The sequence below is a fragment of the Heterodontus francisci genome, unplaced genomic scaffold, assembly GCF_036365525.1.
Source record: "Heterodontus francisci isolate sHetFra1 unplaced genomic scaffold, sHetFra1.hap1 HAP1_SCAFFOLD_43, whole genome shotgun sequence".
In the NCBI taxonomy this organism is placed as follows: Eukaryota; Metazoa; Chordata; class Chondrichthyes; order Heterodontiformes; family Heterodontidae; genus Heterodontus; species Heterodontus francisci.
Window position 1 is genome coordinate 16,252,971 of NW_027141852.1, and position 72,089 is coordinate 16,325,059.

General features: G+C 45.7%; 2 non-coding genes across 2 annotated transcripts; both read right to left on the reverse strand.

Annotated features, from left to right (window-relative positions):
• Nucleotides 1-14,291: 14,291 nt before the first annotated feature.
• Nucleotides 14,292-14,382, reverse strand: trnar-ucu (transfer RNA arginine (anticodon UCU)). Its single transcript is given in 2 exon segments — nt 14,292-14,327; nt 14,346-14,382. It is a non-coding gene; the product is annotated as a tRNA-Arg (tRNA).
• A 24,750-nt stretch (nt 14,383-39,132) lies between these two features.
• On the reverse strand, nt 39,133-39,215 carry trnal-uaa (transfer RNA leucine (anticodon UAA)). Its single transcript has one exon. It is a non-coding gene; the product is annotated as a tRNA-Leu (tRNA).
• Nucleotides 39,216-72,089: the final 32,874 nt, after the last annotated feature.

Sequence of the window (72,089 nt, forward strand, 5' to 3'; positions counted from 1 at the left end):
GGACATTGGATGCATAGGAACACCACCATCTGCCAGTTCCCGTCCAAGCTACACACCATCCTGACTGGGAACTATATCACCGTTCCTTCACTGTCACTGGATCAAAATCCTGGAACTCCCTTCCGAACAGCACTGTGGATTTACCTACACCACATGGACTGCAACAGCTCAAAAAGGCAGCTCACCACAACCTTCTCAAGGGAAGTTAGGAATGGGCAATAAATGCTGGCGTTGCCAGCGATGCCCACATTCCGTGAAAGAATAAAAAAGAGATTTGCCACAATGGTAGCAGGGTGAGGGACTTCAGTGATGTGGAGAGATTGGAGAAGCTGGGGTTGTTCTCCTTGCGGCAGAGAAAATTCAGAAAAGATTTGACACATTTGTTCAAAATCATGAAGATCTTAAATAGTTTAAATAAGGAGAAACTGTTTCCAGTGGTAAAAGGGTCAGTAAGCAGAGAACACAGATATCAGGTGATTGGCAGAAGAACCAGAGGTGACATGAAAAACAATTTTTTACACAGTAATGTGTTGTGATAAAGAAAGAAAAGACTTGCATTTATATAGCACCTTTCAAGACCACTGGACATATCAAAGCACTTTGTAGACAATGAAATACTTTTGAAGTGTAATCACTGTTGTAATGTCAGAAATGCAGCAGCTAATACCCACAAACAGCAATGTGATAATGACCAACTGATCTGATTGAGAGGCAAATATTGATCACAACACCAGGGAGAATTGCTCTTCACTTGTTTGAAATTGCAGCATGGGACCTTTTACATTCACCCAAACATGCAGACCAGGTCTTGGTTTAACATCACACCTGAAAGGCAGCAACTTCAACACCCTCAGTGCTGCACTGGAGTGTCAGCTGTGCAATCTGAACCCAGAAGCTTGTGATTTCGAGGTGAGTGTGACCAACTGAGCCACAGCTTTTACCTGAGTCTCAATCCTTCTACCAACAGTTTCTCTCTATCGGGTCTGTCACGACCCCTCATGATTGTGAACACCTCTATCAAATCTCCTCTCGAAGGAGAACAACCCCAGCTTCTCCAATCTATCCACATAACTGAAATCCTAACCACACGTTGCAGAAAGGAAATTTTCCTCAAGTTCTTTCCAGTTTTGTGAGTCACATTAAATCTGTAACCTTAGGTTAGTGACCGTTCAGCAGTTAGAAACAGTTCCTCAGTATTTACTCTGCCTCAAACCTTCAAGGAAGCTCTGCAATGTAACTGAAAATCAAGTTGTCAGAAGTGGGATTTAAACACATGCCTCCAGTGAAAGCTGCAACCTGAACAGAGAAGCTGAAACCGCTCAGTCACCTCAACTGTTCAGACCTTTTTAACCTCGTCATCACTTCTGTACTTTGAAAGGTTCACTCAAAGAACAAAGAACAAAGAAAATTACAGCACAGGAACAGGCCCTTCGGCCCTCCAAGCCTGCGCCAATCCAGATCCTCTATCTAAACATGTCGCCTATTATCTAAGGGTCTGTATCTCTTTGCTTCCTGCCCATTCATGGATCTGTCTAGATAAATCTTAAAAGACGCTATCATGCCCGCGTCTACCACCTCCGCTGGCAACGCGTTCCAGGCACCCACCACCCTCTGCGTAAAGAACTTTCCATGCATATCCCCCCTAAACTTTTCCCCTCTCACTTTGAACTCGTGACAACTAGTAATTGAATCCCCCACTCTGGGAAAAAGCTTCTTGCTATCCACCCTGTCTATACCTCTCATGATTTTGTCCACCTCAATCAGGTCCCCCCTCAACCTCCGTCTTTCTAATGAAAATAATCCTAATCTACTCAACCTCTCTTCATAGCTAGCGCCCTCCATACCAGGCAACAGCCTGGTGAACCTCCTCTGCACCCTCTCCAAAGCATCCACATCCTTTTGGTAATGTGGCGACCAGAACTGCACGCAGTATTCCAAATGTGGGCGAAACAAAGTCTTATACAACTGTAACATGACCTGCCAACCCTTGTACTCAATACCCCGTCCGATGAAGGAAAGCATGCCGTATGCCTTCTTGACCACTCTATTGACCTGCGTTGCCACCTTCAGGGAACAATGGACCTGAACACCCAAATCTCTCTGTACATCAATTTTCCCTATGACTTTTCCATTTACTGTATAGTTCACTCTTGAATTGGATCTTCCAAAATGCATCACGTCGCATTTGCCCTGATTGAACTCCATCTGCCATTTCTCTGCCCAACTCTCCAATCTATATATATTCTGCTGTATTCTCTGACAGTCCCCTTCACTATCTGCTACTCCACCAATCTTAGTGTCGTCTGCAAACTTGCTGATCAGACCACCTATACTTTCCTCCAAATCATTTATGTATATCACAAACAACAGTGGTCCCAGCACGGATCCCTGTGGAACACCACTGGTCACACGTCTCCATTTTGAGAAGCTCCCTTCGACTGCTATTCTCTGTCTCCTGTTGCCCAGCCAGTTCTTTATCCATCTAACTAGTACACCCTGGACCCCATGCGACTTCACGTTCTCCATCAGCCTACCATGGGGAACCTTATCAAACGCCTTACTGATGTCCATGTATATGACATCTACAGCCCTTCCCACATCAATCAACTTTGTCACTTCCTCAAAGAATTCTATTAAGTTGGTAAGATATGACCTTCCCTGCACAAAACCATGTTGCCTATCACTGATAAGCCCATTTTCTTCCAAATGGGAATAGATCCTATCCCTCAGTATCTTCTCCAGCAGCTTCCCTACCACTGACGTCAGGCTCACCGGTCTATAATTACCTGGATTATCCCTGCTACCCTTCTTAAACAAGGGGACAACATTAGCAATTCTCCAGTCCTCCGGGACCTCACCCGTGTTTAAGGATGCTGCAAAGATATCTGTTAAGGCCCCAGCTATTTCCTCTCTCGCTTCCCTCAGAAACCTGGGATAGATCCCATCCGGACCTGGCGACTTGTCCACCTTAATGCCTTTTAGAATATCCAACACTTCCTCCCTCCTTATGCCGACTTGACCTAGAGTAATCAAACATCTGTCCCTAACCTCAACATCCGTCATGTCCCTCTCCTCGGTGAATACCGATGCAAAGTACTCGTTTAGAATCTCACCCATTTTCCCTGACTCCACGCATAACTTTCCTCCTTTGTCCTTGAGTGGGCCAATCCTTTCTCTTGCTCCTTATATATGAATAAAAGGCTTTGGGATTTTCCTTAACTCTGTTTGCTAAAGATATTTCATGACCCCTTTTAGCCCTCTTAATTCCTCGTTTCAGATTGGTCCTACATTCCCGATATTCTTTCAAAGCTTCGTCTTTCTTCAGCCTCCTCGACCTTATGTATGCTTCCTTTTTCCTCTTTGCTAGTTTCACAATTTCACCTGTCATCCATGGTTCTCTAATCTTGCCATTTCTATCCCTCATTTTCACAGGAACATGTCTCTCCTGCACGCTAATCAACCTCTCTTTAAAAGCCTCCCACATATCAAATGTGGATTTACCTTCAAACAGCTGCTCCCAATCTACATTCCCCAGCTCCTGCCGAATTTTGGTATAGTTGGCCTTCCCCCAATTTAGCACTCTTCCTTTAGGACCACTCTCGTCTTTGTCCATGAGTATTCTAAATCTTACGGAATTGTGATCACTATTCCCAAAGTAGTCCCCAACTGAAACTTCAACCACCTGGCCGGACTCATTCCCCAACACCAGGTCCAGTATGGCCCTTTCCCGAGTTGGACTATTTACATACTGCTCTAGAAAACCCTCCTGGATGCTCCTTGCAAATTCTGTTCCACTTAGACCTCTAACACTATGTGAATCCCAGTCAATGTTGGGAAAATTAAAATCTCCTATCACCACCACCCTGTTGCTCCTACATCTTTCCATAATCTGGTTACATATTTGTACCTCTATCTCACGCTTGCTGTTGGGAGGCCTGTAGTACAGCCCCAACATTGTTACCGCACCCTTCCTATTTCTGAGTTCTGCCGATATTGCCTCACTGCTCGAGTCCTCCATAGTGCCCTCCTTCAGCACAGCTGTGATATCCTCTTTGACCAGTAATGCAACTCCTCCACCCCTTTTACCTCCCTCTCTATCCCGCCAGAAGCATCGATATCCTGGGATATTTAGTTGCCAATCATGCCCTTCCCTCAACCAAGTCTCAGTAATAGCAATAACATCATACTCCCAGCTACTAATCAAAGCCCTAAGTTCATCTGCCTTACCTACTACACATCTTGCATTAAAACAAATGCACCAGTCCCTTTGCGTTCATCATCTGCTCCCTGTCTACTCTTTCCCTTAGTCACGCTGACTTCATTATCTAGTTCCTTACAGGCTTTAGTTACTACCTCCTTACTGTCCACTGACCTCCTCATTTGGTTCCCATCCCCCTGCCACATTAGTTTAAACCCTCCCCAACAGTGTTAGCAAAAGCACCCCCAAGAACATTCGTTCCAGTCCAGCCCAGGTGTAGACCGTCCAATTTGTAATAGTCCCACCTCCCCCAGAACCGGTCCCAATGTCCCAAAAATCTGAACCCCTCCCTCCTGCACCATCTCTCAAGCCACGCATTCATCCTGACTATTCTTTCATTTCTACTCTTACTAGCATGTGGCACTGGTAGCAATCCTGAGATTACTACCCCTGAGGTCCTACTTTTTAACTTGGCTCCTAACTCCCTAAATTCTGCTTGTAGGACCTCATCCTGTTTTTTACCTCTATCATTGGTGCCTATGTGCACAATGACAACTGGCTGTTCACCCTCCCCCTTCAGAATGTTCTGCAGCCGATCTGAGATATCCCTGACCCGTGCACCTGGGAGGCAACATACCATTCGGGAGTCTCGTTTTCGACCACAGAACCGCCTATCTACTCCCCTTACAATTGAATCCCCTATGACTATAGCCCTTCCACTCTTTATCCCGCCCTTCTGAACAGCAGAGCCAGCCACGGTGCCATGAACCTGGCTACTGCTGCCTTCCCCTGGTGAGCCATCTCCCTCAACAGTATCCAAAACAGTATACCTGTTTTGGAGGGAGATGACCGCAGGGGACACCTGCACTGCCTTCCTGCTCTTTCTCTGCCTTTTGGTCACCCATTTCCTTTCTCCCTCAGCAATCCTAATCTGCGGTGTGACCAATTCGCTAAACGTGCTATCCACGACCTCCTCAGCATCGCGGATGCTCCAAAGTGAGTCCATCCGCAGCTCCAGAGCCGTCATGCGGTCTAACAAGAGCTGCAGCTGGACACAATTCCAACACGTGAAGGAGTCAGGGACATCAGCCGTGTCCCTGAGCTCCCACATTGAGCAAGAGGAGCATAACACGGGTCTGAGACCTCCTGCCATTTTTAATCTTAAGCTTAACTTAGCCTTAACTTAGATAAATGAAAAAGGAACGAAAAGTGTTTACCAATCACACGAAAAAAAATAAATAGAAAAAGCCTTACCTTATCTGCACACCACCGAGTCGTTTTTTTTTGGTCAGAGGAGGAGGGCGGGTGGGAGACACTACAGGTGTAGTGTCTCGGGTTCAGCCGCTGCCCAAATATATAGTATTTACTTTCCCAGCTGCCACCTCGCTCTCCCTGTCGCCGCTGCAAAAAGAAACTGCCGAAACAAAAAGATAAGTTTATATAAGTTGTAAACTCACTTACCCAGCTGCCACCTCGCTCTCCCTGTCGCTGCTGCAAAAAGAAACTGCCGAAACAAAAAGATAAGTTTATATAAGTTGTAAACTCACTTTCCCAGCTGCCACCTCACTCTCCCTGTCGCCGCTGCAAAAAGAAACTGCCGAAACAAAAAGATAAGTTTATATAAGTTGTAAACTCACTTACCCAGCTGCCACCTCGCTCTCCCTGTCGCCGCTAAAGGCAATCTTACCTAATGAACCAGTGTTGGCTGCTCCAAATTTTGCGAAACCCTTTAAAATAGCGATCGATTCTAGCGACCTGGGGGTTGGTGCAGTCCAATTGCAAGATGACAAATCGGGCATAGAGAAGCCAATAGGGTACTTTTCAAGAAAACTAAATTGGCATCAAAAAAGTATTCCACTGTGGAAAAAGAAACATTCGGACTTTTGCTGGCTCTCAAACATTTCAAAGTATATGTCCGCCAGGACTATAAAGAAACACTAATATAAACTGACAATAACCCATTAACGTTTGTGGATAAGTTTAAAAACCAAAATACTAGAATATTTAGATGGAGTTTGTTGCTGCAGCCTGATCATTTGAAAATTGTACATATTTTGGGGAAGAACAATGTTATCGCCAGCGCTTTGTCACGAATTTAATTTAACTATGTTAAGTTATGTAGATGGCGATGGTACAAAGAAAATGTTGTGAATTATCACTGGGGTAAATGGGTGCGTGAATGTGAGAAAATGTTAAGAATGTTTTTTTTCCCAGTTTCTTTGAAGTGCAGGGGCAAGAATGAACACCTATCATTTGGAAAAACTGCAAGAGAAGAAGATCCTTGTCCACTCAACACAGTATGAGACTGGCAGTCAAGTAAGCTTGTATGCAGCTTGCTCTGAAATGGCATGAGACTGACATCTCGTGGTGTGAAATAGAACTGCAAGAGCGAAATTGATTGATAATAAATAGCCAGGTGGGAATGTCAGCTGTGAGGGGGATACAAAGGGCCGGATTTTATTTGGTTCACTCACCCCGACATTCCTGCACTGCTCCAATTCTGGTCTTTTGAGCATCGCTGATTTTAATCGCTCCACCGCTGGCGGCTGTGCCATCAGCTGTCCAGGCCCGAAGCCTGAGATTTCCCTCCCTGAACTCTCCGCCTCTCCACCTCTCTTCCCTCCTTTAAAACACTCATGGAAGCTACTTCTGTGACCAAGCTTTTGGCCATCTGCTCTAATATGGTCTTATGTGGTTCGGGGTCAAATTTTGCTTTCCGACACTCCCGTACGTTAAAGGTGCTCTCGAAAGTTACACACAAGTTGTTGTTGATTTTGGTCTGGAATGTATTGCCTGAGAGGATGGTGGAAGGAGACTCAATCGTAAGGTTGAAAAGGGAATTTCGATAAATCGTTGAAAGGAAATGAAAGAGCTGCCACAGGCCGCCCTGGTTGTAGATGTCGTCGTCATCCTTCCTTCTACATGAGATGATGGACGTGCAGCAAATCCATTGGCGATTGGATAGTTTCCCATGGTGCACTTTGTCCGATAGCTGAAGAGGTCAATCTGTGAGAGGCAGGTTCTTCCACAAGTGACACATATGAGGTGGGATTATCAGGTGTCGCTGTTTTCCATGTTGGCACCTGCTGTCAAGCTGCTGTAGTCACTGATCGTCATGGTGACGCACACACCAGTCCAGGGGTAATATCACCATTTCCCTCTGTTGTTGGCCAGTGTCTCCCATGTGTGAAAATCGATGTTTCGGGTCTTCATGTCCTGCTTGCAGGCATCCTTGAAGTGGGGCTTTGGGCATCCAACTAGTCTTCTGTCTCCGGCGACCTCCCCATACAGAATACCCTTGGGAATGTGTCATCTTCCATCCTGCGAACGTGCCTGAGCCAGCAAAGTCACCTCTGCTTGACGAGTGTGAGCATACTCGAGAGATTTGCTTTTGAAAGCATTGTTCCATTTGTGATTTTGTCCAGTGTTTATTTGCGCAGTGTCTCACTATCTTTTGCACAACTGTCTTGGCTAATTTCAAGTCATATAATGTTCTGGCTGCTTGTTTCATGTTGTGCATCAGGTCGGTTCTGCTTTTTGCTTCAATCACAGATGTCATCTCTGCTGAGTAGGTGGGGAAGAAACTATTGCCCACCTCCTTCTGGAATGTGTCTTTGCAAAGCAGGTGTGGAAAGAGATGCAGTGGTTTTTGTCGAGATTCATCCCAAGCAGCTCTGTAACACAGGAGTCTGTGCTCTACGGGCTGTTCCCAGGGATGCACACCGAGATAAACATCAACTGCTGCTGGAGGACCATCAATTTGGTGAAAGAAGCTCTTTGGCCTGCCCTAAACTTGCTGGTCTTCCAGCGCAAAGAGTTGTTCACGACCGAGTGTTGCAGACTGGCACATTCCAAGGTCCAGGACTACGTGCTGAGGGACACACTAAAGCTTGGGGTAGCCACTGCAAAGGCTCAATGTGGAAAGACCACTGTGTAAGGTCCTCCCGCCATAGTGAACTAAGGAACTGGACCCATGGGAAACCCCTCGGGCTGTATACACCAGATATGATTTTGCTGTAAAATGTACATGGCAGGTAAAATGGAATGGAAGGGTTGTGAGGCAACTCACCCCTCTATTGAAGAAAACTTAATGAACCAGATAGAAGAAAGGAGTGAGATAGAGAGTAAAATAGCCCTGGTCTGTTCCTACTAACCCCCCGACACCCGACTTAAAATGGCATCATTTTCTCCTGCTTCTGCACATTCTAATCCATTGATGTTTGCAAACCTTTCATCTGTCCCTTTAATTCCTGTTTCCTAATCCATTGATGTTTCACAATATCCCAATCCATTGATATAACTCAGTCTATAGAATTTCCCAATCCAGATATTTTCCAGTCCATTGACTTTCCCAATCCATTAATGGTTCCTGTCCATTGACATTCCCAATCCATTTATATTGCCTGTGATTTCAAAGCAACTGTGGAACACAAATAGTATCAGTATTATCAGATACATCAAGATGAGGTGCAATAGCCAAGTGGACAGATGTTGGGTTTATAAAGAAAAAAGCACTGGCTCGATATTTGTCCAGTATAACACTGGATCTGAACTCTCAACCTACTGTATTTCTGTGGGTCTGCTGACTTGCAGATGTGAAGAACCATTGGATGTTTCTCAATCCTCTGACTTTTTTTGCTGTGCTGCAAGAAACTAGACTCGTCCAAAGTGGATCCCTCAAAGAGAAACACTACACCTTCTTCTGGCAGGGGAAAGCCCAAGAGGCAACTCGTCAGCATGGAGTGGTTTTCACAGTAAAAAACACGCCACTTGAGATGAGTGAACCAGCCACAGTAGGCTCAGAGAGACTTCTTACTCTTCACTTGTCAAAAAGCGTGGGCCCAGTTAATCTCATGTGCATCTATGTCCCGACACTCACCTCCACCCCAGATGTCAAGGATCAATTCTATGTGACACTTGATACTGCCATCAGTAGAATTCCCAGCACTGAGGGACTGTACCTTCTAGGAGACTTCAACACAAGCTTGGGTACTGACTACACAGCTTTGCCAATGTGCATAGAGCACCAGGGGATTGGCAAGATGAATGAAAATGGACAGAGGTTGCTGGAGTTATGCTGTCACCATGGATTCTGTGTGATGAACAGCTACTTCCAGGTCAAGCTGTGCCACAAGGTGTCCTGGAGACATCTGAGATCACGCCACTGGCACCAGCTAGACCTTATCATCACCAGTGCAAACACCCTCAGCAGTGTCCTCATCACTCACAGCTATCACAGCGCTGACTGTGACACTGAGCACTCCCTGGTGTGTAGCAAGGTCAGGCTTCAGCCAAGGAAGCTTCATCCATCCAAGAAGAACGTCGTCCTCAGATCAACTCTTGACGAACCACTGATCCAGAACGGACCCAGGAGTTCCTCAACATCCTCGATCAGGCTCTTTCAGACAACAATGCTCAAGGTCTCAGTGCGGTGTCAAAGTGGAGTCATCTGTTAACAAGCAGATGGAAAGGTGAGTGGAGCATTACCTTAAACTCTACATAACGGAGAATATTGTCATTGAAGTGGCTCTCAGTGCCATTGCAGACTTCCCTGTCATGGAGGAGCTGGACAGTGACCCCACCATAGTGGAGCTCAACAAAGCCATTGACCATCTTGCCAGTGGTAAAGCCCCGGGAAATGATGGTATTCCACCTGGAATCATCAAGAGTGGAAAAGCGGTTCTACTGCAGCATCTCCATGAAATTCTGTGTCTCTGTTGGAAGGAAAGATCTGCACCTCAAAACATGCGTGATGCAAACATTGTCACCTTGTACAACAATAAGGGGGACTCGCAGTGACTGCAGCAATTAGCGAGGCATCTCCTTGCTAAGTATTGTGGGGAAGGTCTTTGCTCGCATTGCTCTGACCAGATTGCAGACCCTGGCATCACACATCTATCCTGAGTCTCAGGGCAGCTTCAGAGCTGGTAGATCGACAGTCGACATGATTGTCTCACTTCGGCAGTTACAGGACAAGTACTGTGAACAGTACAGACCACTCTACATTGTCTTTACATATGAACATACGAATTAGGAGCAGGAGTGGGCCACTCGTCCCTTCGAGCCTGCTTCACCATTCAATAAGCTCATGGCTGAACTGATTACTCCACATTTCCATCTACATCCGATAACCTTTCACCCCCTTGCAGATAAAGAATCTATCCATCTCTCCCTTAAAAATATTCAAAGACTCTGCTTCCACCGCCTTTTGAGGAAGAAAATTCCAAAGACTCACGACCCTCTGAGGGGGAAAATTGCTCCTCATCTCTGTCTTAAATGGGTGACCCCTTATTTTTAAACAGTGACCCCTAGCTCTAGATTCTCCCACAAGGGGAAACATCCTTTCCACATCCACCCTGTCAAAACCCCTCAGGATCTTGTATGTTTCAATCATGTCGCCTCTTTCTCTTCTAAACTCTAGTGGATACGAACCTAGCCTGTCCAATCTTTCCTCGTAAGACAGCCCACCCATTCCATGTATTAGTCTAGTAAACCTTCTCTGTACTACCTCCAATGCATTTACATCCTTCCATAAATAAGGAGACCAGTACTGTACTCAGTGTTGCAGAAGAGGTCTCACCAATGCCCTGTATAGCTGAAGCATAACCTCCCCTGGCGATAAATGATAACATTCTATTAGCTTTCCTAATTACATGCTGTACCTGCAGACTAACCTTTTGCGATTCGTGCACTAGGACACCCAGATCCCTCTGCATCTCAGATCTCTGCAATCTCTCACCATTTAGATAATATGCTTTTTTATTCTTCCTGCCAAAGTGGACAATTTCCCACTTTCCCACATTATACTCCATTTGCCAGGTCTTTGCCCAGTCACTTAACCTATCTATATCCCTTTGTAGCCCCCTTATGTCCTCTTCACAACCTACTTTCCTACCTATCTTTGTCATCAGCAAATTTAGCAACCATACTTTTGGTCCCTTCATCAAAGTCATTTCGAAAATTGTAGAAGGTTGAGGCCCCAGCACAGATCCCTGTGGACCACTCGTTACTTCTTGCCAACCAGAAAATGACCCATTTATGCTGACTCTCTGTTTCCTGTCAGCTAGCCAATCCTCTATCCATGCCAATATGTTACCCCTGACACCATGAGCTTTTATTTTCTGCAATAACCTTTGATATGTCACCTTATCCTTCTGGAAATCGAAGTACAATACATCCACCGGTTCCCCTTTATCCACAGCACATGTAACTACCTCAAAGAACTCCAATAAATTGGTTAAACATGATTTCCCTTTCACAAAACCATGTTGACTCTGCCTGATTACCTTTATTTTTTCTAAACGCCCTGCTATAACATCTTCAGTAATCGCTCCTAACATTTTCCCTAAGACAGATGTTAAGCTAACTGGCGTGTCGTTTCCTGCTTTCTGTCTCCCTCCCTTTTTGAATAAATGAATTACATTCGCTACTTTCCAATCTAACAGAACCTTCCCGAAGCGAGGGAATTTTCGAAAATTAAAACCAGCGCATCAACTATCTCACTGGCCAATTCAGGACCTGGCGACTTGTAAGCCCGCAGCTCCAACAATTTGTTCAGTACCACTTCCCTGGTGATTGTAATTTTCTTGAGTTCCTCCCTCCCTTCCATTTCCTGACTTACAGCGAATACTGGGATGTTATTTGTATCCTCAATCGTGAAGACCGATGCAAAGTATCTGTTCAATTCATCTGCCATCTCTTAATTATCCATTATTAATTCCCCAGACACACTTTCCATAGGACCAACACTCACTTTGTTAACTCTTTTCTTTTTAAAATATCTATCGAAACTCTTACTAGTTGTCTTTATATTTCTTGCTAGCTTTCTCTCGTTCTCTAATTTTACCTTCCTTATCAATCTTTTAGTCATTCTTTGCTGTTTTTTTATATTCTGTCCAATCTTCTGACCTGCCTCCCATCTTTGCACAATTATAGGCTTTTTCTTTAAGTTTGATAGTATCTTTAACTGTTTTCATTAAACATGGATGGTGAGTCCCACCTTTGGAATTTTTCTTTCTGGTTGAAATGTATCTATTCTGTGTATTCTGAAATTTTCCTTAAATGTCTGCCACTGCATCTCTATTGACCTATCCCTTAACCTAATTTGCCAGTTCACTTTAGCTAGCTCTGCTTTCATGCACATATAATTGCCCTTATTTAAGTTTAAAATACTCGTTTGGGACACACTCTCCTCTCCCTCAAACTGAATGTAAAATTCAATCATATTATAATCGCTACTACTTTGGGGCACCTTAACTATGAGGTCATTAATTAATCCTATCTCGTTGCACAATGCCAGGTCTAGTATAGCCTGCTCTCAGGTTGGCTCCAGAACTTATTTTTCCAAGAAATTATCCCAAAAACATTCTGTGTACTCCTCGTCTAGGCTACCTCTGCCCATCAGAATTTCCAGTCTATATGGAGATCAAAATCCCCCATAATTATTGCTGTACCTTTCTGACAAGCTGCCATTATTTCTTTTTTTATACCCCATCCTACAGTGTGGTTAATGTTAGGTGGCCTATACACTGCTCCCACAAGTGACTTCTTGCCTGTATTATTTCTCATCTCAACTCAAACTGCTTCTACATCGTGATCTCCTGAACTTAGGTCATCCCTCTCTATTGCGCTAATACCATCATTAATTAACAGAGTTACCCCACCACCTTTTCCAAGCTTCCTGTCCTTCCTAAATGCCATGTCACCTCCAATATTCACATCCCAATCTATGTCGCCCTGCAGCCATGTCTCTGTAATGACTATCAGATCGTACTTATTTATTCTATTTGTGCTCTCTGTTCATCTGTTTTGTTTCGAAAGCTCCATGCATTCAGATACAGAGCACTTAGTTTTGTCCTTTTATTATTTTTGTAACCTCTAGCCTTATCTGTTGATTTACTCTTAGATTTGTCTGCTCTGTCCCTTCCTGTCACAGTCTCTTTATCATTTCCCATATTTATACCTTTCTCTCTTGCCTTGCCTCTCCTCCTTGATTCACCATATCTTCCCAAATTTGATCCCTTGCCCCCACTATTCAGTTTAAAACCGTCTCTACGTCCCTCGTTATGTGGCTCGCTGGAGCACGGTTCAGGTGTAGACCGTCCCAATGGTACAGCCACCTCTTTCCCCAGTATTGGTGCCAATGCCCCACGAACCAGAACCCACTACAACCACACCAGTCTTTCAGCCGCACATTACTTTCTCTAATCTTATTTGTCCTATGCCAATTTGCACATGGCTCAGGTAATAATCCAGAGATGATTAACTTTAAGTTCTCCTACTTAATTTGGTGCCTAGTTCCTCATACTGACTATGCAGAACCTCTATCCTTGTCCTGCCTATGCCGTTGGTACCGACATGGACCACGACAACTGGATCCTCCCCCTCCCATTGTATGTTTCACTCCAGCCCTGAGCAGACGTCCTGAATCCTGGCACCGGCAGGCAACACAGTCATCTGGAATCTTGCTCTTTGCTGCAGAGAACAGAGTCAATCCACCTTACTATACTGTCCCCTACTACCACTACGTTCCTTTTTTCTCCCTCTTTGAGCCGCAAACACTTACTGCAGACGTGTTTGCCCTGGATCACACTGGTATCCAGGAGCTCCCACATGCTGCAGCTGTGACACATCACCTGTCCTGTCATCCTTAACGTGTTTCAATTAACTACTTAATTATTTTATTCAATTGTTTATTTTGTTGTATATTTTATTAAGCTTACCACTAGTTTGTTTACTATTTTAAACATTAGGACTAAAATGGACCTTAATCACTTACCAGATCCTCATCAAACATGCAGCTTTTTCCAAACCAATCAACTACCTGCTTGCCTGTGATGTCACAGCTCAACAGATCCTCACCAAACAGCTCCTTCCACTGCACCGAAGCAAGAACCAAATCCTGTAAACTCACCCCAGCGGCTCTCTGTTTCCCTGCTCTCACTCTCCATTGTGATGTCACTTGTTGATTTTTTTTGCCCCAGCTCTGCTCCTGCTGTGCTCCTCTCTCTCTCGCTCTGTCTCTGAATCAGTGCTTTTGACACACTTGTTAACTCTCTGTTCCGTCGTGCTCTTCTGTCTCTGGTCCAAAATCTGACTCTGGTGGGATTTGAACCCACAACCTTTGAATGCCTTTTTTATTATTATTTAGAAGTCCAACACACTATCCATTGCGCCACAGAGCCGCACATACTTTAATAAACATCACCAAGGCCTTTGATCTTGTCAGCAGAGACGGACTCTTCAAACTGCGATGGAAACTCGGCTGCCCTCCTGAACTCTTGGGCATCATCTCTTCTTTCCACGAGAACATGCACAGTTCCAACAGTTACAATGGAGCAACATCAGACACTTTCAAGATCAGCAGTGGGGTAAAGCAAGGCTGCGTGCTGACGCCAACTCTCTTAGGAACAGAGGAACATAGGAGTAGGCCATTCAGCCCGTCGAGCCTTTTCTGCCATTCAATTCGATCATGGCTGATCATCTACCTCAACGCCCCTTTTCCGTGCTCTCCCCATATCCCTTGATGTCATGAGTATCAAGATTTCTAACAATTTCTGTCTTGAACATGCTCAATGATTGAACTGCCACAGCTCTCTGGGGTAGAGAATTCCAATGATTCACCACCGTCTGAGTGCAGAAATTCAACTCGATCTCAGTTTTAAATGGCCTACTCCTTATTCTGAGACTTGGTCCCCTGAGTTTAGACTCACCAACCAGGGCAAACATCCTATCTACATCCACACTGTCACGCCCTATAAGAATTTTATCAGTTTCAATGAGATCACCTCTCATTCTTCGAAACTTTAAGGAATACAGGCCCAGTTTCCTCATAAGACAATCCCACCATCCCAGGGATTAGTCTGGTGACCCTCTGTTTCACTCCCTCTATGGCAAGTATATCCTTCCTTAGATGAGGAGACCAAACTATACACAATACTCCAGCGCGGTTTCACCAAGGCTCTATACAATTGCAACAAGACATCTTTACTCCTGTACTCATGACCCCTCGTGTGAAGGCCAACATACCATTTGCCTTCCTAATTGATTGCTGCACCTGCACAAGAGCTTTTAGTGTCTCATGAACAAGGACACCCAGGTCCCTTTGGACATCAACACTTCCCAACCTCTCACCATTTAAGAAATACTCTGTCTTTCTGTTTATTCCACCAAAGTGGAGAACTTCACACTTACTCACATTATATTCCATCTGCCATGTTCTTTCCCATTCACTTAGCCTCTCCAGGTTCCCTGGAAGCCTCTCTGCATCCTTCTCACAGCTCACACTTCACCTAGCTTTGTGTCATCTGCAAACTTGGAAATATTACATTTAATCCCGACATCCAAATCATTTATTTCGGTTGTTAACAGCTGTGGCTCCAACACTGATCCTTGCAGTACCCCAATAGTAACAGCCTGCCATCCTGAGGAGGACCTGTTATTCCTGCTCTCAGTTTTCGGTCTGTTAACCAACTCTCAATCCATATCAGTATATTATCCCCAATTCTATGTGCTCTAATTTTGTTTACTCACCTCCTGTGTGGGACATTACCAAAGCATCCACTGGTTCTCCTTTATCTGTTCTACAGGTAACATCCTCAAAAAACTCAACGGGTTTTTTCAAACCTGTTTTCCTTTTCATAAATCTATGTTGACTCTGCCCAATCATATCATTATTTTCTAACTGTCCAGTTATCACATCCTTTATAATTGGTGTATTCGTCTCCATGCTGACAACTTTCAGTGACTCAGATGGGGGTGTTCACCTGTATATCAGAGCTGACGACAAGCTGTTCATCTTGGCAAGACGTAGAGACTTGGACGTCGAGACTCCACTTTCCATCAACATTGACAACCTCACTTTGGAGGTTGTCAACAGCTTCACATACCTTGGATCAGCAAATCACCAGCAATCTGTCCCTTGATGCTGAAATCAGCACCAGGATTGCCAATGCTGCAGCTGTCATGTCAAAGTTGAGAAGACGGGTGTGAACCGACAGCAAACTGACCGAAAATACAAAGCTCCACGTGTACCAGGCTTGTGTTCTCAGCACCCTCCTTTATAGTAGAGAAGCATCAACAACTTATACAAGCCAAGAAAAGCAGCTGGTATAGGAGGGTCAGTGTCCAATTGGAAAGAAAATTGGTTTAAGGACAGAAATCAGCGAGTCTTATGAAATGATTCTTTGTCAGACCGGAGGATAGTCGACAGTGGTGTTCCCCAAGGGTCAGTGCTAGAACCATTGCTTTTTTTTGCTACAGATTAATGACTTGGATCTTGGAATATCGAGTAGAATCTCAAAATATGCCGATGACACCAAACTTGGAGGAGTGGCAAACAGTGAGGATGATATGAACTGCCTGAAACAGGACAGTTATCGGCTAGTAGGATGGGCAGACAGGTGGCAGATGGAATTTAATAGTGACAAGTGTGAGGTGATGCATTTTAGCAGAAGGAATAGGGAGAGGCAATATATACTCAATGCTACAGTTCTGAAGAGTGTGCTGGAATAGAGGGACCTGGAGTACATGTCCATCATTCTTTGAAGTTGGCAAGACATATTGCGAGAGTGGTTATCAAAGCATGTGGGATCTTGGGCTTTATAAATAGAGACATTGAGTACATAAGCAGGGTTGTTATGCTGAACTCTGGTTAGGCCCCAATTGGAGTGTTGCATTCAGATCTGCTCACCAATCTTTAGAAAGGATGTGCGGATTCTTGAGAGGATGCAGAGGATATTTACCAGTATAGTTCCAGGGATGGAGGGTTTTAGTTTCAAGGTTAGGTTAGAAAAACAGGGTTTTTTCTGCCTGTATCAAAGAAGATTGAGGGGAGAATTGATAGAGGTGTCGAAGGCTATGACAGCTTTAGATAAGTTGGCAAAGAAAAATTGTTCCCATTAATATTGGTACAAGGACTAGGGGATTCAGATTGAAGGTTTTGGACAAGAGATGCAGGGGGAATGTGCAGAAGAACTTTTTTACACAGTGATTGGTAATGATCTGTAACTCGCTGCCCCCGAGGGCGGAGGAAGTGGAGACAATTGTTGGTTACAAAAGGAATTTCGATGGGCATTTGAAGGAAATACATTTACAGGGCTAGGGGGATCGAGCAGACGAGTGGGACTGACTGGATCGCTCCATGGAGAGCTGGCCTGTACTCGATGAGGCAAATGGCCTCCTTCTATCCCACAAATGACCCAATGACTCGATGAGTCTATGTTACTCTCAGAATCAAGACAACAGAGTGACAGATTTAACACAACATTATAACATATGTTTGGTTTGACAAATTCTATAATAACTCGTCTCCACTCCTAGTATTTCTAAATCCCACACATTCACTATAATGTGAACAATTATTTCCTGTTGTGTCTCTCTCAGATTTGTAAACTTCACTATATTGGAGTGAGGTGACATCTACTGGCGGGAAGCAAGAACTGCAATCAAGCAGCAGAAACTCCACAGTCTGTCAGGGTTGAAGAAACATTGCAATATGAGGAAATAGTGAAGGGGTTTGATCGGGTTGATGGAAACATGATTCCACTTGTGGTATCGTATGAAGCAAGGGCCGGAAATATAAAATTGTCGTTAATAAAAGAAATGAGGAATTCATGAAAAATGCATTTGCTTAGAGAATGGTTATAGAGATATACAGCACTGATATAGGCCCTTTGGCCCACTGAGTCTGCACTGACCATCAACCACCCATTTATACTAATCCTATGTTCACCCAGAATTCCCTACCACATCCCCACATTTCTCCTATCGCCTTCCCTGGGGCCAATTTCCAACAGTCAATTTATCTATCAACCCACAAGTCTTTCGTTGTGGGAGGAAACCACAGTACCTTGTGGAAGCCCACATAAACAACTTGCAAACTCCACACAGGCAGTATACAGAACTGAATCGGGGTCATTGAAGTTGTGAAGCTGCAGTGCTCAACACTGCACCACCCGTAGAATGTGGATAGAGTAAAAAGTGAGATTGGATGGACAGAAGCAGTCTGAAAAGATGTCTCAAACTAAAGGTGAAAACCCTGAAATGTTAACTCTGTTTCTCTCTCCACAGATGCTGTCAGAGGTGCTGAGTATTTCCAGCACTTTCTGTTTTTATTTCAGCTTTGTAGGATATTGTTTTGATCTGAAAAAAATGCATGATCGGCTGTGGGTGCCAGTGAAATTCCACAGGAGCGAATAAAAGCTTTGCTAACGGTGGCTTGTTGGTCTAGGGGTATGATTCTCGCTTTGGGTATATAAGTGATTATTATGTGAGAGGTCCTGGGTTCAAATCCCAGACGAGCCCTTCTCTGTTGCCATTTTTAGTTTAAGGTCATCGATTGCTTTCAGCCTTCCAGAAAGCGGAATCGATTTCCAAACTGAGCCTGCTTGAGGACCGGGGAACTGGATTCAAAGAGCTTGTCGACAAAATTGAAATGAACAAAATATACAGATTGTCAAGTGGGAATATAAGGTTGCAACAGTAACTAAAGGCCTGCTCGGGTCAGCAAATGAAACCCGACCCAAGCCTGACAGCACCAGTGATGTCCTTTCATTTTTTTCCCGTGCCCGAACTGACCACCAGAATGTTCAGTTAAACTTGCTTCCGTTTTTCACTTTTTAAGCTTGTGCAGGTAAGGCAACAAAAACTGTAACTGGACTTGAAAGGTTGTTTAAATGTACATTAAGATTAGAGCTACGTACCGGAGGTGATGAGCTGAAGATTGTTACCATAGAAGTTAGTGATTGTTAGGTCACTGGTTAAAGAGAAACTCATGGAGTTGTGCCCAGACAGGTTGTCCCACACTGTATTGATTAAAATATTGCCCGAAGGCTAGAAAATATCATTATACATTCCCTAGACTCCTGCTTTGCAGGTTGAAATATTTTCTGCAAGTTTATCCAGAGAGCAGCTGAGATGCAGAGACCAGGAAGGTCTTGAGTGATTAATTATTATAAAATATACATTCTTATATTAAAGAGATTGTGCTCTACCTTCGATGGAATCGCTCACTGCAGACCAGTGCGGAGTGTTTCCCGCCTTGACGTCCTGGCTGTCACTGGATCTAGAGTCCAGGCCTGTGGATTACTGGTCCAGTAATCTTTGAAATTTCTCCCTTGATCTAATATTTTAATCTGGTAAGTCAGATTTTACAAAAAAAAATTAAATGATTTAAGACTGCTTCATGTTCAGCAGTGCCAAATGAATAAAGAAATTCAAATATATTCAAAATTATATATCAACTATTAAATACTAATGCCCAGCTTTGAATACAAAAAAATGCCTCTAATTGTGTTCTGGTCTGGAATGGAATTCTTCAGTGTTTCTATTTAGCTTGGATTGACTCATCAATTTTCTTGTTTTTCACTTTGTCGATGCCTTTGAATAATTGTGGATCCTTCTTCAGGGTGTCTTCTTTCACCAGGTAGTTCTGACCTCTGATGATGTTGATCGTAATCAGCTTCAATTTGCTGATAGTTTTGGAAGTGAGCAGATTTCCTTTGCTTGAGTTTACAACATGGAACTTAGTCTGACGTGTGGACCCATGGGAGGATTTGAAAGCTGCCCTTGCATTGGAGCATCCAGTTGCATCCATCCAAACAGAGGTACAGTAGAAGTGACATATTCAGTTCAGTGTGTTGATCATGGGACTTTTAATCTTAGGGTTGTGAGTTTGAGCGCCATTTAGTTTTTCCATTTTTTAGGCTTCATTAGCAGAGAGTACAAGGAGTGTTTGAAATGAAATTCAACAACAGTATGAGAAACGCTCTCTTTCATTCGGGACTCTCGCGAGCGAGGAGTGAACAGCTGGGAAGTCAATTTCATCGGGAGTTTCGGTGGAGCAGGGACTGCTGGGTAAGTAGAAACCTATATATTTGGGCTGTGTAAATTCTCTTACCTTTTCGTTGTGCAGCTTTTCCAGGAGCACAGGCATTGCGAGCGAGGAGTGAACAGCTGGGAAGTCAATTTCATCGGGAGTTTCGGTGGAGCAGGGACTGCTGGGTAAGTAGAAACCTACATATTTGGGCTGTGTAAATTCTCTTACCTTTTCGTTGTGCAGCTTTTCCAGGAGCACAGGCATTGCGAGCGAAGAGTGAACAGCTGGGAAGTCAATTTCATCGGGAGTTTCGGTGGAGCAGGGACTGCTGGGTAAGTAGAAACCTATATATTTGAGCTGTTTCTGAACCCGAGACACTACTCTTGTAGTGTCTCCCACCCGCCCTCCTCCTCTTACCAAAAAAAAGGACTCGGTTGTGTGTAGGTAAGGTAAGGCTTTTTCTATTTCTCTTCTTGTTTTATCGTGTGATTGGTTAAAAACTTGGGTATTTAGAATAGTGGGAATGGAGTTTAAGGCAGTTGAATGTTCCTCCTGCAGAATGTGGGAGGTAAGGGTCGCCAAGGGTGTCCCTGCTGACTGCATCTGCAGGAAGTGCACCCAGCTCCAGCTCCTCGAGGACCGCGTTAGGGAACTGGAGCTGGAGCTGGAGGAACTTCGGATCATTCGGGAGACGGAGGGGATTATTGAGAGGAGTTATCGGGAGGCAGTCACACCTCAGGTAAAAGAAGAAGGTAGATGGGTTACTGTCAGGGGAAGGAGAGGGAACCAGCAGGCAGTGCAGGGATCCCCTGTGGACGTTTCCCTCAACAACAGGTATACCGTTTTGGATACTGTTGGGGGAGACGACTTACCAGGGGTAAGCAATGGGATACAGGTCTCTGGCACAGAGTCTGTCCCTGTTGCTCAGAAGGGAAGGGGTAAGAGGAGCAGAGCATTAGTCATTGGGGACTCCATAGTTAGGGGAACAGATAGGAGGTTTTGTGGGAACGAGAGAGACTCACGGTTGGTGTGTTGCCTCCCAGGTGCCAGGGTATGTGATGTCTCGGATCGTGTTTTTGGGATCCTCAAGGGGGAGGGGGAGCAGCCCCAAGTCGTGGTACACATAGGCACCAACGACATAGGTAGGAAGACAGATGGGGATTTAAGGCAGAAATTCAGGGAGCTAGGGTGGAAGCTTAGAGCGAGAACAAACAGAGTTGTTATCTCTGGGTTGTTGCCCGTGCCACGTGCTAGCGAAGTGAGGAATAGGGAGAGAGAGGAGTTGAACACGTGGCTGCAGGGATGGTGTAGGAGGGAGGGTTTTGGTTTCCTGGATAATTGGGGCTCTTTCTGGGGTAGGTGGGACCTCTACAAACAGGATGGTCTTCACCTGAACCAGAGGGGTACCAATATCCTGGGGGGGAGATTTGCTAGTGCTCTTCGGGGGAGTTTAAACTAATTCAGCAGGGGGATGGGAACCTAAATTGTAGTTCCAGTGTGCAGGATGTTGAGAGTAGTGAGGGCAGAGATAAGGTTATAAGGACACAAGAGGGCACTGGCAAGCAAGAGCTTGGTTTAAAAGGTGTCTTCTTCAACGCCAGGAGCATCCGGAACAAGGTGGGTGAGTTTGCAGCATGGGTTGGTACCTGGGATCTCGATGTCGTGGCCATTTCAGAGACATGGGTAGAGCAGGGACTGGAATGGATGTTGCGGGTTCCGGGATTTAGATGTTTCACTAAGAACAGAGAAGAGGGTAAAAGACGGGGGGGGGGGGGGGTGGTGTGGCATTGTTAATCAAGGAAAGTATTACAGCGGCAGAAAGGACGTTTGAGGACTCGTCTACAGAGGTAGTCTGGGCCGAGGTTAGAAACAGGAGAGGTGAGGTCACCCTGTTGGGAGTTTTCTATAGACCTCCAAATAGTTCCAGAGATGTAGAGGAAAGGATAGCAAAGATGATTCTTGACAGGAGCGAGAGTAACAGGGTAGTGGTTATGGGGGACTTTAACTTTCCAAATATTGACTGGAAATACTATAGTTCGAGTACTTTAGATGGGTCTGTTTTTGTCCAGTGTGTGCAGGAGGGCTTTCTGACACAGTATGTAGACAGGCCAACCAGGGGCGATGCCACATTGGATTTGGTACTGGGTAATGAACCCGGCCAGGTGTTAGATTTAGAAGTAGGTGAGCACTTTGGTGATAGTGATCACAATTCGGTTAGGTTTACCTTAGCGATGGGCAGGGACAGGCATATACAGCAGGGCAAGAATTATAGCTGGGGGAAAGGAAATTATGATGTGATTAGGCAAGATTTAGGAAGCGTAGGATGGGGAAGGAAACTGCAGGGGATTGGCACAATCGAAATGTGGAGCTTATTCAAGGAGCAGCTACTGCGTGTCCTTGATAAGGATGTACCTGTCAGGCAGGGAGGGAGTTGTCGAGCGAGGGAGCCGTGATTTACTAAAGAAGTTGAAGAGCTTGTCAAGAGGAAGAAGAAGGCTTATGTTTGGATGAGACGTGAAGGCTCAGTTAGGGCGCTTGAGAGTTACAAGCTAGCCAGGAAGGATCTAAAGGGAGATAGAAGAAGAGCAAGGAGAGGACACGAGAAGTCATTGGCGGATAGGATCAAAGAAAACCCTAAGGCTTTCTATAGGTATATCAGGAATAAAAGAATGACTAGAGATAGGTTAGGGCCAAACAAGGATAGTAGTGGGAAGTTGTGTGTGGAATCGGAGGAGATAGGGGAAGTGTTAAATGAATATTTTTCGTCAGTATTTACAGTGGAGAAAGAAAATGTTGTCGAGGAGAATACTGAGATACAGACTACTAGGCTAGATGGGATTGAGGTTCACAAGGAGGAAGTGTTAGCAATTTTGGAAAGTGTGAAAATAGATAAGTCCCCTGGGCCAGATGGGATTTATCCTAGGATTCTCTGGGAAGCCAGGGAGGAGATTGCAGAGCCTTTGTCCTTGATTTTTATGTCGTCATTGTCGACAGGAATAGTGCCGGAAGACTGGAGGATAGCAAATGTTGTCCCCTTGTTCAAGAAGGGGAGTAGAGACAGCCCTGGTAATTATAGACCTGTGAGCCTTACTTCGGTTGTGGGTAAAATGTTGGAAAAGGTTATAAGAGATAGGATTTATAATCATCTTGAAAAGAATAAGTTCATTAGAGATAGTCAGCACGGTTTTGTGAAGGGTAGGTCGTGCCTCACAAACCTTATTGAGTTTTTTGACAAGGTGACCAAACAGGTGGATGAGGGTAAAGCCGTGCATGTGGTCTATATGGATTTCAGTAAGGCGTTTGGTAAAGTTCCCCACGGTGGGCTATTGCAGAAAATACAGAAGTATGGGATTGAAGGTGAATTAGTGCTTTGGATCAGAAATTGGCTAGCTGAAAGAAGACAGAGGGTGGTGGTTGATGGGAAATGTTCATCCTGGAGTATAGTTTCTATTGGTGTACCGCAAGGATCTGTTTTGGGGCCACTGCTGTTTGTCATTTTTATAAATGACCTGGATGTGGGTGTAGAAGGGTGTGTTAGTAAAGTTGCGTATGGCACGAAGATCGGTGGAGTTGTGGATAGTGCCAAAGGATGTTGTAGGTTACAGAGGGACATAGATAGGCTGCAGAGCTGGGCTGAGAGATGGCAAATGGAGTTTAATGCGGAAAAGTGTGAGGTGATTCACTTCGGAAGGAGTAACAGGATTGCAGAATACTGGGCTAATGGGAAGATTCTTGGTAGTGTAGATGAGCAGAGAGATCTTGGTCTCCGGGTACATAAATCCCTGAAAGTTGCCACCCAGGTTAATAGAGCTGTTAAGAAGGCATATGGTGTGATAGCTTTTATTAGTAGGGGGATCGAGTTTAGGAGCCACGAGGTCATGCTGCAGCTGTACAGAACTCTGGTGCGGCCGCACCTGGAGTATTGCATGCAGTTCTGGTCACCGCATTATAGGAAGGATGTGGAAGCTTTGGAAAAGGTGCAGAGGAGATTTACTAGGATGTTGCCTGGTATGGAGGGAAGGTCTTACGAGGAAAGGCTGAGGGACTTGAGGTTGTTTTCTTAGAGAGAAGGAGGAGAAGAGGTGACTTAATAGAGACATATATGGTAATCAGAGGGCTGGACAGGGTGGATAGTGAGAGCCTTTTTCCTCGGATGGTGATGGCAAACACGAGGGGACATAGCTTTAAGTTGAGGGGTGATAGATATAGGACAGATGTCAGAGGTAGTTTCTTTGCACAGAGAGTAGTAGGGGCGTGGAACGCCCTGCCTGCAACAGTAGTAGACTCGCCAACTTTAAGGGCATTTAAGTGGTCATTGGATAGACATATGGATGAAAATGGAATAGTGTAGGTCAGATGGTTTCACAGGTCGGCGCAACATCGAGGGCTGAAGGGCCTGTACTGCGTTGTAATGTTTTATGTTCTATAACTCTCTGCAGCATCTCGCTGTGAAAGATTGAACTTTATCTCATTTCTTTTTCAGCTGGGAGTCAGTGCAGCTCAGTGGGACTTCTGGCTGTCTCCCACCTCACAATCCATCAGTGCTGAGAAAGCAATGGGAAATATTACTCATGGCTGAGCAAGCAGAGGACACCGATTTAAGGTGAATGGGAAAAGAACCAAAGGCAACATGAGGAAAAACCTTTTTTATGCAGCAAATGGTTAAGATCTGATATGTACTGCCTGAGAGTGTGACGGAGGAAGATTCAACCATAGCTTTCAAAAGGATATATGATAATTATCTGAAGGGAAAAAAAATTCAGGTTTTCATGGAATACATGAGGATGTCGCATGAGCTGAGTTGCTTGTGCAGAGAGGCAGCACAAGCACGATGAGCTGAATCCCTCCTTTTGTGCTGTAAGTATTCTGTGATCTATGATTCTATACAAAGTGAAACCAACACTCACAGATGAGAAACTGACAGGTACAGTGTAAACCCCACACTAACAAACCAGCAAATGCCAGGGACAGAGTAAAACCAACAGTCCCAGACAAGAAACTGACAGATACTGTGTGAAATCCAAAAATCACTTATCAGGATTTGGTAGTTAATGTGTAAAAACCTCTCTTCAATATCCATCCTGCAAGGTACAAAGAAAATTAGGTACAAACCCAGGCTCATACTTCGAAGACTGAGAGATAAAGAGCAAAACACAGACTCACCGACAAGAGGCTGACAAGTACAGAGAATAAAATAGAGGGGGTGCAGATTAAAAACACATGCATGTAACGGATACTGATAGGGATAGAATCAAACCCTTTCTCACACATGACACGAAAATTGGTGGTGTCGTAAATAGTGAGGAGGAAAGCCTTAGATTGCAGGCCAATATACATCGTCCGAGGCAGAGAATATAAGAGCAGGGAGGTTATGACAGAGCTGTATAAAATGCTAGTAAGGCCTGTGTACTGTTCTGGGCACCACACGATAGGAAGGATGTGATTGCACTGGAGAGGGTGCAGAAGAGAGTCACCAGGATGTTGCCTGGGCTGGGGCATTTCAGCTATGAAGAGAGACTGAAAAGGCGAGCATTGTTTTCCTTAGAGCAGCAAAGGTTGAGGGGAGATAAGATTGAGGTTTACAGAATTATGAGGGGCATTGATGGGTTAGATAGGAAGAAACATTTTACCTTAGCGGAGGGGTCAATAACCAGGTGGCATAGATTTAAGGTAAGGGGCAGGAGGTTTAGATGGGATTTGAGGAAAAAAATTTTACCCAGAGTGTGGTTGGAATCTGGAATGCACTCCCTGAAGAGGTGGTAGAGGCCGGAACCCTCACAACATTTAAGAAGTATTTAGATGAGCACTTGAAATGCTATAGCATACAAGGCTACGGGCCAAATACTGGAAAATGGGATTAGAATAGTTAGGTGCTTGATGGCCAGCACAGACACAATGGGCTGAAGGGCCTGTTTCTGTGCTGTATAACTCTATGATTCTATATCAGAAACTGATAGATCTGGACAAAAGCTGATGTTCACATACAAGTTGTTGAAAGATATGTGGTGAAACTCACATTTTTTTTATTTCCAAAATATACTTTATTCACACAAATCTGTAAAAATTACATTCCCAAACAGTTTAAAACAGCATCAAGTCAAAAAATACAAACAGTGCAAAGGTGATCAGTTACCTTCTGTACAATCATGAGTTGCCTCACAACCCTTCCATTTCATTGTCATGCCATATACATTTTTACATTTACAGCACACAAAATTTCTCCGATACAGTTCGAGGGATTTCCCATGGATCCAGCCCCTCAGTTCAGCTTGGTGGGGGGACCTTACACTGTGGTCTTTCCCCATTGAGCCTTTGCTGCGGCTGCCCCAAGCTTTAGTGCGTCCCTCAGCACGTAGTCCTGGACCTTGGAGTGTGCCAGTCTGCAACATTTGGTGGTGGACAACTCTTTTCGCTGGAAGACCAGCAAGTTTCGGGCAGACCAAAGGGCGTCTTTCACCGAATTGATAGTCCTCCAGCAGCAGTTGATGTTTGTCACGGTGTGCGTCCCTGGGAATAGCCCGTAGAGCACAGACTCCTGTGTTACAGAGCTGCTTGGGATGAACATCGACAAAAACCACTGCATCTCTTTCCACAAAGTTAACTCACATAGCAATAGCAGAAACAGTCACAAACCAAAAACTGAAACATACAGAGTAAAAACCCACATTCTCACACCAGAAATTCACGGCTACAAAGTGAAGCTGACTGTCTCCTCCCAGGCACTGACAGGTACAAAAGAAAACACACACGAACATCCCAGGAAATGAAATGTAGGAAATAAAACCTGATTATCATGTCAGAGATTGGCATTAATGACAGTTGTGGTACCCAGAATGCTCTGCGCTCTAGAATTTGCCTTGTCTCTGATCAGGAGCAGGTGCGGTCGTGCCTGAGCTCCATCTGCAGCTGGAGCGGAATATGCACAAAGTGCAGGGAGACCGTGCCCGTAGCGGGTGCACACAGCTGGAGCAGGGCGTCAAGGCCACAATAGGATGGAACAATCCCGTTTGTGTCCCTGCGGGTGGCGGTGAAGCTTTTCTCTGTGAGGCTTCCCGAAACTGCCCGCCAGCAAGGTCAACTGATCAGAGAGCGTCTGTAAATGGATAGGAATTGGGGATTGAGCAGGGAGCGTCTCTAAATGAATAAGATTTGGGGACTGGGCAAGGAGCGTCTGTAAATGGATAAGAATTGGGGATTTGGCAGGGAGCGTTTTTTTATCCGTTCGTGGGATGTGGGCGTCGCTGGCTCGATCTCAGCTACAGTAATGTGTCCACTTCTGGGCACCAGGTTTCAGAAAGGACATCAAAGCTTTTGAGACAGTTCGGAGGAGATTTACGAGAATGATACCAGAGATGAGGGGTTTCAGTTCTCTGGACAGGGTGGTGAAGCTGGGATTGTTGGCCAAAAATGTCAAGGGGAGGTGAGGAGAGATCTTTTCACCCGGTAACTGATTCGGATTTGGAATGAATTGCTTGACAGGGTGGTGAAAACAGATTCAAATTATAACTTTCATAAAGGAATTGGACAAATATTTCAAAGTGAATTTCTCCAGGACTATGGGGAAATAGGCAGGGGGTTGGACTAATTGCATCATTTTTTTCACAGATTCAGCACAGGCACAAAAGACCGATTGGCCTCCTTCTGTGCTGTATGATTCTCTGAAATAGTGACAGTCAGGGCAAGTCTGTATAAGAAGGAGAAATGGAGACAGGTCAGGGAGAGCACATCACCAAAACTGGGAGATACTACATTGGACAGGGAGGGTCGGAGGGGGAGAGAGCACGTACATACAGTCAGAATCAGCACCTTCAGGGGAAGAGAGAGAGAGGAACCAGTGAGTGTAGAACTGAACCCAGCCAGAGTCAACCTGCTGAAACACCAGTGAGTTCACACTGGGGAGAGATCATTCACCTGCTCCGTGTGTCGGAAGGGGTTCATTCAGTCATCCAACCTCACTGAACATCAACTTGTTCACACTGATCAGAGACCTTTTTAATGTCCTGACTGTGAGAAGAGCTTTAAAAGCAGTAATGATCTGCTGAAACACCAACACACTCACTCTGGGGAGAGGCCGTTCCCCTGCCATGTGTGTGGGAAGGGATTCACTCAGTCATTCAATCTGCTGCAACATCAGCAAGTTCACATGTCACTGCAGGGGTTGGATTCTGCTGTTGTTGCTGCTATTCATCACTTTCAGAGACAAAGTTGGGTCTTACTTTATAACCAGTGTAGTCCAGAGCAAAAGCGTCTTCTTAATGTTGAGATAAACGGGAGAAGAAACCGGGAAGTGGCGGCGAGGATGGGGGAGGTGTTGCACCATCACTTTAATGGTGCACCCTCCCTCCCCCGGGTCCTTGCTGCACGCCCGCCAGGCCTGGCGGCTCTGATTGGGGTCGTGAGAGCCCCTGAGACTCGGTGCAGCTGAGGCTGCGCTCACCCCCGCTCAGCTCTGTTGTGATATTTAAAATACGAAAGGCCTGTTGGACTGAGAGCTGATCTGGAATTTAGAAAGCAGCATTACTGGAGGCTCATTGCTGCTCAGCACAATCTCACCCCCAATCCTGGGAATTGTTGATTCTGACACCCTGTAGTTCAGTTCTGCAATTAACTAGAGGGAGAGATGTGTGAGCAGAAAAACAGAGCAAAATGAAAACACAGCTGGACAGATGTGCAACAGGTCAATCCACTGTTACAATAACTCCATCTCTGATTCCCTCCTGACAGTAATCAGCCCTTTCACAGAGACTGTGGGTGGCTCTGAAAAGAGCCTTTGGTTTATTAGATGTCATTTCGGCCGCTTTACTTTTTCTGGGAGCTCTGATCTCTGGTTTTCTTGGGCAGCAGCAAGGCCTGGATATTAGGCAGCACCCCACCCTGAGCGATGGTCACCCCTCCCAGCAGCTTGATGAGCTCCTCGTTGTTGCGGACGGCCAGTTGCAGGTGTCTGGGGATGATGCGGGTCTTCTTGTTGTCCCGGGCCACGTTACCGGCCAGCTCGAGGATTTCAGCGGTCAGATACTCGAGCATTTTGCAGCGCCAACATCATCAGATTTCCGCAACAAATCCATCTTCGTGCATGCGTGATAAAGTGTCATTGGGTATCTAGCCACCCCATCCCCCCACCACTTGGCTGGAGGAAGTGGCTGAATGGGAGATTTTGAAGCTGTCGCTCTCCCCTCTCGGCAACTCACTCCAGACCTCGCTGCTCTCCCCCCCACTCCCCTGGCCAGTTGTTCCTCGCTTCGCACCACCCCACTCTCTGGCCACTCGCTCCAGGCCGTGCCGCTTCCGTCCTCTCAGCCACTCACTCCTACGTCGCCCCGTCACCCCTTGCGGCCCTCCTGCTTCTACAGGTGGCGCCTGGTGAAGAAATGTGGGAGCGAGTGTCACGGCCAGAGCTAGCAGCTGTGGGCTGGGCTGGGACAGGGTGGGGGGGGTGGGGGTGCAGAGAGCGAACAGCCAGAGTGCGGAATTTCGCCAGTAGGGAGGAGGGGGAGAAAGCGAGATGCAGAGGGGGGTGAGCGGTCAGTGGGGTGGGAGCTAGTAGCTGCGTTCGGGTGAAGTCAATCCTGGTCAGTTATATAAACAAATCACAATAACGAATTGGCAGCACATTTTATCCTCTGCCCGATTTTCCTTTCCATCGATCGGGGTGCTAATTCACTATCTTCCAATGGAAATTCAATCATAAAATTCCTTTTGTATTTGATAGGATTATTGAAATGTTAAATGGATCTGAGGATTACAGTTAGTATTAGCAAACGCACCCGAGTGAATTAGCACCCCAATCGATGGAAAGGAAAATCGGGGAAAGTATAAAATGTGCTGCCAATTCGTTATTGAGATTCGTTGAGTAATTCGATTCTGCCCAACACTGAAATTGGCGGCTTTTTTGAATTCAAACTTTCTGCCAGGACGACAATTTAAGCCAATGATTTGCTGTATTTTCTAATTCGAGGCTCGGCAATTGGTTAAGACATGCGAATGGGAAGAGGGTGACCAATCAGAAGTGGGCTCTGGATCGCGCGGGCTCAAACTGCGGGAATTCCAGGTCCCTGAATGAATGAGCTGAAACTGATCAGTTTCACAAACCCTGTCAGTTTCAGTGCAGGAAGCACCGTCTCGGGGGAAATAACATCACAAGTGGGTCTGGTTCCAGTGACGGCTGCTGCAAAACTCCCGGATTCTCTCATTGCAGCGAAATCATTTTGAAATTCTGTGAAAACAATGAGTGATTCTGGAGGAGTGATGTGGCTTTTCACTGAGGGCATGTGTGGACTGGGGAAATAACTAACTGTAGAGCCTCGGGCACTGTTTACACAGCCCGTTCAGAAAATCAAATCCACTGCACATCCTTGCTGCAAATGAAATGTCAAATTTGGGGATTCTAGTTTTGTATCTCGAACACAGCACAGATTTATTCCAGACAGTTCTAAACAGCCTATCCCAGCTCCCGTTTCCAGGTCACTGCTCTCTCTGTGAGGCGGTTGGTGGCTCTCAGAAGAGCCTTTGTTGTGTTTGCTGGAAAGGGTCGAGTTGTTCAGCCGCTGAATTCGTAGAGAGTGCGGCCCTGCCGTTTCAGAGCGTACACCACATCCATGGCAGTGACCGTCTTGCGCTTGGCGTGTTCAGTGTAGGTGACCGCATCCCTGATCACAATCTCCAGGAAAACCTTCAACACCCCGCGAGTCTCCTCATAGATCAAACCTGAGATCCGCTTGACCCCGCCACGGCGAGCCAGGCGGCGGATTGCTGGTTTGGTGATGCCCTGGATATTATCACGAAGCACTTTGCGGTGCCGCTTTGCTCCGTCTTTGCCCAGTCCTTTCCCTCCTTTACCTCTGCCAGACTTTCTTTTATTAATTTCCAAAATATACTTTATTCATAAAAAATCTGTAAAAAAAAAATACATTACAAAACAGTTCCAAAAAGCACCAAGTCAAACAATACAAAGAATGCAAAGGAGAACAGTTTCCTTCAATACAGGAGTGAGTTACCTCACAACCCTTCCATTTCATTGTCATGCCATGTACATTTTACAGCAAACAAATATTTTCTGGCTACAGTTCGAGTGGTTTCCCATGGTTCCAGCTCCTCAGTTCAGCTTGGTGAGGGGACCTTACACTGTGGTCTTTCCACATTGAGCCTTTGCTGCGGCTGCCCCAAGTTTTAGTGCGTCCCTCAGCACGTAGTCCTGGACCTTGGAATGTGTCAGTCTGCAACATTCGGTCATGGACAACTCTTTGCATGGAAGACCAGCAATTTTCGGGCAGACCAAAGAGCGTCTTTCAACGAATTGATAGTCTTCCAGCAACAGTTGATGTTTACCTCGGTGTGCGTCCCTGGGAACAGCCCATAGAGCACAGACTCCTGTGCTGCAGAGCTGCTTGGCATGAACCTCGACAAAAACCACTGCATCTCTTCCACACCTGCTTTGCAAAGACACATTCCAGAAAGAGGTGGGCAACGTCTCTTTTCCACCACAGCCACCTCGAGGGCCGCGTGTGGATGGGGTGAGACTTCGGGTGTGCAGGAAGGATCTGACAGGGAGGGCTCTTCTCACCATCAGCCAGGCTACATCTTGGTGCTTGTTTGAAAGTTCTGGTGATGAGGCATTCTGCCAAATGACTTTGGACTTCTGCTCAGGGGACCATCCGACAGGATCCACCATCTCCTTTTCCCGTAGGGCCTTGAGGATATTCCGTGCAGACCACTGCCTGATGGATTGGTGGTCAAAGGTGTTTTTCCACAGAAACTTTTCCATGAAGGATAGGCAGTACGGCACAGTCCAACTGGATGGAGCATTCCGCGGCAATATGACCAGGCCCATCCTTTGCAACACTGGGGAAAGATAGAACCACAGCACGTAGTGACACTTGAAGTTTGCAAACTGGGGATCGACACACAGCTTGATGCAGCCGCACACAAAGGTAGCCATAAGGATGAAGGCGACGTTGGGTACATTTTTCCCGCCCTTATCCAGAGGTTTGAACATCGTGTCCCTCCGGACTCGGATCATTTTGGATCCCCAGATGAAGCGGAAAATGGCTCAGGTGATCGCCACAGCGCAGGAATGCGGTATGGGCCAGACCTGCACCACGCACAGCAATGTGAGCGCCTCGCACCTGATGACCAGGTTCTTATCCATAATGGAGAGAGATCGCTGCTCCCACATGCTCAGCTTATGTAGTACCCTGGCTACTCGCTCCTTCCAGGTTTTGGTGCACGTCTCAGCCCTTCCAAACCATATCCCCAGCACCTTCAGGTAATCTCACCAAACGGTGAAGGGGACAAAGGATCGGTCAGCCGAGTTCCCAAAGAACATGGCCTCGCTCTTGCCATGTTTAACATTGGCTCCCAAGGCCAGTTCGAGCTGGTCGCAGATGCTCATCACTCTGCGCACAGACAGTGGATCCGAGCATAAAACGGCGACGTCATCCATGTACAGGGAGGTTTTAACCTGAGTGCCTCCGCTGCCTGGGATTGTCACCCCTCTGATGCTCGCATTCTTCCTAATAGACTCAGCAAAGGGTTCAATACTGCAAACAAACAAGACACGGGAGAGAGGACAGCCCTGTCTGACTCCAGATTGGATCGGGAAACTTTCTGATTCCCACCCATTGATTGAGACTGCACTACTGATGTTTGTGTAGAGTAGTTTGATCCAATTGCAGATTCCCTCCCCAAACCCCATTTTGGAATGCACATCCATCATGTAAGTGTGCAATATCCTGTCAAAAGCCTTCTCCTGGTCCAGGCTGATGAGGCAGGTGTCCACCCTTCTGTCCCGTACATAGGTGATCATATCCCTGAGTAGCGCAAAACTATCAGAGATTGTCCTGCCTGGTATAGTATAGGTCTGATCAGGGTGAATCACCAACTCCAGAGCAGACTTGAATCGACTGGCTATGTCTTTTGACAGAATCTTGTAGTCAGCATTAAGCAGAAATTGGGCCACCAATTTCTGATTTCTGTCCTCTCCCCCTTCTGCTTGTCGATGAGGGTGATGATGCCTTTCCTCATGGATTCTAACATGCTGCCAGCCTGGAGCATACTCTTGTTTACTGGCAGACATGTTGATTCTGTCCTCAAATCAGTGCACAATAAAAGAGACTGATTCTGTCAGGCTCCTTTTTATACAGGCCGCCTGGACCTGGCTGAGAAAGGCAGAGTGAGAGCAAGGAGGGGAGGAGACACGAGTGAAGGTTAAACAGAGAGCTAGATGGAGGAGACACCCAGAGTGACAGACAGAGAGAGAACGGCCCCTCCTCTTTCAGCTCCACCTCCAGTTTCCTCCGGGCTGCCAATTTCAAACCCTTTATTAACAGTAGAACCAAAACCCAGCTCTCCACACAAACCCTTCCAGACTCGGCCTTCATAGTCAAGGCTTTCCAGAAAGCCGGAGCTTTTAAATATGGTCCCGATGCAATTAACACTCAGTAATATTCCCACCTAAACATAGTCCATTCTATACTAAGAAACCTCCTCAGTAACATCACCATTTCCAAACACATCCGCTTCCTGCAGTTTACAAACACCTTCCTGCAGCTGTTTGGGGAATCTCCTGTGTTAAGATTGGAGTTGGAAAGCGGCCTTTACCCGGCAGTGTTATCGTCTCACACTGAATCTGCTAGACATCCTGTTCTCTGTATTGCGAGAGAGAAAGCACGGATTTAGGAAATGTTCATTTGAAATGATCTCTATTGAGAACGAGCCCGGCCGTGGGACAGGTATTCCAGTGCAAAGAGCTGTCCATGACCGAGTGTTGCAGACTGGCACATTGCAACGTCCAAGACTATGTGCTGTGGGACGGCATTAAAGCTTGGGGAAGCCACCATGGAGACTCAATGGGGAAAGGCTGCAGTCTGAGGCCCTAGTAGTCCATAGTACAGTGAGGGGCTGGAACCTGTGTAAAACCCCTCGGGCTGTTTGCACCAGAGAATGTTTGATGTATAATGTAAATACTGTAAATATAACCTGTGCAGGCAGGGATAGTGAGATACATCATGTACATTATTGAAGGAAACTGATCTGTATTGTACCCTATGTAATATTAAATTTGAACTGCTTTGCAATGTAATTGCACAAATTATATGAATAAAATACATATTGTGCAAAAGAAAGCAGCTTTCCTGTCAACACACGCCTTGTCTCAGGGCACAACTTTCCTGTGATCTTGTCATACCCAACTTCGCTCTATATCTTCTGACACACACACTTTACAGTCTGTCATTTCCAAAAACAAGCATTCTAAAATCAAAAGACCTTTTGTTTATTTCTCCTTTCTTTTCATTTCTCCTCTATTCTTCTCAATCACTCCCTTCAACAGTCCTATTCAGATCAAGGTGGAATGTGAATAGTGTCACAACTCACCTCTGACACTATTATTACCCTTTTCTCTTGTCTCATTCAATGGGAAAGTTTTATTCACCAGTCTGTTGCTGTTTTACACTCTTGCCATACCATCTGGTATTGCATCCATCTGAATTCTGTGCTTTCATGGCCTTACATATCTTTTCCTCTTCTGGATGATTTGTTTGCTTCAGTTCCATTCAACCAGGCTGGACCACAGGGAAGCTTAGAACCTTTGCCTTGGACGGGTCCACGTTGATCCATTACATTCAGAATCACCTCCTTGAAATAACTCCATAGTACAACTACAGTAACCACACAGAATCTGCTTCAAACACTCCACATTTTATCTGTTCTGACTGTCAACACCTCCAGCTCTTTTGTTTAAGTGGAACCCATCAGGTGTGTATAGGCTCCTTCTATTCTGAAAGCTGTAGCACTGGTTCAGGGAATTCAGCCCTGTTTCTCTACTCGAAATGATCAGCCATGCTTGATCTGCCTCGTATTTTGCTTTTATTGCAACGTAACAAGACCTCCAATCCTCTGGCACCACACCTGTATCCTTTGAGGGATTGGAAAATGATGGTCAGACCTTCCACTAGTTCTTCCCTGGCTTCTTTCAACAGCCTGGGGTACATTTCATCTGGTCCTGATGATTTATCCACATTCAAGGATGCTCATACCATTAAGACTTCCTCTCTCCTTAAGTTATCACGTCCAATACTTCACACTCCTCCTCCTTAGTAACAATATCTGCATCACCCTCTCATTCGGGAAAACAGTAAAGTATTCATTGAGGATATTGGCAACATCTTCCACCCCGATACAAAGGTTACATTTTTGATATTTTATGTGCCCTGCTGTTTGCTTTGTTGCCTCTTACTCTAATGTTCTGATGCAACATCTTTGGGTCCATTGTTACTTTGTTTGTTCATGTTCTTTCCTGCTTTCTCTTTGCTCTTCACCACTGCTCCCAAACGCCTCCAGTGCAGTCAAAACACAACTTGTCAGAATTGGGATTCGAACACACGCCTCCCATGGAAACTGCGACCTGAACGCAGCACCTTAGACCGCTCGGCCACGCTGACTGCCTACAACGTCGCATCAATGCTAAGGAAATTATTCATTCTTTGTGAAAGTATTTGTGAGATTGTGGAAATGTCTGGAAGAGGAAAGACCAGCGGGAAAGCTCGGGCCAAGGCCAAGTCTCACTCCTCCCGGGCTGGACTGCAGTTCCAGTGGGCCGTGTTCACAGGCTCCTGAGAAAGGGCAACTATGCTGAGCGTGTGGGTGCCGGAGCCCCGGTCTATCTGGCTGCTGTGCTCGAGTATCTGACCGCTGAAATCCTCGAGCTGGCCGGTAACGCGGCCCGGGACAACAAGAAGAGCCGCACCATCCCCAGACAACTGCAGCTGGCCGTCCGCAACAACGAGGAACTCAACAAGCTGCTGGGAGGGGTGACCATCGCTCAGGGCGGGGTGCTGCCTAATATCCAGGCCGTGCTGCTGCCCAAGAAAACCAGCACTCAGAGCTCCCAGAAAAAAGTAAAGCGGCCAGAATGTCATCAAATAAACCAAAGGCTCTTTTCAGAGCCACCCACGGTCTCTGTGAAAGGACTGGTTACTGTCAGGAGGGAGTCAGAGATGGAGTTATTGTAACAGTTGATTGACCTGTTTCACATCTGTCCAGGTGTGTTTTCAGTTCCCTCTCTGGATTTCACTCTGTTTCTCTGCTCACACATCTCCCCCTCTTGTTAAGTGAAGAAGTGAACTACAGGGTGTCAGAATCAACAATTTAATAAATCCCGCTGCCTTCGATTTGATAAATCCCGAGATTATCCCGGTACATTAACGGGAACTGGTTCGGAGCTGCTGAATTAATTTAATAATGGAAGTGTCCGGGTTAATTCTCTGTTTTTCATTTGGACAGTTTGAATTGTGTTTTTTTTTCTCTCTGGTGATCTGAGCGCCGCTTCTCAATGAGAATCTGCTCCCGGAACAGAGTAAATGCAGGAAGGAAGAGGCCATTCTCGGGCTGTGTGTTTCTCTCCCAACCTGATCTGTTTAGACCGCACTGTTCCCAGAGGACGGAATCAGTGAGAGTTGTGCACACACAGGAGCTGAGTCCAATGCAGCTCTTTAATATGTGCCTTCCCCCCGGCCCTCCCTATTCTCCGGACACAGAGCTGTCTGTTTCATCCGGCAGCGGGATAGAGTCGGGGATTCTCTGCCCTCAGTGTCAGGGTCTGCAGCCCCGGGGAACTGGCGGTTTCAGTCAGAGTGACCGAGCTGCCTTACATATCCTGTGCACTGATCTCCAATGGATTCAAATATTAGTGAACTCATTGGGTAATGTTTGTAAATAACCCTCATGTGAACGGACCCGGCTCCATTAATGCCTTCCAAATAAAACTGGGATCCATTTCTTTTCCCCAAATGCCAGCTAACGGATCCCAGGAGCGGGGTTGAGATTGTGCTGAGCAGCAATGAGTCTCCGGTCATGCTGCTTTCTAAATTCCAGATCAGTTCTCAGTCCTGCAGGCCTTTCGGGAAAGTGATGTGACAAAACAGAAACCATGTGACCGCCCCTTCAATCTGATGGATTTGATGATGAACAGAGATGGCAGCTCTTTCCTTTGCTGATTTGGTGGCTCTGAAAAGAGCACTTGTTCGTGAAGCTGGGTTTTAGGTGCGTTCCCCGCGGATGCGGCGGGCCAGCTGGATGTCTTTGGCCATGATGGACCGGGACCATTCTGGTGAATCTGCTCATTTTCCGGCAGAAGCATCAGTCGCTGTTTGAACTGTTTAAAGTCAGGGGTGTATTAGCAGCCAGAAAGTGAAGGGCAGTTCATTGCTCCCTGCAGCATTATCCGCCTCTTTCAGGAGAAAAGATCAGAAACCACTCGTTTCTGTCAGTCCCCGAGAAGCCTGTGAGAAGCGGTTAGTCGCTAATGTGTTCCTTTTACAGAGAGGAAGCTGATATTTGTCCCGTTTTAAATTGCTGAACCGGACCTTCCTCCCGCCGCTTACAGTTAACAGATTGACAAATGAAAACGATTCCTAAAATCGCGTCAGGATTTTGTGACGGTAAATACAGTAAAACAGAACATAAAATGAGAGGTTTTAAAATTGTTGCCTGAAAATTGAAATTTTCCATCACTTCAATTCCTTCCTGCTCTGGAATTGCCGGGCTTTTTCCATTTGGAAAATCTAAGCCAATGAGAACTTCTATTTACTTATATGTGATTCTCCTATTGGTTAAGAATTGGATTGAGAAGCGGGTGACCAATCAGAGACAGAGTCAAACTGCGGGGATTCCAGGCCCCCAGTAACTGAGCTGAAACTGTTCAGATTGACAAACCCTGGCAGTAGCTTCACACATTGGACACTTCACACTGAGTCCTTCAAGGGCTGGTGTGAGAGAAGCTTCAGATCCTGTCATTACTCTCTGACTCATCATTCATCTCGAACCAAACAATTAGTAAATGTGAAGCAGTGACGAGACTTTTCACTCTCACTGCAGAATGTGTCATCTGGTGAAATAAGGAACTATTATTTTCGGAGATTCCAGGTACATTCCTCCCTGAACAAATCCATTCTTCACATTCCCGATTACAGCCTATCCCAGCTCCTGTTGTCACCCGACTCCAGCTGAATTGGAGAAACTCATGTGTTGGGGTTTGAGTTGTGAGGTGGGGTTTCTCCGCCAGTGTTCCTGTCTTACAGACTCTCCCCCTGAATTTGTGAACTGAGACTGCACCGAACACATCTCCAGTTAGAGTGAGGGCCGGATATCCCTCTGTTTTATTACAGAGAGTGGGGAAAGGGCTGGGTGGAGGGGAGTCACCAGGGATCCTGGATTTACTCCAAATCATTTCCATGTGGAATCTGCAGGCGGGGCCGGGACAGGGATCATTTGATCAGGGGATCAGCTCTTTCCTGAGAGATGTGGGTGGCTCTGAGAAGAGCCTTTGTGTTCAGATGTTTAAAAGTTTCCTGCGCTCTTTCACTTCTTTCCAGACCCTGCTTTCTGAGCCTTCGCTGCTTTCGGCTTGACCTTGCTCTTCCATGTCTGCACTTTCTTCAGCGCCTTTCCGCCCGCCGCACTCTTGCCTTTTTTGACCTTCTTCGCAGGAGACTTTTTCTGAAGCGCTGCTTTCTTCACCACCTTATTTGGCGTTGCCGCCGCCTTGCTGCTCGTTTTCTTGGCTGTTACTTTCTTTGTTGTCACTTTCACGTCTGCTGGTTTCTTCACTAAAGATTTCTTGTGTGATGGTTTCTTCACCTTATTTCCCACTTTTCCCTCGGTTTTGCTTCTTTCTGATTTTGAAGGAGCCGGAGGCTCCCTGTCCCTTGCTCTGCACCAGGGAGCCTTTGTTCACATTCCTCTTGATACTTTGCTTGATCTGGGTTTTGAGCTTCTCCTGAGCGGTGGCAGACCTGCAAGGAATCAACTACCAGCTAGCGTATAAAGCGAGACCAAGGCTCAGGGCCTTCAGTTACCTGGAGGGGAGTCGGAGAGGCAGCGGATCCTGTGAGGAACCACAATCCAGGAAGGATGAGAAGGTCATTGTCAGGGTACAGAGGAGATTAAGTTAAAGATTTACCAGTTTATAAGCAAGCGCAGAGCCAAGCAACGGTGCTGGGGCAGATCAAATAATAGGAAGCTGTGATCAGTTGGAAGTTAAGAGTGATGAAATGACAGAAGAGATGATGGTGCAAGGCAAAAGTCAGGGAAAGAAAAAGTAACATTTTGTAAGCACAGATAGCAGGAGTGGGGTTTGAACCCACGCAGACACATGTCTATTGGATATTAAGTCCGACACCTTAACCACTCGGCCATCCTGGTACGTTAACCCACCACTGAAAATGAAATTTAATGTGATGCGGGTGCCATCTGGCCTTTTCCAATACAAAGTTATGACTCCTCTCCCATGCTAAATTGGACCCTTCATTATTTATGAACCTCAATCGGATCACCCCTCAGTCTACGTTTCTCTGAGGTGTAGGGTCCCAACTCTTTTAGTCTAACTTGATAACCAAGATGTCTTATACTGGGAATTCGTTGAATGTCTCTCCTCTGTACCCTTTCCAAAGCCTCAATATCACCCATCATGTGAGGAGACCAAGACTGGAGACAATATTCCAAGTGAGTCCTGACCAAGGTTTCATAAAAGGACAAATTCGGGACATCTCAGATACTGAAGGAGTCCATGTCCAGAAGCAGCAAGACCTGGACAACATTCAGACTTGGGCAGCTAAGTGGCAAGTAACATTCACACCACATAAGTACCAGGCAATGACCATCTCCAACAAGAGAGAATGTAACCATCTCCCTTTGACGTTCAACAGCATTACCATCGCTGAATCCCCCCACCATCAACATCCTGGGGGTTACCATTGACAAAAGCTTAACTAGACCATTCATATACATACTCTGGCTACAAGAGTAAATCAGATCGTGGGAATTCTGTGATGAGTAACTCAGCTCAAGGCACATGGTGAAATGCTCATTAGGAGAGCTGGAGAAATGGACTGGTCAGGTGGGCAGAAAAGTGGCAAATGGAATTCAACTTGGAGATGTGTGAGGTGATGCCTTTGGTGAGGTCAAACACAGCAAAGGAATACACAATTAAACCTTGAAGGACAAGGGCTGCAGATGCATGGAAACACCACCATGTGCAAGCTCCCCTCCAAGTCACTCACCATCTGATCTGCAAATATATCGCTGTTCATTCACTGATGCTGGGTCAAAATCCTGGATCTCCCTTCCTAACAGCACTGTGGGTGTACCTACACCACATGGAGTGCAGCAATTCGAGAAGGGAGCTCACCGCCACCTTGTCAAGGACAATTAGGGATGGGTAACAAATTCTGGACATGCCAGTGTCGCTCACATCCCATGAAAGAATATGCCTCATTTTATACTCAATTGTCCTCTGAATGCAGCCCAACCCTCTATTTGCTCCAACTATCACTTCACAGCATTGCTGCTGTACCTTTAGAGATCTGTGCACTAGAACATCCAGATCTCTGCTCAAAATTATTTTCTTTTTTCCACCTACTTTAATGTTTTTCCCTGAAGGGTGTATGAATGTTGAGCATTCGCCCTGTCCACATGAATAACACTGCACTTACCCAAATTAAACATAATTTACCAGTCATGAACCCAATCTCCCAACACATTAAGATCAGCCTGAAACAGTCGAGTATCGTTTACAGTCTGAACACTCGCACAGATCTTCAAATCATCTGTAAATTTACAGATGGTGCCCCCTACACCTACATCCAGATCATTAATAAAAATAGTAAAGAGCAACAGTCCCAACACCGATCCCTGTGAGATACCATTGGTAACTGGTCTCCAAACAGATCCAGATCCATCTGTAACTACTTTCTGCCTACGTCCTGCCAGTCAGTTCCCAATCCAGATCAATATATTACCACTGATACCAGGGACTTTAATCTTATAGAGAAGCCTCTTGTGTGGAACCTTATCAAAATCTTTTGGATGAGATCAGCTAATTGAACACAGGCCGGGGATGAGGCCTAGGCCTGTCCTGCTTTGTGTGTGGGTCTCAGAACCACACAAGGTGAGATCAGCTCACTGAGCACAGGCCCATCCTGCTCTATATAGTGCTCAGTACCTCACCAAATGAGAATAACTAACACACCACAGGCCATGGAGCCTCGGCCCATCCTTCCCTGATTGCGGTTCAGTGCCAACCAGGTCAGATCAGCTAATTCAGCACAGGCCGGAGATGGAAGCTGGATCTTTCCTGCTCTGGGGACTCCGTACCATACCAGGTGCGATGAAGTAAAATACCACAGGCCGGGGATGGAGCCTGAGATTTCCCTGTTCTGTGTGGGGCTCTGGACAACAATGTGTGAGAAGAACTATCATCCCTCAGGCTGAGGAAGGAGCCTGGGCCCATTCTGTTCTGTGTGGCTCCTACCACACTGAGTGGGATCAGTTAACTCAACACAGGCCATGAATACAATCAGGCCCTTTCCTGCTCCGTGTGACTCAGTTTCACACCAGGTGGCATCAGCTAACACAGCACAGGCTGGGGCTGGGGCTGGAGCCTGGGCCCGCCCTGCTCTGTGGGCTCAGTAACAACCCGTAAGATGAACTTTTTTCAAAAGACTTCAGTGTATTTATCTCTGTCCAACACTCTGAGGCAGCTTTCTGTGTTTATAAAGAGTGTAATTTATTGACTGGTCTCTTGGATCAAACAGGGTAACAGACAGAGGTCTGTGTGCAGAGGGTTTGGGAGTGAGCTCTGATTCCTAACTCTTTCTGGACTGTGAGGAATAAAGAATGAATGAGAGAGAGAGAATGTGGGAGAAGGGATGATGGAAGAATTTGTCCGTGAACCTGATTAAAAGTGGCTCAAACGCAAGATAATATGAAGATATCAAGAGCAGAACATTAACATAATCTGAGTTCCGCGATCTGGTTGGGTCCCATTCCCCTGAAGTGAGGAATGAACGGGTGGGGAAATTCCGCCTGGAGTTATATTTGTCTCCAATGAAGATGAGTTCACAGTGAGGATGGAATAGCTCAGTTGGGAGAACACTAGATAGAAGAACCAGGATACAATCCCTGGTTTCATCAGTTTTAATTTGGTGTCTCCATCAGTTTAAGTAGAGAGAATCAGAGGGGAGATTTTCCACTCTTGACCCCATGGGCTGAATTTTAACCTAACGGTGCGGCTCTCGGCAGAGACACCGTGAGTGGGTGCCGTCACCACACGAGTGAAATGTGGCCGGCCGACCCCGATCACGGAGCAGCTGACGAATTAATGAAGGGGAGGCGTGGGGCCCATGTAAACAAGGACCAGAGGCAGGGAACGAGGCACCGATGGCACCGACATCTGACACAACGGCAGGTGCTGGCACCATATTGAAAGGACTGCCAGACCTGTATTCACTGCTGCCTGGTTTAAAGGAGTGTCTTCCTGAGAGCCCTCTGCTGTCCCAGAACCCGTTCTGCTGCCTCTGCTGTCCCAGGACCCGTTCTGCAGCCTCTGCTGTCCCAGAACCCGTTCTGCTGCCTCTGCTGCCCCAGGTCCCGTTCTGCTGTCCCAGAACCCGTTCTGCTGCCCCAAGACCCATTCTGCTGCCTCTGCTGCCCCAGGGCCCGTTCTGCTGCCCCAGGACCCGTTCTGCTGCCTCTGCTGCTCCAGGACCCGTTCTGCTGCATCTGCTGCCCCAGGACCTGTTCTGCTGCCTCCGCTACCCCAGGACCTGTTCTGCTGCATCTGCTGCCCCAGGTCCTGTTCTGCTGCCTCCGCTACCCCAGGACCTGTTCTGCTGCATCTGCTGCCCCAGGACCTGTTCTGCTGCCTCCGCTGCCCCAGGACCTGTTCTGCTGCATCTGCTGCCCCAGGACCTGTTCTGCTGCCTCTGCTGCCCCAGGACCTGTTCTGCTGCATCTGCTGCCCCAGGACCTGTTCTGCTGCCTCTGCTGCCCAGGACCCATTCTGCTGTCCCAGGACCCGTTCTGCTGTCACTGATGCCCCAGGACCCGTTCTGCTGTCTCTGCTGCCTGATAGATAACGAGCTGAATGCGAGCCTGCAGTGACCATGGTCCAATAGTTTTGCGATGCCTTCCTGCAGGTTCGCCTCCAGGTGACAACAGATAGGTGGAAGATCCTCTTCCCCAGGGATGGGAGGTGGAGACCTGTCCACCTGACCAAGCAAAGCTGCTTTGAGATAGTAGTTGAAGTCAGCAGCCGTGGGGTCAACCCCAAGACATGGATCCAGTGCACGAAGTGGGTCAATGACCGGATCCAGGCTGCTCAGGCACAAACTCAAAACACTTTGGACCCTTTGGACATTGCGCATGGCAGAGTGAGAGGGAGTGTTTGGTGGAAAGGGAGTGACCACCCAGTCATGTGTATTGGGGAAGGGCAGCAGGACACGCTGCCTGAGGCTTGGCTGCATCTCGGTGGGAGGTGCACGTCAGTCATTGTCTAAACTCACACAGTCCCTCGAGAGGGGCCACATGCAGGAGGAATATGTGTGTCCACATCATGGACTGCTGGATTATCACCATCAGAGATGTTGGGCTTGTCCCCGCTGGGAGACGAACTTTGTTGATCATAGTGGCTGCAATAGAAGACAGCCCACAATCGGAAAGAGCGTGTCAAGACTGGCAGTGGATGCCTTATCTCCATGTCCTCATCCCGATGGAGGAGGAGGCCATGGAACAGGCCGGGCAGCAAAGCAGCTGCTCCATAGCTGATGGAGAGACAGGGACACCTACCTAAGAGAGTGAGTGAACATCTCCTGGGGCACAAGGGTGCATCTGCTGCAAAGGAGCCACACTGCTCATCTGTTCACCACGGCATCAATGGAGCTGCACAGTAGGGGTGGTTGGAATGTCACGATGGGCAGACTCTAACCTTTCAATGTCCCTGTTTTCACATGCAGGCTAGGATGAACGACAAGAGCGAAGAGCTGGAGAGACTGGGGGACAGCCAGACACCTCTGAGGAGGAGGAGGGAGCCTCAGAGGGTGCACCGTCACATCATTCCCCTGCACCCTCCACCAGCACAGAAACCCTCACTCGGTGGGTATCCACTCGCTGTTAGATTTGGGCACACAAGCTGGTGAGCACGTCACAGACAGGCCCGGGCAGCTGACTGAGGCTGTGACAGCCGAGGCCACTGGCAGTTGGAAGTCTGTGGGAGGCCAGGCCCATGCTGAGTCCCAGGCTGATGACGTGCCTCTGGTGTCACCAGCAACACGGGAAATGCTGCAGCTGCAGCAAGAGGTCAGGCAACATCTGGCAGAGTTGCCGGAGGTTATGTGTACCCAAGTTCGGATGATGGAGGAGTCCATCCAGGCCTTGCATGCTGCACTGTCTCTGATGGGGGTGTGTCTGGCTTCCTTCCTTGAGAGATTGGTGACTCTGATGGAGAGCCAGATCCAGCCGACCAATCAGTGGCTGCCGGAGATGTGTGCAGACCTGCACTCCATCGCTTTGTCCATGAGCTCCATCCAGCGGTGACAAGGCGAGAGGGGGGACGAGGCACCTGAACTCTTCACCAGGTCCACATCCCTCTCAGGTCAGCAGCGAGGTACAAGTGTGTCTTATAAGGGGGAGGAGCAGCTGGCTGCTACATCTGGGGTCTCCTCTCAGGGTGCTCCTGGTGTGGACAGTAGCTCCAAAGCCCCTCTGCGAGTGACACAAGTGATGCCAGTGCCTGCCTCCATCACCCTCGATGACAGAGGGGGGGTCCCTGTACCTGTGGAGGAGGCCCTCAGTGTGCCGGGGCCCTCCAGGCCTCAGGCAGCAAGAGGACGGCCACCAATGTCATCCCAAGCCATGGGGCAGCAAGGTCAGCAGCCTGTCTCCACCTCAGCTGACAGAGCAGGGGGAGCACCACGTAGGAGCATGCGGAAAAGATTTCAGAAGAGCACCTAGATTCACTTAGGGTTCATGGTGAATGTGCATTCCAGATGGATAGGGTTGCATTTGATGTCACACGGAAGAAAGAAATGATGTTCTCTCACTATGTCTCCTTCCTATTGTTGATGCCCTTTGGGACTTCATTTAAACCCTTCCTCCCAAGGGGCTGGAAGTGAGGGACCAAGCCCTGAGTTCACATGGCTTCGGTCTTGTCACTGTGCGATGTGTACCTGGACGCTGCAGTGCAGAAGGAAGAAGGCGACAACAGGGCTCCTTAAAGCTAAGACTTTATTGCTGTGGTTCCAGAAGGTGGTAAGGCTCAAAGGAAACTTGAATGTATAAGGGTGTCTCATGTCTCCCTTGTGTGTATCTCATGGCCCCTTTCCTGCTGTGCCTGAGGTTCTTCATCTGGCACTGCTTGGGCAGCATCCTCCTCCACATCCTCATCATCAGAGGAGACATCACACTCCACGATATCCTCACTAGTCAACACCTCACCCCACTGTAATGCCAGATTGTGCTGTGCACAGCAAACCACCACGATATGCGAGACCCTCGCCGGGACATACTGAAGGGCAACACTGGATCGATCTAGGCACCTGAATCTCATCTTCAGGAGACCAATGGCCTCCTTGATGGTCGCTCGGGTTGAACCGCAGCAGGTGTTGCACCTCTCCTCTGCATCCGTGCGTGGGTTCCTCACAGACGTCAGTAGTCATGTCCTCAGTGGGTAGCCCTCGTCTCCAAGGATCCATCTCTGAAAGCGGATGGGGCCGCGGAAAGGTTCTGGCACCTGGGAGTGCCTTGGTATGCAGGCGTTGTGGCTGCTTCCCGGGATTTGTGCACACACCTATGGGATCCATTTGCAGTGGTCGCAGACCAATTGCACACTGAGCAAGTGGAAGCCCTTCCTGTTGAAGGCTGCTGGCTGGTCTGCAGGAGCCATGATGGTCACATGGGTGCAGTCAATGACAGCCTACACCTGGTGGAATCCAGCGATGGCCCGAATCCTATAGCTCTCTCAGCTTGACTGTTTGGATCAATGTGCACATAGTCACCGGCCCTCCTGAACAGGACATTGGTGACCTCCTTGATGCACTGATTCACTACAGACTGTGAGATTCCACACATATCTCCAGTGGATCCCTACAATGATCTGGTGGTGAAGAAGTTCAGTGGCACGGTGACCTTCAGTGACACTGGCATCAGGTGCCCACCAAGTCGCATGGGGCACAGCTGCATCATGGCAGAGAGATCAGTGACGACCCCCGTGGAGAGGTGCAGTCTGCGGAGACACTGTCACTCGGACATCTGCAGGTAGTTGAACCTCGGCTGACGTGTTCCTCTGCCTCCTTCTCCAGCCTCCTGTTCGAGGCTGGCCTTCCTGTGGGCCCCCAAGCTGCTGTGGTGCCCCTGCTGGTGCCTGCGCCTCCCTCCCTTCCTCTCTACCCCTCCTCCTCCTCCTCAATTGGAGCCTCGAATCCAATGAGAGCCTCGAATGAGGCCCATGACAGGTTGCCCCTCCCTGAGTGCAAGGCCTTCACAGTAAACAACACCCAGCCACATTTACCTCACTTGTCACCCTCAATGAAGTGGCACTGCCCCAATGGCACCCTGGTGTTGTTCCCTCTGCAGAGCTGGCACATTGGCCCCCACTCCTGACAGTGTTTCCCGCTGCCCTTTCTGCCAATTTTTGCTGCCTCACCCGATAGCTTCCCAGTGAAGACAACACTCAGCTCCCACCTCCCAGTCACCTCCTTTAACCAGGCGAGGCTCTGAAGCCCCGTAGTTCCCGTGTGCTATTAGTTCAATTGGATCCAGTGAATAAAATTGCTGACAATTGGACTCATAAATACTTGAAATGCCTTCTTGCCGTGTGGATGTGCGAAGTCTGCCCTGCATGTCAGCCGCCGACAGAAAATTCCGGTCCAACGTCTTCCATCCCTATTTTATACACCCCCCCTACCCCTCCCCGGCCTCCATTCCCGTCTCCAACGGTCCCTTAAAATTCTGGCGCATGTCTCTAAGACTAATGGGAGTGAACCCACATCTGCTCCTTAGACTGAACAGGGAGAGCTGCTCTCTCTGTGTTTAAAGTGAATGAATCTGCTCTTTACCTTGTCTTACTGGAACGTTCACTGTCTGGAGATGTCTGTTTGAAAATGTTTTCCTGTTATATTAATGGAGCAGAGGAGCAGATGTGAGGTACTGTTGAACAGAGAGGTTTGGAAGTGGGTGAAGGGGTGGAGTGACGGTGTGAGTGAGAGGCGCAGTGAGTTGGCCACTCTCAATAGAGTGTCAGGAATGAAGGTCAGAGGAACAGACCAGGCTGGAAACACAGAAAGAGCGAGGAGAAGCTGGTGTGAAAAACAGAGATTAAACAACGGGCTTGTTCATTTGGTTTGGGTCTGTTGTTTAGAATACCCAGAATCTGGGTTCACTTCCCTTCCAACTCAGGAAATTGTACCAACATTATGTTCATAAAACCATAGAATGATACCCAAAGAAGGAGACCATTTGGTCCATTGTGTCAGTGCTGTCTCTTTGGTTGTGCTATCCAATTAGTCCTGGTGTTCAGCTTTTTCCTGTAATCTGTAAATTTTCCTTCCAGTATTTATCCCAATTGCTTTTCAAAGTTACTACTGAATCTGCTTTCAAGTCCTGATCAGACAGTGCATTCCAGATGACAACACATCACTGTATAAAAAATCATTCCTCATTTCGCCTCTGGTCTTTTCTCAATCACTTGATAAATACATCCTCTGGTTCCTGACCCTTTTGCCACTGGAAACAATTTCTCCTTATTTAACTTATTGAAACCTTCTTGATGATGTCACATACTAGACTGCCAGTAAAACTGAAGCCCATGGAATAAAAGGGACAATGACAGCATGCACATGAAGTTTGCAGACTGATAGGAACATAGGAGCAGGAGTAGGCCATTCAGCCCGTCGAGCCCACCCTGCCATTCAATATGATGATGACTGATCGTCCACTTCAATGCCTTTTTCCCACACTATCTCCATATCCCCTATGTCATTTGTATTTCGAAATCTGTCAATCTCTGCTTTAAACATACTCAATGACTGAGCTTCCACAGCGCTCTGAGATAGAGAATTCCAAAGATTCACAACCCACTGAGTAAAGAAATTTCTCCTCATCGCTGTCCTAAGTGGCTTTCCCCTGATGTTGAAATTGTGTCCCCTGGTTCTAGACTCCTCAACCGGGGGAAACATCTTAGCTTCATCGACGTTGTCTATCCCTTTAAATATTTTGTAAGTTTCAATGAGATCACCTCTCATTCTTCAGAACTCTAGAGAATACAGGCCCAGTTTACCCAATCTCTCTTCATTTGACAGTCCCGCGATCCCGGGAACAAGTCTGGTGAACCTTCGTTGCACTCCCTCTATGGCAATGATATCCTTCCTAAGGTAAGGGGAACAAAACTTCACACAGTATTCCAAAGTTCAGTCCAACCAAGGTTATATACAATTGAAGCAAGACTTTACTACTCCTGCACTCAAATCCTCTTGTGATAGAGGCTAACATATCATTAGCCTTCCTAATTGCTTGCTGCACCTGCATGTTCGCTTTCAGTCACTTATTGACAAGGACACCCAGGCCCCTTTGTCCATTCACACTCTTACCATTTGACAAATAATCTGCACATCTGTTTCTCCTACCAAAGTGGATAACCTCACATTTTTACACATTATATTTCATGTGCCACTTTCTTGTCCACTCACTAAGTCTGTCCAAATTCCCTTGAAGCCGCTTTGCATCTTCCTCACAACACACATTCCCACCTAGTTTTGTGTCATCTGCAAACTTGGAAAAACTACATTTGGTCCCCGCATCCAAATCATGTGAACAGCTGGGTCTCAGTGTGGTGGTGAACAGTTGTATTTCTGTCTGGAGGAAGGTTCACAGTGGGTTCCCCATGGTTCCTCATAACTTCAGTTATGTGCAGACACTGGACAAGCTGGGGTTGTTCTCCTTGGAGCAGAGCAAGTTCAGAATAACTTTGACAGAGTTAGAATCAAGGAATGAAATGGTTACAGTACAGAAGGAGACCATTCAGTCCATCATGTCCTTGACAGCTCTTTGCAAGAGCAGATCAGCTAATTCCACTCCTCTGCCCTTTCATTGTCGCCCTGCAAATTTTCTATCTTCAGGTGTTTATCCAATTCCCTTTTGAAAGCCACGATTGAATCTGCCTCCAGCACACTCTCAGGCAGTGTATTCCAGATCCGAACCACTCACTCTGTCCCACACCCCTGGTACCATTGCAGAAAATCTTTTCTGTTCATTTCATCCCTCATAAATAATTGAAATGAAATGTTTATTAGGAAATGCACAACATAAAAAGGAGAGAGAAATAAATGCTGAGCAAAATAGAAGTCAATGTTTGGAAGGTAAAAAGAGCAAAAGATGTAACTTTTATTCTGGTTGAGTGAGGAATATATCACACTTTGGGGCTTTTGTAAGAGGATTTACTGATAAACCTGGGATTTGAGAGGAAGCTGCTTCATGGTTTACAGAACAAATTTAGCCCCTGGGGTGGAGCCAACAGCTGCACCGTCCAATAACAGACAGGATGGGGACACTGTCTCAGGCCTGGTGAGCTCAGTCGCTGAAAGCATGAAACTCTGAATCTCAAGTTTTTGAGTTTGAGCCCACGGTGGGTGTTTACAATTTCCTTTTTAGGCTGATTTTACAGGCGTTATCCAGCTCTGAATTCCTCGGCAGAGAGTTCAAGGAGTGTTTGAAATGAGATTCAACAGCAGTATGAGAAAGTCTCTCCTTGATTCAGGACTCTTACCTCTCTGCATCATCTCGCTGCTGAAGATTGAACTTTTTCTCATTTCATTCTCAGCTCAGGGTCAGTGTGGATCACTGGAAATTCTGGCTGTCTCCCACTTCACAATCCATCAGTGCTGAGAAATCAATGGGGAATATTACTCACATGTTGTAATGTTTTATAAATACTTGAATGTATTTCACACTGTGTCCAACAGTGTGAATCTCCCCTGGTATATCAGCTCACCAACACTTCAACAGAACATTCACATAATGTGAGCTCTGACATCTGTTCAGATCCCATTCCCAAGACCTGGAAAGTGGGATTGGGCTGGATCGCTCTTTTTCAGCTGGCACAGACACGATTGCTAAATGGTCTCATTCTGTGCCATAAATTTTCTCGATTTTCTATGTTCTATGAAGTGAGGTGTGATTGGGAGGGGCAATTCCACCAGGGTTATATTTTCGACCAAAAGAATGACACAAGGGATACTTCACATTTTTATTCATTCATTCATGCGATGTGGGCATCGCTGGCTAGGCCAGCACTTATTGCCCATCCCTAATTGCCCATGAGAAGGTGGTGGTGAACTGCCTTCTTGAACCGCTGCAGTCCATGTGGGGTAGGTACACCCACAGTGCTGTGAGAAAGGGAGTTCCAGGATTTTGACCCAGCGACAGTGAAGGAACGGTGATATAGTTCCAAGTCAGGATGGTGTGTGGCTTGGAGGGGAACTTGCAGGTGGTGGTATCCCCTGCATTTGCTGCCCTTGCCCTTCTCGGTGGTAAAGGTCGCTGGGTTTGGAAGGTGCTGTCTAAGGAGTCTTGGTGCATTGCTGCAGTGCATCTTGTAGACGGTACACACTGCTGCCACTGTGTGCCGATGGTGGAGGGAGTGAATGTTTGTAGATGGGGTGCCAATCAAGTGGGCTGCTTTGTCCTGGACGGTGTTGAGATTCTTGAGTTGGAATTGCACCCATCCAGGCAAGTGGAGAGTATTCCATCACACTCTTGACTTGTGAATTGCAGATGGTGGACAGGCTTTGGGGAGTCAGGAGTCATGGATGAGTGAGAGGAATATATCACACTTTGGGGCTTTTGGAAGAGGATTTATTGATAAACCAGGGATTTGAGAGGAAGCTGCTTCATGGTTTACAGAACAAATTCAGCCCCTGGGGTGGAGCCAACAGCTGCACTGTAATTACTCACCTCAGGATTCCAAGCCTCTGACCTGCTCTTCTAGTCACGTTATTTGTATGGCTACCCATGGTAACCTCCATGATGTTGATGGTGGGGGATTCAGTGATTGTAATGCTATTGAATGTCAAGGGGAGATAGTTAGATTCTCTCTTGTTGGAGATGGTCATTGCCTGGCACTTGTGTGGTGCGAATGTTACTTGCCACTTATCATCCCAAGCCTGTGAGACTGAAATAGCTCAGTTGGGAGTGTGTTGGACTGAAGATCCCTGGTTCAATCTGGGGTTTTGGCAGTTCTCCTTTATTCTGCATCGCCCTTTGGTTTTGACTCTTGAGCTGCACAATTTACACTGAAATTATTTACCCAACTCTGAAGGTTGGATTGGAATAGAGAGATATCAATGATGGGAAATATTTACATTGTCAGCTTTAGCTTATTCTCTATCTCCTTGTGTCCGTTTCCCCAGTTTTTGAATCTTTCGGGGCCGGGTGAACATTTGATTTGCTGCATATGTCCCAAACTGAAGCCTTTTCCACATCTCTGGGCGGTCAGACTTGCTCTGTCTGTTTTTGCTGCTCGTGACCATTCACGAGAACAGGCCACGAGTTGAACGTTTACCAGCAAATGGAAGATAATTGGAAAGAATTCTGTGTTACTCCAGACCAGTGACAAAGATGCAATGGATGTTATTCAAAATAAATTCCCTTTGACATTTTATGTAAACTTGTTTGCATCTAAAAGTTGGATTTTAAGTGTTCCAAAAATGTGTCAAATTAATGACTGACCATGTGACAGTGCACATGGGTATCAAATCCACAGCCTTGTTGTTATCAACACTGCGTCCCAACCAACTGAACTAAGCGGCCGATAGACAGAGCCAGGTATGGGTTTGAGCCGCACGCTGGGCGGTTTGTGTTTTATTTCTCACACTGGGTGACAGAGCGATTGTCCACATCACATCCCTGAAACATTGTTCTGATATAAAACAGTGTGAAATAAGAACTGAGCATGGAAATGGAACGGAACCAGAAATCAGGACTTTAATCGATTAAAGTTGATCTTGAAATTCTACCATGCACGAACATTCCAAGAGAACGAACTCTCTTCTGATATAAAATCCAGGAACTTGAGCTGCTGTGAAACATAACTGAGCCTAACATGATTTGAACACGCAACCTTCTGATTTGGATTCAGACGCACTACCGTTGCGCCACAAGCTCACAGATAAAGCAAAGTCTTCCATTCCTGGCAGATTTACTTCTTGTTTAGATTCAGTGATTGAAATTAATTCAATCCTCATCTGACCTCCGCTCTGTGAAGGCCTATCTCTGTACTACCTCCAATGCATTTACATCCTTCCGCAAATAAGGAGACCAGTACTGTACTCAGTACTGCAGAAGAGGTCTCACCAATGTCCTGTGTAGCTGAAGCATAACCTCCCTACTATTGTATTCAATTCCCATGGTGATAAATGATAACATTCTATTAGCTTTCCTAATTACGTGCTGGACCTGCATACTCACCTTTTGCAATTCATGCCCTCGGACACCCAGATCCCTCTGCATCTCAGAGCTCTGCAATCTCTCACCATTTAGATAATATGCTTTTTTATTCTTCCTGCCATAGTGGACAATTTCCGACTTTCCCACATTATACTCCATTTGCCAGGTCTTTGCCCAATCACTTAACTTATCTGCAGCCCCCTTATGTCCTCTTCACAACCTACTTTCCTACCTATCTTTGTGATCAGCAAATTTAGCAACAATACCTTCGGTCCCTTCATCTAAGTCATTTATATAAATTGTAAAAAGTTGAGGCCTCAGCACAGATCCCTGTGGCACACCACTCGTTACTTCTTGCCAACCAGAAAATGACCCATTTATGCTGACTCTCTGTTTCCTGTCAGCTAGCCAATCTTCTATCCATGCCAATATGTTACCCACGACACCATGAGCTTTTATTTTCTGCAATAACCTTTGATATGGCACCTTATCCTTCTGGAAATCGAAATACAATACATCCACTGGTTCCCCTTTATCCACAGCACATGTAACTCCCTCAAAGAACTCCAATAAATTGGTTAAACATGATTTCCCTTTCAAAAGACCATGTTGACTGTGCCTGATTACCTTAATTTTTTCTAAATGCCCTGCTATAACATCCTCTGTAATAGCTCCAAACACTTTCCCGAAGACAAATGTTAAGCTAACTGGCCTGTCGTTTCCTGCTTTCTGTCTCCCTCCCTTTTTGAATAAATGAGTTACATTCACTCTTTTCCAATCTAACGGAACCATCCAGAATCTAGGGAATTTTGGAATATTAAAACCAGCGCATCAACTATCTCACTAGCCAATTCAGGACCTTGCGACTTGTCAACCCGCAGCTCCAACAATTTGTTTAGTACCACTTCCCCGGTGATTGTAATTTTCTTGAGTTCCTCCATCCCTTCAATTTCCTGATATACGGCTAATACTGGGATGTTATTTGTATCCTCAATAGTGAAGACCGATGCAAAGTATCTGTTCAATTCATCTGCCATCTCTTAATTATCCATTATTAATTCCCCAGACACACTTTCTATAGGACCAACAGTCGCTTTGTTAACTCTTTTCTTTTTAAAATATCTATCGAAACTCTTACTAGTTGTCTTGAAATTTCTTTCGAGCTTTCTCTCATACTCTAATTTTACCTTACTTATCAATCTTTTAGTCATTCTTTGCTGTTTTTTTTATATTCTGTCCAATCGTCTGACCTGCCTCCCACCTTTGCACAATTATAGGCTTTTTCTTTAAGTTTGATAGTATCTTTAACTGTTTTCGTGAACCATGGATGGTGAGTCCCACCTTTGGAACTTTTCTTTCTCGTTGAAATGTATCTATTCTGTGTAGTCTGAAATATCCCCTTAAATGTCTGCCACTGCATCTCTATTGACTTATCCCTTAACCTAATTTGCCAGTTCACTTTAGCTAGCTCTGCTTTCATGACCTTATAATTGCCCTTATTTAAATTTAAAATACTAGTCTGGGACCCACTCTCCTCACCCTCAAACTAAATGTAAAATTCAATCATATTATAATCGCTACTACCTAGGGGCACCTTAACTATGAGGTCATTAATTAACCCTATCTCGTTGCACAATGCCAGGTCTAGTATAGCCTGCTCTCTGGTTGGCTCCAGAATGTATTGTTCCAAGAAATTATCCCCAAAACATTCTATGTACTCCTCATCTAGGCTACCTCTGCCCATCTGAATTTTCCAGTCTATATGTAGATTAAAATCCCCCATAATTATCACAGTACCTTTCTGACAAGCTGCCATTATTTCTTCCTTTATATCCCATCCGACAGTGTGGTTAATGTTAGGTGGCCTGGACACCACTCCCACAAGTGACTTCTTGCCTTTATGATTTCTCATTTGTACCCAAACTGCTTCTGCATCCTGATCTCCAGAACTCAGGTCATCCCTCTCGATTACGCTAATACCATCATTAATTAACAGAGCTACCCCGCCACCTTTTCCTAGCTTCCTGTCCTTCCAAAATGCCATGTCACCTCCAATATTCTCATCCCAATCTAGGTCGCCCTGCAGCCATGTCTCTGTAAAGACTATCAGATCGTACGTATTTATTCTATTTGTGCTCTCAGTTTATCTGTTTTGTTTCGAATGCTCCATGCAGAGCATTTAGTTTTGTCCTTTTATTATTTTTGTCACCTCTAGCCTTACCTGTTGATTTACTCTTAGATTTGTACATTCTGTGCCTTCCTGTCACAGTCTGTTTATCATTTCCCATATTTATACCTTTCTCTCTTGCCTTGTCTCTCCTCCTTGATTCACCATATCTTCCCAAATTTGATCCCTTGCCCCCACTATTCAGTTTAAAACCGTCTCTACTTCCCTCATTATGTGGCTCGCTGGAACACCGGCACGAGCACGGTTCAGGTGTAGACCGTCCCAACGGTACAGCCACCTCTTTCCCCAGTACTGGTGCCAATGCCCCACGAACCAGAACCCACTACTACCACACCAGTCTTTCAGCCGCACATTACTTTCTCTAATCTTATTTGTCCTATGCCAATTTGCACATGGCTCAGGTAATAATCCAGAGATGATTAACTTTGAGGTTCTGCTTCTTAATTTGCTGCCTAGTTCCTCATACTGACTGTGTAGAACCTCTATCCTTGTCCTGCCTATGCCGTTGGTACTGACATGGACCACGACGACTGGATCCTCCCCCTCCCATTGTATGTTTCGCTCCAGCACTGAGCAGATGTCCTGAATCCTGGCACCAGCAGGCAACACAGCCGTCTGGACTCTTGCTCTTTGCTGCAGAGAACAGAGTCAATCCACCTTACTATACTGTCCCCTACTACCACTACATTCCTTTTTTCTCCCTCTTTGAGCCGCAAACACTTACTGCAGACGTGTTTGCCCTGGATCACACTGGCATCCAGGAGCTCCCACATGCTGCAGCTGTGACACATCACCTGTCCTGTCATCCTCAACGTGTTTCAATTAACTACTTAAATATTTTATTCAATTATTCATTTTATTGCATATTTTATTAAACTTACCACTAGTTTGTTTACTATTTTAAACGTTAGGACTAAAATGGACCTTAATCACTTACCAGATGCGTATCAAGCAGGTCGGTTCTTCCAAAGCAATCAACTACCTGCTTGCCTGTGATGTCACAGCTTACCAGATCCTCACCAAACAGCTCCTTCCACTGCACCGAAGAAAGAACCATTTCCTGTGCACTAACCCCAGCGGCTCTCTGTTTCCCTGCTCTCACTCTCCATTGTGACGTCACTCCTCGATTTTATTCCCCTGCTCTGCTCCTCTCTCTCTCGCTCTGTCTCCGAGTCTGTGCTTTTTCCGCATTTCTTCATTTGTTGTTCCGTTGTGCTCCTCTGTTTCTGGTCCAAAATCTGACGCTGGTGGGACTTGAACCCACAACCTTTGAATATCTTCTGAGTCATTATTTAGAAGTCCAACACGCTATCCATTGCACCACAGAGCCTCACACAACTTTATCAACATCACTAAGGCCTTTGATCTTGTCAGCAGAGACGGCCTCTTCAAACTGCGATGGAACATCGGCTGCCCTCCTGACCTCTTGAGCATCATCTCTTCTTTCCACGAGAACATGCATAGTTCCATCAGTTACAATGGAGCAACATCAGACGCTTTCAAGATCAGCAGTGGGGTAAAGCAGGGCTGCACGCTGGCGCCACCTCTCTTAGGAACAGAGGAACATCGGAGTAGGCCATTCAGCCCATCGAGCCTGCTCTGCCATTCAATTCGATCATGGCTGATCATCTACCTCAAAGCCCCTTCCCCGTGCTATCCCCATATCCCTTGATGTCATGAGTATCAAGATTTCTATCAATTTCTGTCTTGAACATGCTCAATGATTGAGCTGCCACAGCCCTCTGGGGTACAGTATTCCAATGATTCACCACCGTCTGAGTGAAGAAATTCCACCCATCTCAGTTTTAAATGGCCTACTCCTTATTCTGAGACGATGTCCTTTGGTTTTAGACTCACCAACCAGGGCAAACATCCTGTCTACATCCACACTGTCACGCCCTGTAAGAATTTTGTCAGTTTCAATCAGATCACCTCTCATTCTTCGAAACTTTAAGGAATACAGGCCCAGTTTCCTCATAAGACAATCCCACCATCCGAGGGATTAGTCTGGTGACACAAAAACAAGAAATGCTGGAACCACTCAGCAGGTCTGGCAGCATCTGTGAAAAGAGAAGCAGAGTTAACGTTTCAGGTCAGTGACCCTTCTTCGGAACTGACATATATTAGAAATGTCACAGGTTATAAGCAAGTGAGGTGGGGGTGGGGCAAGAGATAACAAAGGAGAAGGTGTAGATTGGACAAGGCCACATAGCTGACCAAAAGGTCATGCAGCAAAGGCAAACAATATGTTAATGGTGTGTTGAAAGACAAAGCATTAGTACAGATTAGGTGTTAACGGACTGAATATTGAACAGCAGCAAGTACAGACCTGAAAAAAAAACAGTAGGTAAGCAAACTGAACAAACTGAGATGAAATGAAATAAATGCAAAAAAAAGATTAGTCTGTTGACCCTCTGTTTCACCCCCTCTATGGCAAGTGTATCCTTCATAAGATGAGGAGACTAAACTGTACACAATACTCCAGTGCGGATTCACCAAGGCTCTATACAATTGCAGCAAGACATCTTTACTCCTGTACTCATGACCCCTCATGTGGGTACAACATACCATTTGCCTTCCTAATTGATTGCTGCACCTGCACAAGAGCTTTCAGTGTCTCAGGAACAAGGACACCCAGGTCCCTTTGGACATCAACACTTCCCAACCTCTCACCATTTAAGAAATACTCTGTCTTTCTGTTTATTCCACCAAAGTGGATAACTTCACACTTATTCACATTATATTCCATGTTCTTGCCCATTCACTGAGCAGCTCCAGGTCCCCTGGAAGCCTCTCTGCATCCTCCTCACAACTCACACTTCACCGAGCTTTGTGTCATCTGCAAACTTGGAAATATTACATTTAATCCCCACATCCAAATCATTTATATAGGTTGTTAACAGCTGTGGCTCCAACACTGATCCTTGCAGTACCCCAATAGTAACAGCCTGCCATCCTGAGAAGGACCCGTTATTCCTGCTCTCTGTTTTCGGTCTGTTAACCAATTCTCAATCCATATCAGTATATTATCCCCAAGCCTATGTGCTCTAATTTTGTTTACTCACCTCCTGTGTGGGACCTTACCAAAGGAAAATACAAATACCACACATCCACTGGTTCTCCTTTATCTGTTCTATAGGTAACATCCTCAAAAAACTCAACAGGTTTTTCAAACCTGTTTTCCTTTTCATAAATCTATGTTGACTCTGCCCAATCATATCATTATTTCCTCACTGTCTAGTTGTCACATCCTTTATAATTGGCATATTCTTCTCCATGCTGCCATTGTACGCTTTCAGTGACTCAGATGGGGGTGTTCACCTGCACATCAGAGCTGACGACAAGCTGTTCAACTTGGCAAGACTGTGCGCCAAGACCAAAGTGGGGAAATTCCTAGTCTGTGAGTTGCTGTTTGCTGATGATGCTGTGCTGACATCCCATAATGAAGTTCACTGACAGCAGCTTGTAGATAGCTTCTCCCTGGCCTGCAAAGAGTTTGGACTGACGATCAGCATCAGGAAGATGAAAGTTATGGGCCAGGACGTAGAGACTCCACTTTCCATCAACATCGACAACCTCACTTTGGAGGTTGTCAACAGCTTCACATACCTTCAATCAACAATCACCAGCAATCTGTCCCTTGATGCTGAAGTCAGGACCTGGATTGCCAATGCTGCAGCTGTCATGTCAAAGTTGAGAAGACAAGTGTGAACCAACAGCACAAGGCGGCACAGTGGCGCAGTGGTTAGCACCGCAGCCTCACAGCTCCAGCGACCTGGGTTCGATTCTGGGTATTGCCTGTGTGGAGTTTGCAAGTTCTCCCTGTGTCTGCGTGGGTTTCCTCTGGGTGCTCTGGTTTCATCCCACAAGCCAAAAGACTTGCAGGTTGGTAGGTAAATTGGCCATTATAAATTGTCACTAGTAGAGGTAGGTGGTAGGGAAATATAGGGACAGGTGGGGATGTTTGGTAGGAATATGGGATTCGTGTAAATGGGTGGTTGATGGTCTGCATAGACTCGGTGGGCTGAAGGGCCTGTTTCAGTGCTGTATCTCGAATCAAAGTGACCGAAAATACAAAGCTCCACGTGTACCAGGCTTGTGTTCTCAGCACCCTCCTTTAGAATAGAGAAACATCAACAACTTATACAAACCAAAAAAAGCGGCTGAACAGCTTCCACCTCCACTGCCTCAGATGGATACTGGGCATCTCCTGGCAGGACAGAGTGCCGAATGCGGAAGTACACCAGCGTGCAGGAATCCGCAGCATGTTTGCCCTCTTGAGTCAGTGGTGGCTCTGTTGACTGGGTCATGTGTGCTGAATGGATGACGGTCACGTTGCCAAATACATGCTCTTTGGTGAGCTTGCTATCAGCACGAGACCAACAGGTCAGGGGAAAAAATCAAGTCCATTGGAGAGTGGGCATGGATTTATAAATGGGAGTTCATGCTTGACAAATCTAACAGCATTTGTTGATAAACTATCTGAGAATGCTGATGAAGGGAATGCAGTGGATGTTGTTTATATGGATGTTACGAAAGCATTTTATAAAGTACCACATAAAAGGGTGGTTAACAAAATTGAGGTTCATGGATTAGGAGGGTCAGTGTCCATTTGGATAGGAAATTGTTTTAAAGACTGAAAACAGCGAGTCTTATTAAATGGTTCTTTGTCAGACTGGAGGATAGTCGACAGTGGTGTTCCCCAAGGGTCAGTGCTCGAACCACTGCTTTTTTTGCTAAAGGTAAGTGACTTGGATCTTGGAATACAGAGTAGAATCTCAAAATATGCCGATGACACCAAACTTGGAGGAGTGGCAAACAGTGAGGATGATATGAACTGCCTGCAACAGGACAGTGATAGGCTAGCAGAATGGGCAGACAGGTGGCAGATGGAATTTAATAGTGACAAGTGTGAGGTGATGTAAAGGAATAGGGAGAGGCAATATATACTTAATGGCACAGTTCTAAAGAGTGTGCTGGAATAGAGGGACTTGGGGTTCGTGTGCATCAATCTTGGAAGGTGGCAAGACATATTGCGAGAGTGGTTAGCAAAGTATATGGGATCTTGGGCTTTATAAATAGAGGCATTGAGTACAAAGCAGGGAAGTTATGCTGAACCATTATAAAACTCTGGTGAGGCCCCAATTGGAGTGTTGCTTCCAGTTCTGCTCAGCAGACTTTAGAAAGAATGTGAGGGTCCTTGAGAGGACGCAGAGGTGATTTACCAGAATGGATCCAGGGATGGGAGATTTTAGTTACAAGGTTAGGTTGGAAAAGCTAGGATTATTCTGCCTATATCAAAGGAGATTGAGTGGAGAATTGATAGAGGTGTATAACACCTCTGGAGAACAGGCCATCCAAGACTGGGTATTGTGTAATGAGAAAGGATTAGTTAACAATCTTGTTGTGTGGAGTCCCTTGGGGAAGTGCGCCCTTAACATGATAAAATTCTTCATTAAGATGGAGAGTGAGAGAGTTGATTCCGAGACTCGGGTCCTGAATCTAAACAAAGGAAACTATGAAGATATGAGGCGGGAGTTGGCTATGATAGATTGGGGAACGTTACTTAAAGGGTTGACAGTGGATAGGCAATGGCTAGCATTTAAAGAGCGCATGGATGAATTACAACAATTGTTCATTCCTGTCTGTGCAAAAGTAAAACAGGAAGGGTGGCTCAACTGTGGCTTACAAAAGAAATTAAGGAATGTATCAGATCCAAGGAGGAGAAATATAAAATGGCCAGAACAAGCAGCAAACCTGAAGATTGTGAGCAGTTTGGAATTTAGCAGAGGAGGACAAAAGGATTGATTAAGAAGGGGGAAATAGAGTATGAGAGTAAGCTAGCAGAGAACATTAAAACTAACTGTAAAAGCTTCTATAGATATGTGTAGCGAAAAAGATTAGTGAAGACAAATGTGGGTCCCTTACAGTCAGAAACGGGGGAATTTATAATGGGGAACAAAGAAATGGCAGACCAATTAAATACATACTTTGGTTCTGTCTTCACAAAGGAGGATACGAATTACCTCCCAGAAATGTTGGGGAACATAGGGTCTAGTGAGAAGGAGGAACTGTATGAAATCAGTATTAGTAGGGAATGTTTGGGGAATTGATGGGATTGAAGGCCGATAAATCCCCAGGGCCTGATAATCTACATCCCAGAGTACTTCAGGAAGTGGCCCTTGAAATAGCAGATGCATTTCTGGTCTTTTTTCAAAATTCTATCAACTCTGGAACAGTTCCAATGGATTGGACGGTAGTTAATGTAACTCCATTATTTCAAAAAAGAGGCAGAAAGAAAACAGCGAATTATATACCGGTTAGCCTGACATCAGTCGTGGGGAAAATGCTGGAGTCCATTATAAAAGATGTAATAGCAGAGTGCAATAATAACTCGTCTCCACTCCTAGTATTTCTAAATCCCACATATTCACTATAATGTGAACAATTATTTCCTGTTGTGTCTCTCTCAGATTTGTAAACTTCACTGTATTGGAGTGAGGTGACATCTACTGGCGGGAAGCAAGAACTGCAATCAAGCAGCAGAAACTCCACAGTCTGTCAGGGTTAAAGAAACATTGCAATGTGAGGAAACAGCGAAGTGGTTTGATTGGGTAGATGGAGACATGATTCCACTTGTGGTGGTGTCTGAAGCAAAGGCCAGAAATACAAAATTGTCATTAATAAAAGAAATGAGGAATTCATGAAAAATGTAGTAACGTAGTGAATGGTTAAAATGTGGACAGAATAGAAAGTGAGATTGGATGGAGAGAAGCAGTCTGAAAGGAGGGCTAAAACAAAAGATGAGTGCCTTGAAACGTTAACTGTGTTTCTCACAGCACAGATGCTGCCAGAGCTGCTGAACATTTCCAGCACTTTCTGTTTTTATTTCAGCATTTGCAGGATGTTGCTTTGATCTGAAAAAATATGGATGATTGGCTGGGGGGGTTCCAGTGAAATTCCACAGCAGCTAAAGAAACAAAACGGTCAGTGGCTCGTTGGTCTAGGGGTATGATTCTCGCTTCGGGAGTATGGTTAATTAGCATGTGAGAGATCCCGGGTTCAAGTCGCGGACGAGCCCTGGTCTACTGGCATTTTTCGATTGAGGTTATCTATTGGTTTCAGCCTTGCAGAAGGTGGAATTGACTTCCATGCGGAGCTGGCTTGAGGACCAGACAACTGGATTCAAAGAACTTGTCGACAAAATTGTAATTAACGAAATGTACAGATAGCCAAGTGGGAATATGAAGTTGTTGCAGTAATTGAGACCTGACTCCAAAAACAACAGGACTGGATTGGAATGGAATTCTTCAGTGTTTCTGTTGTTTGTCTTGCATTGACTCATCGATTTTCTTGTTATTCAATTTGTCGATGCCTTTGAATAATTGTGGATCCTTCTTCAGATTGTCTTCTTTCACCAGGTAGTTCTGACCTCTGATGATGTTGATTGTAATCAGCTTCAACTCGCTGATAGTTTTGGAACTGAGCAGATTTCCTTTGCTTGAGTCTACAACATGGAACTCAGTCTGACATGTGGACCCATGGGAGGATTTGAATGCCACCCCTGCGTTGGAGTTGCATCCATCCAATAAAAGACCGAGTAGAAGTGACAGTTCTGTCAGTCGAACATGAGACTTTTAATGGCAGGGTTGTGAGTTTGAGTGCCATTCTGTTTTTCCCTTTTTTAAGGCTTCATGAGCAGAGAGTACAGGGAGTGTTTGAAATGAGCAAGTCTCGCTTTGATTCAGGACTCTTACCTCTCTGCAGCATCTCACGATGAAAGATTGAATTTAATCTCATTTCATTCTCAGCTCGGGGTCTGTGCGTCTCAGTGCCACTTCTGGCTGTCTCCCGCTTCACAATCCATCAGTACTGAGAAAGCAATGGGGAATATTACTCACATGTTGTGTTCTTGAATTTTTTGGAAAACTTGAATGTATGTATTTTCCTCCAAAACAAGGACACCAAGAATCTGTTAATGTAGGGCTCAAATAGCTCAGTTGGGAGAGCGTTAAACTGAAAATCTAAAAGTCCCTGGTTCAATCCCGGGTTTCAGCACTTCCGCTTCCTTATGCGTCCCTTGCCTTGGTTCTGATTTTCCAGTTGCATAATTTCCTTTGAAATTATTTGCCAAGAACCAGTGGATTGAATTTGAGAAACAACACAGAGCCATTTCAGCATAGAAGGTGGTCGTTTGGCCTATCATGTCCATGCTGGCTCTCCCCGGAGCAATCTAGTCAGTTCCACTCACCAGCTCGATCCCTTTCCTCCTGCAAGTTTCTTTCCTTCAAGTATCCATCCAATTTCCTTTTTAATCATTGATTGTCTCTGCTTCCACCACACTCGTGGGCCAAGTCATTACCACCCACAACATAAAAAAGTTCCACCTCATCAAGAATGGGAAATACTTATATCTTCTATATTTGCTTATTCTCTATTTCTATGAGAATAGACTGGCAGTCAACATGAAAGGGAACCCAAACATCTTCGAGCAGCATGTAAATGATAAGTGGGTAGTAAGAGGTTGAGTAGGGCCTATTCGGGACAAAAAGGATAATATAAGCTTAGAGGTGCAGGGCAATGTTAATCTACTTAATGAGTACTTTGCATCAGTGATCACTAAGGAAGTGGAATTTGACAAAATATCAGTAGAAGTGAAGAGAGTGGAGGCAATGGAGAGAGTACAAATTGAGAGAGGGAGGTACTAAAAAGGCTGGCTGTGCTTAGGGAAGATAAATCACCTGGTCTGGATGGCTCACATCCCAGGTTGCGAAAGGAAATGCGGATGCAGATAACGGAAGGGCTTGCTATAATCTTCTAATCTTCCCTGGATACGGGGGAGGTGCCAGAGGATTGAACAGATGCAAATGTGACACTCTTATTCAAGAAAGGCTGTAAGGACAGTCTGGGTAACTACAGGCCTGTTAGATTAACAGCAGTGGTGGGTAAGGTTTTAGAAAGAATAATCAGGGTAAAATATCAACAGTCACTTGGAGAGGTTTGAGTTAATTAAGGAGAGTGAGCATGGATTTATAAATGGGAGTTCATGCTTGACTAATCTAACTGCATTTTTTGATGAACTAACAGAGCAGGTTGATGAAGGGAATGCAGTGGATGTTGTTTTGTATGGATTTTAAGGAAGCATTTGACAAGGTACCACATAAAAGGGCGGTTAACAAAATTGAGGTTCGTGGTATAGGAGGGTCAGTGTCCAATTGGATGGAAAATTGGGTTAAGGACAGAAAACAGCGAGTGTTATGAAATGGTTCTTTGTCAGACTGGAGGATAGTCGACAGTGGTGTTCCCCAAGGGTCAGTGCCAGAACCAAAGCTTTTTTTGCAAAAGATAAATGACTTTGATCTTGGAATATTGAGTAGAATCTCAAAATATGCCGATGACAACAAACTTGGAGGAGAGGCAAACAGTGAGGATGATATGAACTGCCTGCAACAGGACAGTGATAGGCTAGCAGAATGGGCAGACAGGTGGCAGATGGAATTTAATAGTGACAAGTGTGAGGTGATGTATTTTGGCAGAAGGAATAGGGAGAGGCAATATTTACTTAATAGCACAGTTCTAAAGAGTGTGCTGGAATAGAGGGATTTGGGGAGCATGTGCATCAATCTTTGAAGGTGGCAAGACATATTGCGAGAGTGGTTAGCAAAGTATATGGGATCTTGGGATTTATAAATAGAGGCATTGAGTACAAAGCAGGGAAGTTACGCTGAACTATTATAAAGCTCTGATTAGGCCCCAATTGGAGTGTTGCTTCCAGTTCTGCTTCCCACACTAAAGAAAGAATATGAGGGTCCTTGAGAGGATGCAGAGGAAATTCACCAGAATGGATCCAGGGATGGTGCATTTTAGTTACAAGGTTAGGTTGGAAAAGCTAGGGTTGTTCTGCCTGTATCAAAGGAAAGTGAGGGGAGAATTGATAGATGTGTTTTAGGCTATGACAGTTTTAAATAAGTTGGCAAGGAAACATTGTTCCCGTTAACTATTGGTACAAGGACTAGGGAACACAGACTGAAGGTTTTGGACAGGAGGTACAGGGGGAATGTGCGAAAGAACTTTTTTCCACAGTGATTGGTGATGATCTGTAACTCGCTGCCCACGAGGGCGGTGGAAATGGAGACAATCGAGGATTACAAAAGGAATTTGAATGGGCACTTGAAGGAAATAATTTTACAGGGCAATGGGGATTGAGCAGACAAGTAATAACTCATCTCCACTCCTAGTATTTCTAAATCCCACACATTCACTATAATGTGAACAATTCTTTCCTGTTGTGTCTCTCTCAGATTTGTAAACTTCACTGTATTGGAGTGAAGTGACATCTACGGGCAAGAAACAAGAACTGCCGTGATTAGATCAGCCATGATTGTATTGAATGGCAGAGCAGGCTCGAGGGGCTGAATTGCCGACTCCTGCTCCTAGTTCTTATGTTCATAGAATCATTCAGCACAGAAGGAGGCCATTCGGCCCCATTGTGCCTCTGCTGACTCTCTGACAAAAAGATGCAATTAGTCCAACCCCCTGCCTATTTCCCCATAATCCTGGAGAATTTCACTTTGAAATATTTGTCCAATTCCTTTATGAACGTTATAATTAAATCTGTTTCCACCACCCTGTCAGACAATTCATTCCAAATCCGAATCAGTTATTGGGTAAAAAGATCTCTCCTCACCTCCCCTTGACATTTTTGGCCAATTATTTTAAATCTGTATCCTCTGGTTACTGACGCCCAGGTGGGGTCAGTTTCTCCCTCTCTACCCTATGAAAATCCTTCATGATTCTGAACACCTCTATTAAATCTTCCCTTAAGCTTCTCTACTCTGAAGAGAACAATCCCAGCTTCACCAGCCTGTCCAGAGAACTGACACCCCGCATCTCTGGGATCATTCTAGTAAATCTCCTCTGAACTGTCTCAGAAGCTTTGATGTCCTTTCTAAAGCCTGGTGCCCAGAACTGGACACATTACTCGAGCTGAGATCGAGCCAGCGACGCCCACATTTCACGAACGAATAAAAAAACGCTTCCTAACCAGTCCCCAATTCTTAAGCATTTATAGATGCTCCCTGCCCAGTCCCCAAATTTTATTCATTTAGAAATGCTCCCTGCCCAGTCTCCAATTCTTATTCAATTATAGACACTCCCTGCCCCGTCCCCAATTCTTATCCATTTACAGACGCTCCCTGACCAGTACCCAAATTTTATTCATTTAGAGACGCTCCCTGCCCAGTCCCCAATTCTTTTCCATCGACAGACGCTCCCTGACCAGTACCCAAATCTTCTTCATTTACAGACGCTCCCTGACCAGTACCCAAATTTTATTCATTTAGAGACGCTCCCTGCCCAGTCACCAATTCTTATCCATTTACAGACGCTCCCTGACCAGTACCCAAATTTTATTCATTTAGAGACGCTCCCTGCCCAGTCCCCAATTCTTATCCATTTACAGACGCTCCCTGACCAGTACCCAAATTTTACTCATTTAGAGACGCTCCCTGCCCAGTCCCCAATTCTTATCCATTTGTCGACGTGGTTTCGGGAAGCCTCACCGGGAAAAGCTTCACCGCTGCCATCCGCAGGGATACAGATGGGATTGTTCCATCTTATTGTGGCCCTGAGGCCCTGCTCCAGCTGTGTGAGCCCGGAAAGGGCGCGGTCTTCTCGCACTTTGTGAATATCCCGCTCCAACTCCGAACCCGCAGCTCCAGCAGCTGACAGAGCTGTCTCTACTGCGCCTGCGCGCCCCGCTCCTGTCACAGATCGGGCGGATTCTAGGCCGCCCAGCATTCTGGGTACCAGACCTGTCATTAATGTTATTCTTTCAGCTGATCGGTTTTATTACGTACATTTCATGACCTGGTATCGTCGTGAGTGTTTTCGTTTGTCCCTGTCAATGCCTGGGAGAATAGAGTCAGCTTCACTTTGTAGCCATGAGTTTCTGGTGCGAGAACGTGGTGTGAAACTCAGTATATTTCAGTTTTTGGTCTGTGACTGTGGGTATTATTCAGTACATGTTTGTTTTATCTATTGCTATGTGAGTTTCACCACATATCTTTCAACAACTTGTATGTGAGCATCAGCTTTTGTCTATATCTATCAGTTTCTGAGAAGTGAGAAAGGGTTTGATTCTATCCCTATCAGTTTCTGTTACATGCATGTGTCTTTAATCTGCACCTCATCTGAGTGTGTCTTCTTCTCTGTACTTGTAGGTGAGTATGTGTTTTGCTTTGTATCTCTCAGTCTTTGAAGTGTGAGCCTGGGTTTGTACCTAATTTCCTTTGTCCCTTGCAGTTGGGATATGAAAGAAAGATTTTTACACGTTACCTGCCAACTGCTGCTAAGTGACTGTGGGTTTCACACTGTATCTGTCAATTTCTTGTCTGGTAATGTGAAGTTTACAGTGCACCTGTCAGTTTCTAGTCTAGGACTGAGTTGGTTTTCCTCCGTCCCTAGCATTTGCTGGTATGTTGGTGTGGGGTTTCCATTGTACCTGTCAGTTTCTTGTATGTGAGTGTTGATTTCACTCTGAAAAGAATCATAGATCATAGAATAGTTACAGAACAAAAGGAAGCCATTCAGCTCATTGTGCTTGTGCTGCTTCTCTGCACGAGAAACTCAGCTCATGCCACAGACTCATGTATTCCATGAAAACATGCAATTTTTTTCACTTCAGATAATTATCTTATACCATTTTGAAAGCCATGGTTGAATCAGCCTCCATCACACTCTCAAGCAGTGCATATCAGATCTTAACCACTCGCTGTGCAAAATAAGTTTTTCCTCGTGTTGCCTTTGGTTCTTTTGCCATTCACCTTAAATCGGTGTCCTCTGGTTACAGAACCATGAATAATATTCCCCATTGCTTTCTCAGCACTGATGGATTGTGAAGTGGGAGACAGCCACATGTCCCACTGAGCCGCACTGACACCGAGCTGGGAATGAAATGAAATGAAGATCAATCGTTCACAGTGAGATGCTGCAGAGAGATAAGAGTCCCGAATCAAAGTGAGACTTTCTCATACTTTTGCTGAATTTCATTTCAAACACTCCTTGTACTCTCTGCGAATGAAGCCTTAAAAAAGGGAAAAACAAAATGGCACTCAAACTCACCATCCTGAAATTAAAAGTTTAATGTTCGACTGACTGAACTGTCACTTCTACTCGGTCTCTTATTGGATGGATGCAACTGTATTCTTCAACGCAGGGGTGGCATTCAAATCCTCCCATGGGTCCACATGTCAGACTGAGTTCCATGTTGTAGACTCAAGCAAAGGAAATCTGCTCAGTTCCAAAACTATCAGTGAGTTGAAGCTCATTACAATCATCATCATCAGAGGTCAGAACTACGTGGTGAAAGAAAACACCCTGAAGAAGGATCCACAATTATTCAAAGGCATCGACACAGTGAAAAACAAGAAAATCAATGAGCCAATGCAAGCCAAACAACAGAAATGGGAAAGGTTTCCTTTCCATACCAGAACCCAGTTCTGTTGTTTTTTGGAGCCAGGCTTCAGTTAAAGTTACAACTTTATATTCCCACTTGGCTCTCTGTACATTTCATTCATTCCAATTTTGTCGACAAGCTCTTTGAATCCAGCTCTCTGGTCCTCAAGCAGGCTCCATATGGAAATCAATTCCGCCTTCTGTAAGGCTGAAACCAATCAATGACCTTAAACTAAAAACGCCAGCAAAGAAGGGCTTGTCCAGGATTTGAACCCAGGATCTCTCACACATTAATTAATCACTCACCCTAAGCAAGAATCATACCCCGAGATCAACATGCCACTGATATCAGAACTTCCTTTTAGCTTCTGTGGAATTTCACTGGCAGCCAAAGCCGATCATCCATTTTTTTCAGAGCAAAGCAACATCCTGCAAATTCTGAAATAAAAACAGAAAGTGCTGGAAATGTTCAGAAACTCTGGCAGCATCTGTGGAGAGAGAAACAGAGTTAACCTTTCAGGGCGTTTCCCTTTTGTTTGAGCCATCCTTTCACACTGCTTCTGTCCACCCAATCTCACTTTCTATTCGATCCAGATTCCACCCACTCACTACCTAAATACATTTATCATGAATTCCTCATATCTTTTATCAATGACAATTTTATATTTCTGGCCTTTGCTTTGGACTCCACCACAAGTGGAATCATGTCTCCGTCAACCCAATCAAACCCCTTCACTATTTCCTCACATTGCAATGTTTCTTTCACCCTGACAGACGATGGAGTCTCTGCTGCTTGGTTGCAGTTCTTGCTTCCTGCCAGTAGATGTCACCTCACTCCAGTACAGTGAAGTTTGCACATCTGAGAGCTACACAAAATGACAAATTGTTCACATTCTAGTGAACAAGTCCCTCTATTCCTGCACACTCTTTAGAACTGTGCCATTAAGTATATATTGCCTCTCCCTATTTCTTCTGCCAAAATGCATCACCTCACACTAGTCACCATTAAATTCCATCTGCCACCTATCTGCCCATTCTGCTAGCCTATCATTGTCTTGTTGCAGGCGGTTCATTTCATCCTCAATGTTTGCCACTCCTCCAAGTTTGGTTTTATCGGCATATTTTGAGATTCTGCTCTATCTTCCAAGATCCAAGTCATGTATCTGCAGCAAAAAAAAAGCAGTGGTTCCAACAGTGACCCTTGGGGGAGAGCACTGTATTCTGTACAATTTTGGTTTCCTTATTTTATATTTATTTAGAGATACAGCACTGAAACAGGCCCTTCAGCCTACCGAGTCTGTGCTGACCAAAAACCACCCATTTATACTCGCCCTACAGTCATCCCATATTCCCTACCACCTACCTGCACTAGGAGCAATTTACAACAGCCATTTTACCTATCACCTGCAAGTCTCTGGCTGCGGGAGGAAACCAAAGCACCCAGCAAAAACCCACATGGTCACAGGGAGAACTTGCAAACTCTGCACAGGCAGTAGCCAGAATCAAACCTAGGTTTTTGGAGCTGTGAGGTTGCGGTGCTAACCACTGTGCCGCCCATGACAATGCCACTACGCCATCACCTCCCCTTATCTAAGGAAGGATAGACTTGTCACAGAGGGAATGCAATGGGGATTCACCAGACTAATCCGCTAATGATGAGAGACTGCAGAAACTGGGCCCAAATTCTCTGGAGTTTTAAAGAATGAGAGGTGATCTCATTGAAACTTGCAAAATTCTTACAGGGTGTGATGGGTAGATATGGATAGGATGCTTCCTCTTTCTAGTGAGTCTGGAAGAAGGGGACACAGTCTCAGAATAAGGACAGGCCATTTGAGACTGAGATGAGCAGGAATTTCTTTACTCAGAGGGTGGGAAATCTGTGGAATTCTTTATCCCAGAGGGCTGTGGAGGCTCAATCACTGAACATATTCAAGACAGAAATCAATAGATTTCTAAATACTACCGGGATCAAGGGATATGGAGATAGCAGGGAAAATGGCAAAGAGGGATATGATCAGCCACGATCTGTTTGAATGGCAGAGCAGGCTCAATGGGCTGAATGGCCTAATGCCCCTATTTCCTATGATCCTATGAATCCCAATAATGTACATCAGACGTTAGACCGAGCTATGCATTACATACCAGTTCAAAAATCCCACAGAGATTAAGACTGAAAGATACAGTATCAATTCCATTACTACAAAGTGAAGGACTTGGAGCTTGCAGACCAGCCCATGTATAAGATTGAAAGTTATGTTTTCATTCACAATCATTTTCACAGAGCTAAATATTGAATACCAATCCACAACTTGTACAGGACTACCAAATAAAACCTACAACTGTGAAATACAGTTAATCCATATTTTAAATTAAACACAACGCAAACAAATATTGATACAACAAGAGAGCAGGAAACAGTGAGAGCAGAGTGGAGCATAAAGAGCCCGGGGTGGGGAGAGAGAGAGAGAGCAAGCAAGAGTTCACTCAGAGAGCAGGAAACGGTGAAAGCGGAGTGGACAGGAGTCCAAGCATGCTGGAGTTTTGAAACACAGTGAATAGTGACATCACAGGAAAGCTGCAAGGTGACTGGTTGTGATTAACGGCTGTTAGGGAGTAACAGTAAATAGTTAGTACACCACTGTTAGGGTGGGTGTGTAAATGGCTGGGTTATAGCATTTCAACAACAGGCAGAATAAAAAGAGTATAAATTAAGTATTAATGATAAGGGACAAGTGAATCATTGGTGAGTTTTTTGGAGTAAGGTTTATCTTAACTAGTGAACTGTATTGATTTTTAGTGGGATTTATCAGTACTAGGAAAGTTTTATTTATAATTCTAAGGTGTTGTAGTACTGTTAAGGATTTTTTTAAGCAGTAGCAAATGGTCAACGAATGGCAGGGGTGTTTCAACCTTGAGAGTGCACCTCCTGTGATATGTGGGAGCTCCAGGATGCTTCCACTATCTTAGAGAACCATTTGTGCCAGGAAGTGCTCTCAATTGTGGCAGCTTGAGCTCTGTGTTTTGGAACTTGAGTGGCAGCTGGTGACACTGCAGTGCATTCGTGAGAAGAGAGCTACATGGATAGCACGTTTATAGATGTGGTCACCCCACAGCTTAAGAGTATGCAGGGAGAGAGGGAATGGGTGATCACCAGGCCGTCAAAAAGAATCGAGTAGGTAGTGCAGGACACCCTGACTGCATGACGCTCTCCAACGGGTTTTCAGTTCTGAATATGGAGGACAGTGATGCTTCCCTGGGGAGTGCAGCCAGAGCAAAGTCCATGGCACCATGGGTGACTCAGCTGCAAAGGGAGGTACAAGGAAGACTGGAAAAGCCATAGTGATAGGTGATTCAATAGTCAAGGGAACAATCAGGCATTTATTGGGACCGGTCGGACGGGTTGCACCTGAACAGAGCTGGGACGGAGTTCCTTGCGGGGCATTTTGCTCGTGCTGTTGGGGAGGGTTTAAACTAGTTTGGCAGGGGAATGGGGACAGGAAGGTAGAGTCAGATGGGACAAAATCAGAAATGAAAATGGAAGGCAGAAAATTAATGGATGAGTCTGGAAGACTGAGGAAACAAAGTTTAGAAAATTAAAAAAGAAGTGTTTGGCAGTGCTCAAGTGTATCTATTTCAATGCAAGGGGTATAGCAAATAAAGCAGATGAGCTGAGGACAGATAGACAGGTGGCAGTATGATATCATAGCTCTGAGAGAAACATGGCTTAAGGAGGGACAGGAATGGCAGCTCAACCGTCTTGGTTACAGGGTTTTCAGACACGATAGGGAGGGAGATAAGAAAGGAGGGAGAGTGGCAATTTTTGTCAAAGCGACAGTACGGCAGCAATAGAAAGGGATTTTAACCACCCAAACATTAACTGAGATAGTTTTAGTGTGAAAGGAATTGAGGGAGCAGAATTCTTGTGATGCATTCAGGAGAAATTTTTTAGTGAATGTGTAGCAAGTCCAACAAGAGAGGACGCAGTTTTAGGAAATGAAGATGGGCAGGTGGAAGGAGTGTCAGTGGGAGAGCATTTTGGTGGTAGTGATCATAATTCAGTCAGTTTTAACATAATTATGGAAAGGACAAGGAAAGAACAAGAGTTAGAGTTCTCAATTGGGACAAGGCCAACTTTACTAAGCTGAAGAGTGATTTACCGA